We start from the raw sequence: 60,948 nt of genomic DNA on the forward strand, positions 1-60,948 counted from the left end.
TTGTTTTAAATTATTTTTACAATATATTCGACAGTTTATCAAGCGTAAGATCTCCTACGAGTAGAATCATGCATCTTGCTTTGTTAAAGAACGCATAATGGAATAATAATGAAAAAAAATAAAAAAATAAAATAAAATGGCGGGGTGGGGTTCGAATTTCGAAGTCGTCTAACTCCCTTTAATATCAAGTTATAATTTTCAAACTCGGACCCTAAGTAGGAGTCTATGGTCCGAACATGTTTACTGAAGGAAATTTTTATAGGTGAATTAGGGGGTGCAGGGGGCCCCTCAAAGGTCTATTGCATAGCTGACCGCGAGAGGACTTTTAAAGCGAAATTGAGGCAGGCTTCTCGTGTTCGAGCGGCATGGTAGTCAAGACACCGGACTAGTAGCTGACGGCTGGGGTGAGGGGGCCCAGGTTCGAATCCCAGCTTCAGCAACTTTTCAAAAAAATTCTTTTTTTTTCTTCTTCCGCTTATTTTGCATTATATTATTTTTTAAATGAGTTTTTCTATATTTTGGAGGGTCTTACATATAGAAAATAATTTTTTTAAAATGTTAAAATATCAAATAATGGGTAAAAACTGAAAAAATCCAGGAAAATTGATTTATTTCCATTGTTTTAAATTATTTTTACAATATATTCGACAGTTTATCAAGCGTAAGATCTCCTACGAGTAGAATCATGCATCTTTCTTTGTCAAAGAACGCATAATGGAATAATAATGAAAAAAAATAAAAAAATAAAATAAAATGGCGGGGTGGGGTTCGAATTTCGAAGTCGTCTAACTCCCTTTAATATCAAGTTATAATTTTCATACTCGGACCCTAACTAGGGGTCTATGGTCCGAACATGTTTATTGAAGGAAATTTTTATAGGTGAATTAGGGGGTGCAGGGGGCCCCTCAAAGGTCTATTGCATAGCTGACCGTGAGAGGACTTTTAAAGCGAAATTGTGGCAGTCTTCTCGTGTTCGAGTGGCATGGTAGTCAAGAATCCGGGGTAGTAGTAGATGACGGCTGGGCTGAGGGGGCCCAGGTTTGAATCCCAGCTTCAGCAACATTTCAAAAAAAAATTTTTTTTTTTCTTCTTCCGCTTATTTTGCATTATATTACTTTTTAAATGAGTTTTTCTATATTTTGGAGGGTCTTACATATAGAAAATAATTTTTTTAAAATGGGAAAATATCAAATAATGGGAAAAAACTGAAAAAATCCAGGAAAATTGATTCATTTCCATTGTTTTAAATTATTTTTACAATATATTCGACAGTTTATCAAGCGTAAGATCTCCTACGAGTAGAATCATGCACCTTTCTTTGTTAAAGAACGCATAATGGAACAATAATGAAAAAAAATAAAAAATTAAATAAAATGGCGGGGTGGGGTTCGAATTTCGAAGTCGTCTAACTCCCTTTAATATCAAGTTATAATTTTCAAACTCGGACACTACGTAAGGGTCTATGGTCCGAACATGTTTACTGAAGGAAATTTTTATAGGTGAATTAGGGGGTGCAGGGGGCCCCTCAAAGGTCTATTGCATAGCTGACCGTGAGAGGACTTTTAAAGCGAAATTGTGGCAGGCTTCTCGTGTTCGAGTGGCATGGTAGTCAAGACACCGGACTAGTAGCTGACGGCTGGGGATAGGGGGCCCAGGTTCGAATCCCAGCTTCAGCAACTTTTCAAAAAAATTTCTTTTTTTTTCTTCTTCCGCTTATTTTGCATTATATTATTTTTTAAATGAGTTTTTCTATATTTTGGAGGGTCTTACATATAGAAAATAATTTTTTTAAAATGGGAAAATATCAAATAATGGGTAAAAACTGTTCTATGAGTAAAAGTGTGCATCTTTCTTTGTTAAAGAACGCATAATGGAATAATAATAAAAATATAATAAATAAAATAAAATGTCGGTGTGAGGTTCGAATATCGAAGCCGTCTAACTCCCCTTAATATTAAGTTATAATTTTCAAACTCGAACCCTAAGTAGGGGTCTATAGTCCAAATATATCTGCTGCAGAAAATTTTTATAAGTTAATTAGGGAGTGCAGGGGACCCCTCAAAGATCTATTGCATAGCTGACCTTCAGAGGGCTTTTGAAGCGAAATCGTGACGGGCATCTAGTGTTCGAGTGGTCTGGTGGTCAAGACACCGGAGTAGTAACTGACGGTCTGGGGAGAGGATTCGCGGGTTCGAATCCCTGCTTCATCAACTTTTAAAAAAAAAATTTCTTTCTTTTTCTTTCCTCTTTCGCTTAATTTGCATTATATTATTTTTACAATATTTTCGACAGTTTCTCATGCGTAAGGTGTTCTATGAGTAAAAGTGTGCATCTTTCTTTTTTAAAGAACGCATAATGGAATAATAATAAAAATATAATAAATAAAATAAAATGCCGGTGTGGGGTTCGAATATCGAAGCCGTCTAACTCCCTTTAATATTAAGTTATAATTTTCAAACTCGGACCCTAAGTAGGGGTCTATGGTCCGAACATGTTTACTGAAGGAAATTTTTATAGGTGAATTAGGGGGTGCAGGGGGCCCCTCAAAGGTCTATTGCATAGCTGACCGTGAGAGGACTTTTAAAGCGAAATTGTGACAGGCTTCTCGTGTTCGAGTGGCATGGTAGTCAAGACACCGGACTAGTAGCTGACGGCTGGGTTTGAGGGGGCCCAGGTTCGAATCCCAGCTTCAGCAACTTTTCAAAAAAATTTCTTTTTTTTTCTTCTTCCGCTTATTTTGCATTATATTATTTTTAAATGAGTTTTTCTATATTTTGGAGGGTCTTACATATAGAAAATAATTTTTTTAAAATGGGAAAATATCAAATAATGGGTAAAATCTGAAAAAATCCAGGAAAATTGATTTATTTCCATTGTTTTAAATTATTTTTGCAATATATTCGACAGTTTATCAAGCGTAAGATCTCCTACGAGTAGAATCATCTATCTTTCTTTGTTAAAGAACGCATAATGGTATAATAATGAAAAAAAAATAAAAAATAATATAAAATGGCGGGGTGGGGTTCGAATTTCGAAGTCGTCTAACTCCCTTTAATATCAAGTTATAATTTTCAAACTCGGACCCTAAGTAGGGGTCTATGGTCCGAACATGTTTACTGAAGGAAATTTTTATAGGTTAATTAGGGAGTGCAGAGGACCCCTCAAAGATCTATTGCATAGCTGACCTTCAGAGGGCTTTTGAAGCGAAATCGTGACTGGCATCTTGTGTTTGAGTGGTCTGGTGGTCAAGACTCCGGAGTAGTAACTGACGGCCTGGGGAGAGGAGGCGCGGGTTCGAATCCCTGCTTCATCAACTTTAAAAAAAAAAAATTCTTTCTTTTTCTTTCCTCTTTCGCTTAATTTGCATTATATTATTTTTACAATATTTTCGACAGTTTCTCATGCGTAAGGTGTTCTATGAGTAAAAGTGTGCATCTTTCTTTTTTAAAGAACGCATAATGGAATAATAATAAAAATATAATAAATAAAATAAAATGCCGGTGTGGGGTTCGAATATCGAAGCCGTCTAACTCCCTTTAATATTAAGTTATAATTTTCAAACTCGGATCCTAAGTAGGGGTCTATGGTCCGAACATGTTTACTGAAGGAAATTTTTATAGGTGAATTAGGGGGTACAGGGGGCCCCTCAAAGGTCTATTGCATAGCTGACCGTGAGAGGACTTTTAAAGCGAAATTGTGACAGGCTTCTCGTGTTCGAGTGGCATGGTAGTCAAGACACCGGACTAGTAGCTGACGGCTGGGTTTGAGGGGGCCCAGGTTCGAATCCCAGCTTCAGCAACTTTTCAAAAAAATTTCTTTTTTTTTCTTCTTCCGCTAATTTTGCATTATATTATTTTTAAATGAGTTTTTCTATATTTTGGAGGGTCTTACATATAGAAAATAATTTTTTTAAAATGGGAAAATATCAAATAATGGGTAAAATCTGAAAAAATCCAGGAAAATTGATTTATTTCCATTGTTTTAAATTATTTTTTCAATATATTCGACAGTTTATCAAGCGTAAGATCTCCTACGAGTAGAATTATGCATCTTTCTTTGTTAAAGAACGCATAATGGTATAATAATGAAAAAAAAATAAAAAATAATATAAAATGGCGGGGTGGGGTTCGAATTTCGAAGTCGTCTAACTCCCTTTAATATCAAGTTATAATTTTCAAACTCGGACCCTAAGTAGGGGTCTATGGTCCGAACATGTTTACTGAAGGAAATTTTTATAGGTTAATTAGGGAGTGCAGAGGACCCCTCAAAGATCTATTGCATAGCTGACCTTCAGAGGGCTTTTGAAGCGAAATCGTGACTGGCATCTTGTGTTTGAGTGGTCTGGTGGTCAAGACTCCGGAGTAGTAACTGACGGCCTGGGGAGAGGAGGCGCGGGTTCGAATCCCTGCTTTATCAACTTTTAAAAAAAAATTCTTTTTTTTTTTCTTCTTCTTTCGCTAATTTGCATTATATTATTTTTACAATATTTTCGACAGTTTCTCATGCGTTAGGTGTTCTATGAGTAAAAGTTTGCATCTTTCTTTGCTAAAGAACGCATAATGGAATAATAATAAAAATATAATAAATAAAATGAAATGTCGGTGTGGGGTTCGAATATCGAAGCCGTCTAACTCCCTTTAATATTAAGTTATAATTTTCAAACTCGAACCCTAAGTAGGGGTCTATGGTCCAAATATATCTGCTGCAGGAAATTTTTATAGGTTAATTAAGGAGTGCTGGGGACCCCTCAAAGTTCTATTGCATAGCTGACCTTCAGAGGGCTTTTGAAGCGAAATCGTGACTGGCATCTAGTGTTCGAGTGGTCTGGTGGTCAAGACACCGGAGTAGTAACTGACGGCCTGGGGAGAGGAGGCGCGGGTTCCAATCCCTGCTTTATCAACTTTTAAAAAAAAAAATATTTTTTTTTTCTTCTTCTTTCGCCTATTTTGCATTATATTATTTTTACAATATTTTCGACAGTTTCTCATGCGTTAGGTGTTCTATGAGTAAAAGTGTGTATCTTTCTTTGCTAAAGAACGCATAATGGAATAATAATAAAAATATAATAAATAAAATAAAATGTCGGTGTGGGGTTCGAATATCGAAGCCGTCTAACTCCCTTTAATATTAAGTTATAATTTTCAAACTCGAACCCTAAGTAGGGGTGTATGGTCCAAATATATCTAGTGTTCAAATATATCTAGTGTTCTAGTGACTGGCATCTAGTGTTCGAGTGGTCTGGTGGTCAAGACACCGGAGTAGTAACTGACGGCCTGGGAAGAGGAGATGCGGGTTCGAATCCCTGCTTTATCAACTTTTCAAAAAAGTTTCTTTTTTTTTCTTTCGCCTATTTTGCATTATATTATTTTTTTTGAATGTGTTTTTCTATATTTTAGAGGATCCTACGTATAGGAAATAATTTTTTTAAATTTGTAAAATTTCGAATAATGTGTAAAAACTGGAAAAATCCAGGAAAATTGGCTTATTTCCATTGTTTTATATTATTTTTCCAATATATTCGACAGTTTCTCATGCGTAAGGTGTTCTATGAGTAAAATTGTGCATCTTTCTTTGTTAACGAACCCATAATGGAATAATATTAAAAATATAATAAATAAAATATTTATAGACCAATTAGGGGGCTGCAAAGGCCCCTTAAGTCTTTTGTTTAGCTAACCGGGAGAGGGTACTTGAAGCTATGTAGTATCCCGCTCCCCGTATAAACGTTGTTCAACGTCTAAGACCGCGTGATTGTGACTTCCGCCTTAGTCGACGGGGTGCAGGCTCGTTCCCCGGCTGGCGTAGATTTTTAAAATTTCTTATATATATATATATTTTTTCATTATATTAATTATTTAAAGTATTTTTCGATATATTAAAGAATCCTATACATAAAAGAAAAAAATTTTATTCGGAAAATTTCAAATAATGCTTAAAAGTTGGAAAAATCCCGGAAAATCAGTTTATTTTTATTATATTATTTTTTTAAACTCCTTTTACAATATTTTCACGATAGTTTAGCTTTCGAAATGTGTTCTATGCTCAAAATCAAGTGTCTTGCTTGGTGAAAGAACGCATAAGGGAATAAAAAATAAAATAAAATGGCGGGAAAAAAGTTCAAATTTCAAGTCCATCTAACTCCCTTTATTATTAAGCTATAAATTTCAAACTCGGACGGAAATTTTGCCTCTATGAGCCGAACCACCCTACGAAGAAAATTTTTTATAGACCTATTAGGGGGCTGCAAAAGCCCCTTAAGTCTTTTCTTTAGCCCACCGGGAGAGGGTACTTGAAGCTATGTAGTAGCCCGATCTCCGTATAAGCGTGGTACAACGGCTAAGACTGCATGATAGCGACCTACGCCTTAAACGAATGGGTGCGCGTTCGAACCCCGGCTTAGGGCAATTTTTAAAATTTTTCATATTTTCTTCTTTTTTTTTTTTTTTACATTATATTATTTATTTAATGCGTTTTTCGATATATTAAACGATCCTACATGTAAAAAATATTTTTTTTTTCGGGAAATTTCAAATAATGCTTAAAAACAGAAAAAATCCAGGAAAAATAGTTTATTTTTATTATATTTTTTTTAAACTCCTTTTAGAATATTTTCACGATAGTTTAGCATTCGAAATGTGTTCTATGCTTAAAATCAAGTATTTTTCTTGGTGAAAGAACGCATAATGGAATAAAAAAATAAAATAAAATAGCGGGAAAAGGGTTCAAATTTCAAGTCAATCGAACTCCCTTTATTATTAAATGGAAATTTGGGAGATGGTAACCGGGAGAAGGTACTTGAATCTATGTAGTAGCCCGATGACCATATAAACGTGGTTCAACGACCAAGACCACGTGCCAGTGACTGACGCCTTAAGCGAAAGGGTGCGGGTTCGAACCTCGGCAGAGATTATTTTTTAAATTTTTTTTCTTTTGTTTATTTTGCATTATATTATTAATTTAATGTGTTTTTCGATATATTAAAGGATCCTATGAGTAAAAATAATTTTTTTAATTCGGGAAATTTCAAATAATCTTAAAATCTCGAAAAATCCCGAAAAATTAAATCCAGGGAAAAATAGTTTATTTTTATTATATTATTTTTTTAATTTCTTTTACAATATTTTCAAGATAGTTTAGCATGCAAAATATGTTCTGTGTTTGAATTAAGTGTCTTTCTTAGTGAAAGATCGCATAATGGAATAAAAAATAAAGTCCAATTAACTAACGCTTCTCCGTTACAAATTTTGAACATTTTATGCCAGTGATATAAACGAAAAAGAACCAGAGCTATAATTAGAGCATTTCAAGCATGATTCGGCGTAAGAGAATAAGTTAGATAAATTTGGAATAGATGCATAAAATAGTAAAAAACAACAATCTCGAAGACACTTTTCCATACATTGACGTTATCATATTTTTTTCAAGCGTGGCATTGGACAATTGTCACTCATGGTAACTATATGTAGCGGCGCACGTTTATTCTCCATACTGAACTTGATTAAAAATGAACTAAAAAATGACTTAAGAAAAAATGAGTCATCATGAGCATTGAAAATTATGTGCAGGAAATTGATTTTAGCAATGTGATAGAAGACTTATCCTCTCAAAGCGGGTAAAAAGTATTGCTACCTTAAACTTTTGATGAAAATAATGTAAATAAAGCTTTTATAATAATGTATCAATGTTTTACTTTCCTAAAATAAAAATTATTCAAAAGTGACATTTTTTCTTTGAAATTACTCATAAAGAGCCCCCTAATGAAGACAGGCCGAGGGCCCCCCTAAACGGCTCTGCTTTTTGGATTATACATTTTCATTTAAAAAAGTTTAATATATTACATTAACGCTAGTTTCGTGTACAAAATGAATAAATAATGAAAATGTGACCGAGCTCAGACTTTATCGTTCTCATATATCTGCTATTTAACTAAAGTTTTTCTGGAGAGTATGCATAGCGCTATCGAAAGACGGAGCTCCAAAACTAGCACAGCAGTACGTTGTAGTTCTGGGAGGTAATGTCCCAATAGTTTCGTCAAGAGAGCAGTCCAATGTTTAGAACAATTAATTGTAATTTTACTTTTTGTGTATTTCACCATATCTCGAAAAATTATAAAAAGAATTTGAAGCATTTTTGCTCTCAGTTATATAATTCGTTTATCCAAAAGAAAATTCTATGCAAAATATAACTTTTAGTAAATGCTAATTATTTTATTTAATAATAGTCGAAAAATTGTACAGCAAGGTAGAAATTTTTTTCAAAATTTAACTATTAACTAATTGACCGATTTTACTGAAATTTTCCTATTTAAAATTGCATTCTTTAAAATGATATAAAAAAATATCTACTATGCAGTTCAAAAATTTTAAGACTTATATTAAATGAAAAAACAAATATCCTTTACTAAAAGATATATTTTGAGTGGAATTAAATTTAAATAAAGGAATTTTACTATTGTGAACAAAAATTTTTCAATTCGTTTAAAAAGTACTCAACAAAAAAAATTTAGCATGAAGGGATCCAAATTTTGGAATTATCTTCTGTCCAAACTATTGGAACCGTATTTCCGGCTTTCCGGCTGCCCCCAATATCTTGGGGGTCAGACATCTACATCACTAAAAAAAAATAGGTTGGTTTACTCAGAGAAAGTGCATTTTTGTGTCTGATTTCGTAAAATATTGTTACTGTAAGACTGTCTTTTTCGTGTTAAAAAGGCTTTGCTATTTGATTAAAAGCGGCCAAATACTGTCTTTAGAGATTCCTGACCTCATTTCAAATCAACTTAAATAGAGTTAAACCGTTTAATCCTCATTATATGAATTATTTGCTTATGCTTTACTGCTACTTTATAACCTGAATTAATAGTGCTTTGTTCTTTTAATCAAGTGGAAAACTGTATTCTTTCTTCTTAGAATAAATCAATTATAATTTAAATGGGAATAAAAAGTACATTGATTGCTTAATTTCTGGATCATTTTTATCAATATTAATGTACTTAAGTGTGTACTAAATAAAAGTTAATTTAAAAAAAGGTGCTATTTTTGTAAATTGTTTTCAAAAATGCTGTAAATCAAGTTTCGTTTCTTTTTTGCCTACTATTACAGGTAACCCAACTTTTTTTTTTTTATTATAATTAATTTAAAACAGAAAGTAAGATTTGTATACTATTGAATTTGTAGTTTTTGTTGAGAAGAATATAATTGCACGTATAGAATTGGCATTTTATGTTTAAGTATTATATTGGTACAATATGTAAGTCACTGATCCTAATCAATTTCAAGCATTGATTTGAAATAAATACTGTACTAAAATTTGGATATATGTCCAATTTTATTGTGCTTTTAATCGAATTTATTAACACAGAAACTGTTCGTGTAGAACAGTTTCTGTGTTAATAAATTAATTCAAATATGGTGTTTTATATTTTTTGAAGTGTTGACCATGCTGTAATTGGTCTTGTACCTGGAAGGTACTGGGTTCGAATCCAGCTTAGTGCATAGATGTAATCTATCTGTCCTTTTAGGGTTGACGTTGATCCACCTTAATAGGACCTACAAAACAGAAATAAACAATAGTGCCTGTCACGTGCCATATGTTACCAAAAGTGGTGGGCATTGAAATAATATTTCTGAAAAATATTAATCTTTGGAATGTCTTGCACATCAAAGTCATCTTAAAGACTTAACAGTTAAAATTGAGTCAGCTACTTTAAAAAAAAATCTTTCTTGTGTTGCAAATTTTATAAATTAGAATGTCTTTAAAGATTAAGAGAATATTGTATTTTAAGTTTATACGATTGTATAATATTTTTGTGCTCAAATGACTGAATTAAATGATAAATTTTATATTATGTCTTTTGAGCTAACAATATGTCTTTGTAAATCTGTTCTGGCTCTTTCTTTTAGTATCTTGCTTTTTTTTTATGTGTCACGTTGATGCATTCTTTAATATATATGTTACGGCGAATGACCGAAATAGGTGGTTGTTGACTTTTACTGGTGAATGTCGAGAAACACCAAATACGTAAGTGAAAGATCGAATATTTCATTACATTCTTGTACATTCGACCCTCACCGGCGTATGTCAACAATCACATAGTCGATTTGGTGAATGTCCGAAATATTTGTTATATCCAATTTTATTCGTTGATATTATTATATTTATTTGATATATTTATATTTATTCTGTATTTTAATACTTACTGACGATAGATTAGAAGAGTGTTTGGAGTATCGGGTACAAATATATACCGGGCAATGGCACTTGACCTTAAAGAAACATCAGTGTTCGGGTATACCGAGCAGTGGCACTTAACCTTAATAAAACATCAGAGTAGGGTATACCGAGCAAATGTAAATGTATGGTCCGATACTCCAAACAATGTTTCTTCTGATCTATCGTCAGTAAGTATTAAAATATCGAATAAATGTAATTATATCCACGAATATATTCATATCAAATCGAATGTAATAAATATTTCGGACATTCACCAAAGCGACTATGTGATTGTTGACATTCACCGGTGAATGTCGACATTTTCGAGACTTCGGTCACTCACCGTAACATATATCTAACGTCGTTGCCGAGAGGAAGGATAAAAACAGGTCTTAGGCAGGGAAAGAGGGCACAATATTTAATTTTTAGAGAGAGGACAATCATCAAAGTGACACAAAATCGTTGTGTTCTTCAATAAAAGTTATGTTTCCCTAAACTGTGGCTTTTCTTCAAGTCAAGTGCTAGCTTCTATTGTTCAATACTTATCAGTGTTTCAATCAAATAGGTCTACTAACGTACTATTGGACATATTTTCTAAATTTAAGAAGTTTTTAATTAAATACAGTAGCATTAAATTCTAAATTGAAATTTATTTAAACTGAAACAGTTGCAGTGAAATAGTAGTAAGCTTGTATATAAAGTGAATTAAGTACCTTGGATATATATTCTATAAAATAACAGCTTTCCCTTAACATGTATCTTCAAGAAATGATAAATAAATGATACATTTTCTTTTGATAATTTTTATTTTTACCTTCTTATTTATTTTTTAGTGGTAAGTAAGAGTACAGCATATGTAAAAAGTATAAAATAGGACCAAAAAAAAAATTTATAAAATTGGATCAGACAATTTGAAGCATGTATATTTTTTTCATTAGATCTTTCTATTTAATATATAGGTTTAACGAGTTGCTTTGCACAAATTGGTATAAAATAATTGCTATATGTTCTTTATGTCTATTATCTGATATAGCTATAGTTTAAAATTGTTCTATGCTATCCCTTCGAAAATAAATTTGATATTGAAGTACATAAATGATTAAAACAATTTTCTTCTCCTAATTAAAAAAAAAAAAAACTATATATCTATTTTCTCATTCTTTAAACAAGTTTTTTTTTATCAAGCTTAGTTCTTTGAAAGAAAATTTCATTGATATTTAAAATCGAACAATTTAAATCAAATTAATTTAGATAGCGTTTATTGATTAGTAGATGTAGTTTTAATCTGTTTATCAAATATATGCGATTATGTATATGTAAATATATGTTGTTTTATTGTTGTGTTATTCTAGGTCCTGTTTTATACTAAGACGTACTTATAGAAGCTAATGTTGGCTGGAAACTTGTAATAAATTGTTAAAATTTTTTTTACTGATAAATGAATTGTAGTGGTATCATCAATGAAGAATTTTCTACCCCAGATAAAAGTTGGATAAAAATAAAAATTATTATTATAATATCTGGTTATTGTAACTAAAATTGTCCGCAATATAAAGAAATGTCTACCTTTTTTAAATGTTTGACTTATGAGCAGGATTTTGAAAATTCTTATGAAAAAAAGTCAGCTTTTATATAATTTATTTTTGTTTTGTTAAGACATATCTCTTAAAAAATGCATAGAAGGAAAATTATTCAACAATCAAAGAATATTTTCTAATTAAGAATTAAGCTTTTACTTAAATATATCAGGATGCAATGAGAATTGTGTATTACAGTATACACTCAATATGTTGAAAACCTTGTTATGTCAAAAAAATATTTTTCTCCTTGACATTATACATCCACCAAATGCTAATTTGAATTCCTATGTTGTAGAGTTTCTTCTCAGAACATTATGTTGATTTTTTCTTTACATAAAAAATCATTTCTATTTAATGCATAATTATTTATGTCTTACTTTTAAAAATAAAATTATTGTTGTGTTTAAAATTATATGTGAATGTACATTTCTGAAGCATTGATGTTAATTCAATAGAAGGGAATATATACATTTTCTGTAATTTTTTAATCACTTTGTATTTTAGAGTAAATCAAAAAGCATTAAACACCTATCAAAATTGAAAATAATGTATGATTTTTTAGTGTTTCTTAAATACTGTTGAGAAATACATAAAGTTAAAGGTTAAAGTAATTTGTTAAAAATGGTTTAGAATTACATACTCGCTCCTGTAAACATGAATAAATATTTCATAATAATTCATGTTTAAATAAACAATTTCCTTATTCAAAACCATTTTCAACAAGTGTGTGATTTAAGTTCTCCAGCAAAGTCCGTCTTCTAAAGATAGGAAAGTAATCGCTATATTTTTTAAAAATAAGTTGTTGTAGTTAACTATATTTATTATAAAGTAGTTGTAATTAAGTACAAAAATGTAGCTTTTTGCACATCTGTATATGCATATATACTATACGTATATGCATACATATTACTTGCCACAAATTTATAATTAGACTAATGTAATCTGCTTCTGTTTTGTGATTTCAATTGAAAATACAGTTTTCTAAATTTAAACCTGTTATTCTTAAAATCTATTTTGATAAAACAAAGATTATTTTTTACATAAGTATTTAAATATTTGATGAAAAACGCTTGGTATATAAATGGAACAAAATCTATATTTTTGCATCGCTGTTTTTTTTTTGCCAAGATATAACTTTTGAAGTGACAATTAATATACATAAAAAATTGGGGAGTGTGGTAATGAATTGGCCACTAATAATATATGAAAAAGTATTTTTATTTACATGAAATAAATTTAAATGCTACCGATAAGTGGAGTTACTTGCTCTGTCGAACACATCAAATGTGAAAAATTTGCAACTTCTTTTTTTTTTCTGCAAACAAAATACTACCTAAAAAATATCTGTTACTTAATGACAACTAGAAAACCTTTTGTAGACTAACTTTAAATGTGTCAATGCTTGAATTTAAATGATCTTCAGAATTCTGAATACATGTACAAAAAGTATACGTTCGACTGAATGGACCTCCTTTGCCCTGATTATGAAGATTATTTTGCTTTTGCTTGCTTTTTTTTTCTATTTAGAATTCTTTTTTCTTGATGTATGAAACTATTAAAATGGCTCTTAAAGATTTTAGATTAAATGGCAGTTCAAAAGGCATAATTTATATTCATTTCTAAAGAAAAATGTTGCCTGATGTTAAATTCTTCAGAATAATAGTTTATTAGAAATTGATTACTTGAAATTTAATTAAAATAAGTTTTTGTTTCAGATGGACAGTGTTTTCAAGTCAAAGACAGACCAAGGATATACATTTCAACAGATGTAAAATTAGTTTTGATAAATCATTATCTGTTATATTTAGTCAAAAAAAGAAGTTGATACTTACTTCTTAATAGAATTTCATGTGGCCCATTCATAACTAATCAATGGCACATTCAACCTCACGTGTTGGAATTGAATGGGCTAAATTTCTATTTTTTTTGTTTATCTATTATTTACAGTAAGCATTTTCTAATCCAATTTTTATAAATTTTTCAGATAACCAAATATATAAAATAAACATACAATTTTGAGCTATAGAAATCAAATCGAAAATATTCCAAAACTGAAATTTGACTCATTTATGAACACTCTTTCCTATGAGGGATTTCCTGGTTTATGAAAAACAAAAACGACCTTGTTTTGTTAAAAGTAAATTATTTAATTTGTTACATGCTTCCATCGTGAAAACCAGTACAAATATATACTAATTAGTCCTCACACTACAGGCTCCAGAAAAAGGTGTAATGCAAATGTTTTAAGATTTATAAATTCATTTTTTTAGAAATTTGGAAATTCTCTCTACATCATTTTTTTTAAAATGTATAAATAAATATTTCACATAAACTAATTTATGTGAACACTCATTAGACTTAATATGCATTGAACAAAATTAAAGACACAGTTTAAAAAAGCCCAAATAGTGTTTTGCTATTTATAAGTATTTATTTCATGAAAGATAAGAGATACATTAGGTAACATACTAAGTAAGCTGAACAAAATAAACGAATCACAAATTTTCAGCTCATTTTAAAATGAGAAAATAAATTGTGCAGCACGGAGCACAGCTTAATTCCAGAAATTATTTAAATACTTCTTTTATATGTGTACTACAGGTCAATACTCTCAATTAGACTTCGTGTTATGTCAATCATTGTCCTTGAATATTTCTGATGGTGCAAAAAAATTTATTACATGTCAAGTTTTGTTTTAGTTTTTCTCATTTTAACATGATTTTTAACATTATATATTTACAATAAATTTTAAAGCATAAAATGAAAGTAAATTAATTTTTATATCTTTAATTGAGCTATCAATGCTTTCAAGAATTAATTTTCTGGTGAAAAGCCAATCCCAACATAAATTGTGATACAGTTGAATAATGGTTGAAATTTAATGATACGTCATGTCATGGCATGATATTGCAGAATTACACATTTTGAAAGTTGGTTCTTGTGAAAGTTTTGAGTAATTCATATTCGTCAATAAACATATACAGGGTTAAAGAATACATAGAATCACTCAAATAAAATAGGGCAAAGTATGCAAAATTCCTTATTAATTAATTTCATTTATGTAAAAGTATGGTGACTGAAGGTAAGAAATGCTAAAATAAAAAAAGAGGAATCAGGAATTATAAATAGGTTACAAAGAAAACAAATTTAAAATACATGAAACTTAAAATATGATCTCAGAAAATAAATATTTTATTGCTAGTTAAGTAGGTTTGTAAAATAAAAGTAATATATTTACAAAAAATAAATAATTCACATTCTCTGACATAAAATTGAATTAATTTTCTTATGGAAAATCAAACTAGAATAAACTTGATTGTGAAAGATTAGCCAGTTATGGTCAATAATGAAGTAATTGAAGTGATGAATAATAAAATAAATACAGATATAGTAAACGTGACTTTACGGCTAATTTTTCCAAGTCAATAAATAAAATAAAATCAGCATATAAACAGATGTAGAAAAATGATTAGTTTAAAATTAATGATAATTCACAGCATAAATTAGTCACCACCTTTTTCTCCTCATGGCAGCAAAGGAATTTTGTAAGAGTCTCCCACAAATTTAATGGATGAGTAATTTCTATCGCTGCTAAGTTCTTAATGTTTCTCTTAAAAATCAGAAGAGGGTTCTACTCTAGCACGCTAGTCATTGAAAATTCTAAAGCAGTTCTTTTCCAGCGATCATCTCACTCTTTTCTCTAAGTTTTATTTAATACTCCAATTTTTATGCCTATATATATATATATTTCTTAGTTTATTTTAACTACATTAAAGACTATGCCCCTTCTATTCATTGCTCATCAATCCTTAGAGTTTCACAATTTAATTTCTACAAAAAATTAGAAATTTAAACAAAGACACATTTAAATAAAACGTGAGAAAATAAATTTTCATAAATATGACGAATGGCCAAGAGTGAAACTGTATGAAAGGTCACAGCAACCTCCCATCCTGCAGTAGCAAAACATGAGAATTTTTCTTTAGCATTTTCAAATTTTCTTTGACCATAGTCGAACCAAAAATGGGATAATACACCTTCCAATTAAACTTATCATTTTCTTCCAGGATCTCGTTTTGCAGTCATATCTTGGAGAATGTGACATTACAGTTTAAAAGAAATCAACAACAGCTGAAATTAAAATATATTTAAGAATTAGCAATAGAATTCACCAAACATTTAAAATAATTTATTAAAAATATTATTATCAAAGCTACATTGTTTTTAATATTACAAGTAGCTACACATGCTTTAGCAAATAATAAAAATAATTGATAGCAAATAATAGTTATAAATAACACAAAAGAACTTCATAAAGCATATAAAAGCAAATGCGTTTTGTCTGTAAAAGGGATTGTTTTAAATAATAATCACACAAGTAAAATTCATTTCAACACGATTTAAGCAATATTTTAAATAAGCAGTCTAGGATAACAAACTTGATCTTCCACCCCTGAGTGCAGGATGAGGGTAAACTTTGAAATCATAATTATGAACTCCCATTTTTTTTAATTTCATGATTCTCCAAAAAATTTTACTCTTATGTTTTTGTTTTACCCTTATCTATAGGTTTATTTATTTTGCATTATTGATGACGTTGTAGAGGAGAAATTTATATACATTATAGGTACCAACTGCTTAAAATGAATTGTTGAGTTAATTGAACAAGAAGGATACTCATATTTAAAATTTGCTATGTTGTGATCAATTTGATAGTAAGTTGGAAATATTAGACAACGAACTTTTTCAACTATTAAGTTTTATCAATACATAAAAATCAAACGACTTTTTCAACTATTCAAAAACAAAATCGGTTTAAAATTTTTAGTGAATATAGTTGACTCTCATTTTTTTAAAGCACCCAAATTTTCTTTGATTCCAAAACAATTGAACTTTTTTGTGACATAAAGAACATTATTTTAAATGAAAATTACATGCAGTTACATAAACACAACACAAAAAGGAATAACTGGAAAAATGTAAATTTTAAGCTCAATTAGCAAACTCAAAAGTTTCTTGTTCTTCAGGAGGTGTTGCTGCTGTTGTTTTGCAGCTTCAATTTCTACACAAAGTCAAATATAGCACAAAGAGTAAAGGAACAAAAGAAAAGAAAGAGTTGCGCCAACACAAATTATAAAGAAAATATACATGTAGATCAGAAATGACTGAAGGTTGAAAATTTATATTCAGGACGTAGTTTAAAAATTAGCAAGTTGTTTAAAGTAAGAATTATCCTCTAAAAGAAAGATAAAAAGCACTATAAGATTATATTAAGTGATGATGAACTCAAAATTTTTGGATGAATCCTACACTTTTCAAAACATTTTATTTTATACTTCTTATTTTATAGTTTTTTTAGGAAATTAGCAATCTTCAAATCCCCATAGTGTAGGACATGACATAAACTGCTTGGTTTCAAATGCAAAAACCACCAAGCAATGACAATTCTATTTTGAGAAAGAGAGATAGGCCGAAAGGAATACTTTCTCAAGTTTTAAAAGCATGTTGTCACACTTCCTTATTCTTTCCTTTCATTTTGGTTTAAATAAATTTCTGAATTCTGCAAATTTAATTTTGCTTTACCTGGAATAGAAACATCTGTATTCTTCACAATTATATCCTAATTTTGCTATAACAAGAAAAAAGGACATTTTTTAAAAAGCAAACAAAATGAATAAAGCATAGATGAGTTTGATTGACAAAATTTTTATGTATTCTTTCTTTATTTTTAAAAGCGAAAAGTTATTAATTTTAAGAGAAAGTTTTTTTTAATATATATAATCTATAAGAAAATACATTTAAAGTAAGAAATGTTTATTTAATTCTAAAAGAGTTTTCTTTGGATATTAACACAAGCTTAATTAGCTTCAAAAATTAGAATGATTGTTAAATATATAAGTCAGCAATATTTTTTTAAAAAAAAATTTGCATATTTTTGCTTTAAGAAAAATACTTGTGAAGCATTTTACCAAACCTCAGTATTTTTCACCAAAAAACACATTAAAATAAAATAAAGAAATTTCAGCAACAGCACTGAAAATAAAAAGTCCTATCTTGATGAAATCAAAGTAGACCTGATACATGCATAAACACATTTTTGTCCTTTTGATATGAAAATATACAGTAAACACACTAATATTTCTAAATTTAAACTGTCAAAACTCACTTTTTAAAAATAAAATATTTCAATGGAAAGAACTATTCATTACTATTGCATGTCCTGGTGCATAAGTAAACTTTTCAAATTCCAAAAATTTTACAAAAATGAGGGGGGTTCGACTTATACATTGGTATAGTTCATTCAACAGGAGTTGACACTTGGCTCCGCCTCCATCACGTGGTTTTCCAACGATACTATTTTGCTATTTTTTGGGAAAAGGATGTTAACAAACCTGAAGAAGGTTGCTATTTGGAAATCGTATGAGAAAAATATTTATTTCGCAATCTTTATGTGTATTTTTTTTAACATTAAATATTTCATAAATTTGACAGGGTGGCCACTCAAAACAGATTTCAAATTTCCCTGACTTTTCCAGGTTTTCCAGGTAAAAATCTTAAAATTTCCAGGTTTGTGTTTTTTTCCTTTTTTCTTATAAAGTGTAGGCTGTGTACAAGAAGAGTGTCTGCATTAAAAAATATCTTATTCAAAATGTCATTTTTTTAAACATATCGTGAAAAAAAAAATTATTTTTTACAAGATATATTTTTATTATTTTTTAATGTTCTGGTACAACATTAATTTTTAAAAAATTAAGACGTGGAGAAAATAATATGTTTAGCTTGCAGAATATATTGTTTTTATTGAATAATTTTAATTGTTTTTATTGAATTTAATGTGTTACTTTAAGTAGTATTTGCTTAAAGTGTACCTACAAAATCACAAAATCAGAATAACCAATAAAACCTTGTATAAGTATTGTTTAATATATTTTCATTAAGAAAAAGAAAACCGTTTCAGGTGATTATATATTAATAATTTTTAATAATTACAGTGGCTCCCAAAAGTGCACACTCACTTATAACTTATATTGAAATAGGAAATAAAAATTCAATAATTAAAATGAATATTTCACAATGGGTATTTGATAATAAGATGTATAATCTATTCTTAGCAAAACTGCACGGAATATTTTAAAAACAAAGCAAACGTTAATTTTTTTTATCAAATAGTAACAAAAATGTTACCCCACGAAAGTCATCGTACATTTAAATGTTTTGGATCTCAGAATTAAAATTATTGTCAATTGCTTTTTTTATTTAATTATTTTTCATTTCTTTATTAGCAATTTAGTATCAAACCTATAATAGCAAAATTATATTTTAATTTTTGCTTGCTAACTCCGTAATATTTTATTTTATCATTCAAAAATGACTTGTGGTCGTAATAGAATAGACCAAATTTGATTATTTGTCTTTGTAAGAGGTAAATCAGTAATGAATATGTTAAATTAGTTTACTGTATTCAATTGAACTGCGCAATATGTGATAAAATGCTTAAAAGAAGGACTTCATATCAGAGATTAAAATTATAAATTTTGTGGAAAAATTCATAAATTTGCAATTGAGTGCTGTAAAAGTTTCTATAAAAATTTTAAAAAAATATTCTGCACGAATTTCACCTGACAAAAAAAAAACTAGTTACACGTATTTTCAACCTTTAAAAGCTATTGTAGATGTTAAAAGAAACTCCACTAAATGTTAATTTAACGAAAAGTTAGATTTACTAATAGACTGAGTTTTTTCTTTAAAAGTGTATGATGACTTTTGTGGGATAAAGTTTTTGTCACTTTTTGATGATTGATTCCTTAAAAATAAACTTTTCCTTTGTTTTCAAAATATTTCATATTGTCATTTAAAATATTTCAGTTTTGAAAAGATTAGAACACATTTTTTATCCTTAAATATATATTCTGAAAGATTTATTTTAATTAATGGATAGTCTTATTTCATTGAAAGTCATAAGTGTATCAACACTTTTGTGAATCACTTTAATTACATTTCAATATAAAGCTGTACTGTATACTGTATTTCATCTTACCAGAGCTTTTTATGAAATTCACTGATCAAATTTTCCTTAAACCAATATCTCAAGTCAAATTTTTAAATAATGGTTAAAATAACATTTTTATTTTAAGGGATTCAGTATAAAAAAAATAAATGTCAGAATTGTAAAATTGTCCAATTTTCAGTTCTATACTCTATAGAAGAAAAAAAATAAAAAAATTCCTTTAAATGTATACTTTTTTGATTTTTTTTTCCTTATTTGAAATTAAAACATTTAAAGAATTCCAATCTAAACACACAGTTTTTTAGTTTAGCATAGTTAATTGTTTTTGTTTGAACAACTGGAATATTGTACAGTGCAGAACTAAAACACTAAGTTTTGTTTTCCTTCTTCTGACTAAACACATATGAAGAAAAAAAATTCTATTTTATGTATATACATCATTTAATATGTTTCCTATATATTCCTTAGTCATTGTCAGCTTTTTTAGGTAAAAAGATGAATAGTTTTGAAATATCATCTCTGGAATGCAAGCAGCATTTACAAACTTTCCATATTGTAATAACTATACAATTCAAATTTTGAATCAAAAACTAATACTTACCAACAAAACCGTAAAATTTGATCTTAATATATAGTTAGTTCTAAAAAAAAAACTTTTTTCAAAATAAAAATATACTATAAAAGGTTAAAATGAAATGTGTGATTGGTTGGTTTGCTGAGAAAAAATAATTTACAGATTTCTTTGAATGGGAGTTCAAAAGCTTTCAGAAAAAGAGTGCATTATAAAATCTATTGTTATTAAATTATAATCAACTAATTTTTAGAGAATTTAATAAAGTTGAAAATACAAAAACATTTTGTTAAAATAGAAAAAAATTACCGCTCCCAATTGCGAACAAACTTGAATCATTCTGTGTGAACACGGACAGAATTCAAAAACCGAATCCTAACCCCGTCTTCCACATCCACCATAATCTTTGCCCTTCCTAAATTGCACAGTCCCATAGTCTGCATAGAGATCAAAGACATTTGCTTAGCAACCATGGGAGAATTTTATGTTGTATTCTAGTTTAACAGGGTTATAATGGAGCAAATTTTGATGAAAGCAAAGTAAGTTGATGATATTTTATTTGTTTGGAGATACATTTCCGTCTAAAAAATGTGGGTATAATGGATGAAACAATTTAAATTAAGAAAATTAGCAAATAATTTAAATTAGTGAAATTAAAAAAAAATGTATAAGAAAAAATTTCCAGCTTTTCTTTAAAATTTCCAGGTTTTTATCCATATTTCCCTGATTTTTCCAGGTTTTTTCCAGTATAAAAAAAATTCCCTGATAATTCCAGGTGGGTGGCCACCCTGATTTGATATTTCTCTCTTTTGAGTGAAAAGATAGTCCCTTTTGAGACATTTTGCTGGGAAAGCAGCAGTTTTTAAATTTAAAATATATATTCAATTAGCCAGAGTAATGAAAGGTATAATAGCGGATAATAAAGAGAAGCAAGTAAGTGAAAAAGAATTTACTGTTTGCATTTGGCGCGCATTAAGGGTTGTCTCCTTTTTAACAGCGAAAATGTTTATCCTATCCTGCGCTAAAATTAACTCTGCGCCCGAGTAGGTGGAGCCAAGTGCCAACTTTTGGTGAACCAATTATAGTAAAGTTGGGCATTCGTTGAATGTGAAATATTCATGCATTATAAACTATAAGATATGTATGAATAACTCAGTATCAATTTACTCCTTTCAAAAACTATTTTTACTATGTTGTGTAGAATTAATTCTGAATTATCTCTCATATTTTCTTTACATATATTGGTTTTTTAAAAAACAATTCCTTAAAATACGTTCTGAAAAATTAAGATTAAGAAAAGTTATATATTTCAAAAAATATAACACAATGGAAACTTTAAAGACAGACCATAAAGCTACAAATTTAAAGATTTCAGATCACCTGTCAGATTCAGTACAATTAACAGTGTCTTTATTCGGATCTCACATTTAAAACTTCATCTGCTGAGTCTTACAGAAAATAATTTTAATCCCCATTCAAAAATTTTTTATTTCCACACTTTTAAAAAGACTTCACAATAACAATTGAATTTATATTTTGGAGATGGTCTCAAACATCATCTTTACTTAAGGGTAAACGTATCAAATTCAGAGAGATTTAACAATTTTATTTATTTATATTCTAATTTTAGAAATTTTCCTATTTGGTTTACATAGTGGTTGACTTACATCTGACCATATGTTGTAATCAAAATTGGGTTGACTTTAATCACAGGATATACAATAATTCATCTATTTAAGATTATTCACAATAAACAGTAGAATAAACTGAATTTAAAAATAAAAATAAAAAAAAAACAACAGAAGTCATAATATTTATATCCAGTAAACCTGTTTTAAAAGAAGGAATAGAAAACAGTCAATATAATTTTAATTTAAAACACTTACAAAAATTTTTTGTTTACACAGGGTATTTGCGACATTTTAGATTTTCAATTCATGGCTTTCCATGACAAATTCCAAGAATTTTTCATGACTTAAGAAAATTACTATTTTCTCCGAAAAAAAAAAACAATAAATTAAAAAAAGCATTATAATAACATTAATTGAAATGATAGATAAAACCAAAACTGTTATACTTTGCATCTTCATAATTATAGATTTTAAATTTAAAAAAACAGAGTAATGAAAGAGTTAAATTTAAAAAAACAGAGTAATGAAAGAGTTAAAGCAATAAAATAGCTGAAAAATACAGAAATGCAAATAATTCTTTTCCTTTTTCCTGCAGAATTATATTCTATAGATACCTTTATTGTTTAGTCGAAATGAAATAAATACTTCTGATTTTTCTGTTCTCATTTCAGAATAAAAACAATTTGCCAATGACTGGCTTGCTTCAACTGGAATTTTAAATTGATAAAATAAAAAATTCTGAAATCACAGAAGTTTAAAAGATAATTCGCTCTATAAATGATGTTTTTTCTTTCATTTTTTGAAAGATTATTTAAGATTAATTTTTTAAATAACTTTAAGCAAAATAATATTAAAAACTCTTAAAATCCTGAAATGATGAATATTTATCAACTAAAATTAAAAAATGAAAAAGAAAAAAGGCAGTTTATTTCAAATCGCATTGAAAGAAAAATTAAAGAAACATTAAAATGAATATTAGAGGCATGAATTAAAACCTTAGCATTTAATTACACACACTAAACTACGAAATAAATAGATTTAAACAATATTTTAAAATTTTTTTAAAAAAAAGTTGAGTTAAGAGTAGAGCTTCAAAAATTGGCCATACTGCATCAAATGTAAACAATATGATCTGCTTCAGATAAACTGATAAAAGTTTGCTATTAACTAAGTCCAGGGCGAAGAAAAAAAAGGGAACTCGGGTACATTAGAGACAACCTCTAAGAGGATAACCAAAACTTATGAGAACAAATTTGCGAGGGGATTTTAAATAATAAGCTAATTTAGAGTAAATTATAAAGAAAAGAGTAATATATTTACCTAAAATGAGTAATTCGGTTTTCAAGAAGTATTCGTAATTGTACCTCAATATTGGCAAAAATATCACTTTACAACAGTCACAGTTCCAATACCATCTGGCCTTAGGTAAAAAATAATTTTTACTTTTTTAGTATATTATTTTCATAAAACACATATAATATTACAATAAAATTAGTATACTAAATTATTTATAATATACATAAACTTGTTCTTAGCATTGATGCAATCTTTATAATAAGCTATGAAGTTTATTTAAAAATGTTTTTAACTTACACTTTACACATTAACTTTACATTTCAATCAAAAAAATTAATTAAAAAAAATATTGTTTCTTATAAATTTTTATCAAGCATCATTCATATAAAGTAAATGAAACATAAAAAAAATTGGATAATTAGAAATGATTAAAACAAGAATACAGTTTGAATAAATAAAAGTATTAGATCTTTAATATCTAATTTATGCATTCATGTCACACTGCTTCATACAATTTAAGCCATTTAAAATAATTTAGGTATGTTTTGACATTATTTTAGACACTGAACAAACCATCCAAATGTAATGCATAAGTAGAAAAATTGACTTTTATAATATAAGAATGTTTTTCAATTTTATGTAAAGTTTTGAATGATAATGCAAATTTTAAATTAAATTGAAAATTGCACTAATATGAATGTAAATTATTTATCTTTCTTGAGACGATTTTCTATTTTTACCACCTATTTCTAAATCAGTTTTCAATATTTAATAAATAAGAACAATAAAACTTGGTTGCAAAAAAGAAGTTTAATTAGTTGAACCACTTTTCAAAGGAACTTAGTTAAACTTATTACAAAAAATTCGCCTTACTGTAAGTTACAACGCAATTGTTTTCTACCACTAACTTATAACTTATTTAAAACATTTTATTTTACAAAAATCTCAGTAACTATAAAAGCCATCATAATCTTTGAAAAAATTAATATGAAAGTTGCGGATATTTCAGTTCATTATTTGCTTTTAGCTAAATATAATCCATGAAATAACTTTATTTAGCTTAAAAATAATTTTGTATTTGTGGGAAAAAAATTCACTTTAGACTAAATTAACATTTAATTTCTTTATTATTGAATTTTTAAAAAGAAGTTATTACTAAAGTGGTTTAAAAAAACATAGCAGGATCTTCAACACCTTATTATATGCTACTATTCATTCTAATAAACCAACATTTTGTCCACATTTTTTAAATACTCTATGTAGATCCATGCTTTAATATCAAACAAATATAATTTCATTTAAGTTAATTTCATTATGTAAAAATTATCATAAGATTAAGAAAATAAATAATCCCAGTAAGCACACACCTCACGGCAAACGTAAGGCCGTAAGCTGGCATTTTCGGAACGGTAACGGCAAACACAATGGGGTCCGTTACCGTTGGTTTTGAGGTATTATCGGAAGCGGCGGTATAACTCGTCACTTATATAGGCCCGGAAAATAAAAGTTCTGTTCGGCCGTTTGCACTTAATTGGTTACAGGACCTTCATATGTATACCATAAATTAATTGTAAGGTTACAATGAATTATTTTATTAATAATGAATAAGTGTAGAGTTGGTAAAAAAATTGGTCATTAACTCGAAAAGATGAAGAAAGAAAATAAAAAAATAAGCAAAGAATAAAATATTAAGCATATTTTATCGATTTTGTTTTTCTCCTATCTTTTAGCATAAAGAGGCGGAGATATAATCTGTCACTTATACAGGCCCGAAAACTAAAAGTGTCATTTTGCCTTCTACTATTAATTGGTAACAAGACCTTCATTGTATGCCATTATTAATTTTAAGTAACAATGAATAGATTGATTAATAATGAGAAAGTGTAGAGTTGGTATAAAAATTTTTTATTAACTCGAAAAATTGAAAAAAGATAGAAGAATAAAATCCATAAAATATTTAGCATATTACGATTTAAAAAATGCACTTTCATTATTCTTTAAAATTTGCAGAAATTTTACATAAAACATTAAAAAGTTAGCATTTTATTAATTTGCTATAACCTAAATATGAATTCTGGAATTGCTTATTAAATATTTTTAAAAAGTAATTCAATTAAAAATTCGATTTGAAATTAAATATTTTAAAATTTTTAAATAAATATTTATAAGAATTTTTTATTCTAAAAAGCATTTCTCGAAGTATAATATTTAAATTCGTTTATATTCTTTGTTTTGAAGTAAATATTTTTGATGAAATTTAATACTATTTTGCTTAAAAATAAAATTATTATAACTTATAACTAGAACAATTCTTAAATTTATTGAAAAATGTTTTTATTTTAATTGTTTATTATAAAATGTTTAATTTGTTGCATTAAGCACATATTTTAAAATAAAGACTTTTCTTTTATTAGATAAAAGATATATTTATTTTTAATGTTACATGATTCCTAAAAATTTATTATTTTAATAATAGATGGTAAAAACATGTAGTTAAAAAAATTTCATATAATAGCAGGAAAAAGCTAAAGGTCCGTTCTTGTTTGTGTTACAGCATTTTAGGAAGAAGCCTGAAATGAGCTACTATAACTACTTATAACTATTTACATATATATATAATTACCTTTCTTTAAGCCTTCTTTAAAAGTAAAATTAATATGCAATTCAGAAATGATGAAGACATTCAGAAATAATGAATATATTTATAGATAAAAAGAAAAAGTACTTTAAATTGTTGAAATCCTCCTTTTAATCATACATTTTCTTAGTTCAAAGTAACGATTTTTTATGAAATATACTTTTTTCTTTTATTAATTTGAAAACTTTAATTACAATTTAAGTATTATGTTATAATAAATGTTAAAACAGGACATTTTTAATTTATATAAATTGCTTTAATCTATTTAAATGTTCAATATTTAATGTTTATTTTAACTTAAAATCTCAGTTTAATTACTTACTTTTTAAAAACAGGATTCAAAAAGGGTTTTAAGAGTTTTGCATAAATAAAATGTGTTTAAATTTTTAGAACAAAACTCTAGTATAATAAACTCAATAATATTTTTTCAAAAAATTTTGGGGCAATATTTGAAAATAGTAATTGTTAAAGAAATTCTGTTTTTAAAAATTCGTTTTTAAACAATAAAAAAATATTTGGAATTTTTATTAATTGAATTTCAAAATATTAGACAATTTACAATAAAATGATTCACTGATAAAATGATTTTATTTTAAATTTTAGTACAGAATATAAATGAAAATCAAAATTATACTTTAAAAATGCTCAACATATTTAATTTTCATTTACATGGCAAAAATATTTTTTCATGTAGCATCATATTTATATTTAAAATAGTTTAAAAAAAAACTTAAATAAAATCTTTCAAATGTCATGTAGAGAGGAAGTTGTTTATTATTTTATTATATTAATCAAAATTATACTTTTAAAATGCTCAACATATTTCTTTTTCATTTACATAGGAATATTTTTCCATGTAGCATCATATTTATATTTGAAATAATAATAAAAAAAAAATCTTTTAAATGCCATATAAAGAGGGTGCTGTTTATTATTTTAGACGTGCTATCAAAAGCTTCCGGTAGATGGCAGGGAAATTTTTTTTCTAGCTTTCACATCATATACCTCCTCAGCAAAGGGAGAAAGAGGGCTTTATTTTCTTCAGAATTCGAAAAGATTAGAACAGTCAGTTTCATATCAAATCGCTAAAAATCAAGATAAGAACAACAGTATCAAAGATTATTTTCTTTTAAAATATTATGGCAAAACAACAGTATAAAAGAAAATGGAAATCCCTTTCCATAAAATAGCATGGCTTAGTGATGGTTAATAAAATTAATTTCGGCTAACTAAAGCTCTTTTCAGTCATAGGTGACGCAATACTGTCAATAATACTCTAAAAAAAACTATTTTATATTTAATATGCTATTTTTTAAAATTTAATGTTATTTTTATAAAATTAAATTTGAAAAAAAAAATTCGTGACATCATTTTTTTAAGTATTCTTATTCTTTGAGAGTGTAAAGTTTGTTTAATTTTTTCCTATGAAGGGGAAAAATACTAATTGAGCTCTAAAACCGAAAATTCGTTATTTTTTTAATTGAAACTATAGAATTACGTAAAGGAACATTATGTTTTACGGGGACAGCTAATCCGTGCTATACACTACGACAAATCTTACATCAACAAATTAAAATGTTATAGAACAAATAAATAAAGTTTTATTTTAATTAATTATAAACTCTTTTTTTATTTAAAAAAAATTTATAAAGAAAGTTGATTTTTAGTACTTTAAACTTTTATGAATAAAGCCTTTTTACCCTTTCTAGTTCAAAGGAAAATTACTTTTAAAAAGAATGTTGTTTTTCTTATGGTACTTGATATTTATCTGGTAAGAAATTGAGTGTTACATATGAAAGCATCAATAAATGAGCTGCAAGTTAAGTAAATTTTTCCATGATCTTGGGATAAATAGAGTAATTTGAGTAAATCTATTTTCTTTTTTATAATATTCTGTATTGTATTATACCATTCTTTTTAAATAGAATTTCTTTAAAAAAAAAGAACTCTATAACTCGAAAAGAAATCTATGACTAAAATAAAAAAAAAGTAAAATAGTTTGAAAATCAATTACTTAATTTATGGGGAGCTTCTTGACATTCCTGAGGAAATATATAATAATTGTACCAAGTATAATCATATTTTTTTTACTAACCCCAAGTTGTATTGAAAATACTGTTATATAAAACTGTTATGTGTGATATGAAAGTACTGCTTCCCTCATGATGTTCTGATGATTTTTCTTGCCTGCTCTTCTCTTTTTTCTTTTTCTAATTTACAGTAAAATTTTCACTAACATTTCCCTGACTTATCACTATTTTAAGAAATATTCTCTTTTATGACAAACTTAACTAAAATATATTAATACGCTTTTAAAACTCAATATCCTATCATTTATTACAGGGCTGTAAGCAAGGAATAGAATATGGAGGGGGGCTTAAACACCTCCCGAAAAGAAAATAATTGACAAAAAATAATTTCCCTTGTAAAATAAGAAATTTTCCCTATTCTTGAAATAGTAAATTTTTTCCTTATGAGTTTTTAATAAACATTTCAATCATTACTATAAAAATAATCTTAAATACTTATGAGAGAACGTTGTCTTACAATATTTTCCTTTTATTGATTAATAAAAAAGGTTTGACAGAAGATGCAAAGCAAATATTTTGCATGTAATGATTTACCTATGGAAAAAAAATTTTTTATGAGTATAACGTTATAAATTGAAGATAAATGCAAGATAAGTTAATTACGAATTTGCAATTGTTAAGAAATGCGATATTATATATTACAAATTTAAATCCCTTCCGAAAGAAAATTCTGTCTACAGCTTGATGTATAATATTTTAAAATGTATGAACGAATGATGAAAGAACAAAATTATTGATGAAAGATCCGATACTTCTTATCTTGCTGTTGAAAATTTGTTAAATTACATATTTAAATTATATTCAAGTGAGAAAAAAATCCAAACAGCATGCTTCTCTAAGACAAGGTGTAGGGTTTTGTAGGGTTGCTTTGTTTTTTATTCTCTAGAATCTCGCCAAAAAACATTTACAAGGGTGTCTGTAAACTGATCGGTGTGACTTTTGAAAAGAGAATGAGAGGAGGTCTTCGTAGGGAGCCCCCCCCCCCCGGGGCTTGACCTTCAAACCTTAAGCTTTCGCTATCCATATCAAGCAGAGAAGAAATTTATAACTTATGTGTTGCGATAGCATAAAATGTCTCATTCGGAAAATCTTCAATACAAAAATAAGCAACTTCATTTACCAATTAAAGAGCAAAATAGTTTTTTTTAAAATAGAATTATTTCATTTTAAAAAGTTTTATTTTAAATGCAATTTTTTTAATAGCAAATTAGACTAAAATAAACATTAAAATTTTCTCCCTTTCAATTTTGCTTTATAGTTAAATTTATCATATAATTTAATTCAAGACTTACGTAGCACTCTAATTAAAGCGGAAAATAGTACATGAGTCATAGCATAGTTTAAAAAAAGTTATCAATTTTTTCTGCTACTAAATCAATTTAATATTCAAATCAAAAGACATTTAAAAAAATTACTCATTTCCAGTAACTATTGAATAATGAAAGAAACATAACTTGCAGTGGCAACTCAAAATAATAAACACACAATTAATCATTTTCATTGCTGATTAGGAAAAAATGTTTCCTATGCATGCATTAAAAAGATTTCTTGCAACTAATATTTTGGGGGAGTTAACAACTATAAGTATGTGTAAAATGTTTTAAATTTCTGGAGTTAGTGGGAGAACCCTGTTTGAAATATAAAAAGAACGTTAAGAGTACCAAAATTTCGACTTTTATCGAGTTGAAATATTAGTATAGTTTCCAATTTATAGTTGAAGATACAGAATCTCAATATTTCAGAAAAGACATAATTGTTTAGATGAAATAAAATTATTTTGTAATTAGGACTTATTAGGGGCATGCTACAAAAGAAAATCATTTTCATACCCCTCTTTTAATTAGTAGAACTCTTTTAAAATTAAAATTAGTCAAGTAGAATTCTGATAATAATTAATGCTAATAATAACTTTTTCAAAAACACGCCTTAGTAGATAAATTACACATCATGCACATATTTCACTAATAAAATGATTTTTAGATTGTGACATGATTTATACCTTAACTGCAGCAAATGATTTGCCTACAGTTCATCAGCCTCCACAGTCCGACTTTTGAAATTGCTCTAAATGTGCATCATACACTCACAAATAATAGTTTTTCGTCATAGACTATTTGTAAGCATCCTTTTGTTTTTCTACTGGGAGGCTCCGTTACCTGTTTGTTTTGCTCATCAGCCCCAGTAGTTGCTTGTCATTCATGATTGTAGATTAAAAGAGGAGAACTGTTTATGTCCCCCTTTCTTTTATAAAATTACTATTGTATTGCCATTAGTTGTATTTTGAAGATTACTTTGTTTAGCAAATAAAAACAAGGAAAAAATCGGTTCTCGCAGAGAGTTATTACACAATAAAGATGCAGTTTCTGCCCGTGCACAATTTTTTCTTCTTCTCAGAACCAGAAGCAGTGGACGTTCCTTCCCCTTGTTCTTAAAAGTTGATTAAAAATCATTTTGTTCGTAAAATATATAACTATTATAATTTTTGCGTAAGCATATTTTATTTTAAGAATCCTAACAAAAATTAGATGATAGCTGATTTGAAAATAATAAAATGTACTTGAATAAATAATTAAATTAAACACAAAATGTGAGAGACAATAGCAATTAAAACAAGAAATAATTTTTCTTGTTAATAATATATAATGATGATCTTATATGATATACCGGATCATATTCGAAACTGCTTTTATGTCTCTTTTTTCCTAATATTTTTTAAAACATCTATATAAATGTTAAGATTTATATTTGGCAATATTTATTAATTTTTTTTCTTTTTTTGTAAATTTTTATGTCAAGGGAAGTTTTAAGTTATGAAAATCTCGTAAAAGATAAATTTTTCTACATTCCAATGGATGAATTTCCAATGGAAAGATATTTATCATATAGAGAAAAAAAATGTAAGTGAAAAAAATTTTTTAAAAAACTCTGCATTAAACTTGGTTCTTGCAGCATGCCAAATTTCAACTTAGTTGCATTCCTGCAGCCTGCAGAGTAACTTTGGTCTATTTTCCCATCAAGTTTAGAAGTTACAAATTCTCAAATTAAGTATCGAATTTTAATTTTTTTCTTCCATTGTAATCCCTATATAGTTTTCTACACACCTTAGTAACTTAAAGTTCTAAGTGAACAGAAATGCAAAATGAATAGCAAACGTTAAGTTAAACTCCCAAAACAATCTCTTTCAAGTTTCTGATATAGAAAAAAATTTATTAAAAATTTATTTGATATAGAGAAAAAGCAAGTATCAAGTTCGGTGAGCACGGCAGCCTTTTTTTTTCTTTTTCCAAGTTCATATGAAAGGAAATTTTCAGGATTGGTCAGAGAGCAACTTAATCGATTAGATCAACTTCAACACTATAGTCTCAAGAAAAGTTTTTTATGTATCTATGTTTTTTATGTATCAATATGAATTAATCAGTATGTATTATTATAATATAATGTCAAAACATCCATTTCATTTTTTACTTCTTTGCTAATGATGCTGATCATTATTATTATTTAACATTTTAATGAAATTACTTTTTTTAAATCGTTTGAGGTTAGATATCCATTAAACTACTTATTTTCCTTAAAAAAAGTAAATAGATGAAAAAATAAAAACTCTAACAACACAAAACTCTCATATTTTGTAGTTTACTCATAAAACAGTTTTAACGTAAGTAATACAGAGTAAAAATCTTTTACAGCTCAAAATGCAATTTAAAAAAATATCAAACAAAAGTGTTTCTACCGGATATGGAAAATTACAGAAGTAAATAAAAAAAAATAAGTACATTAATAAACTCTAAATTTAAAACAAATAAATTTAGATTTACTATTCACATCTTATTTTTGATAAGCAAGACAACTTTACTTGATGAGGAGGACTTCAAAATGGAAAGAGCTTCACTTTTATGCTTCATGTAAACCACTCATAGGTATGTCCTGTTCAAATTAGTACCACTCTAGCTTATTATTTTTTGCGGTTAATAAAAGGACATAACGATCAAGGCCACACAACATCATTTTCTGCTCCTTTCTTTATCTTTCAGCTCTTTATCTAAACAGTCGAAAGTTTGTAAATTATTTCAATCATGGCAAACAACTATTTGAGTCTTTCACAACTATTGAGATAATAGTGCGGTTAGTACGCCATGATACAAGTTAATCAAGTTTCTTCAAATATAAACAGATATATTTATTTGTGTGCAGGTAAAAAAAAAAAGACATTCAAAAACAAAAAATTTGATTCTTTGAACCCTCAGAAATTTGAGTAATTTATCTAATAAATTTGTAATAAGCTTCGTGTTCACGCATCACTGCGATATTTCTTGAACCTTGATCTTGATTTTTTACAACGTAAGCACATTATATTTCTTAAACAAATACGTAAACAGATGTTTAACTGTTATAAAACTCTGAAGAAGCATCATAGTATTTTTTTTCTCATTATAGTAATAATTTTTAAGTAGGATTATTTTAAAATTTCTTGTTAGAATTTATTTCACTAAGTAAAGAAATTTTTAATAACTTTTTTTAGGCAGAAGTTAGACACTGTTAATAAAATTATTAAAAAAAGGAAGAAAATTAATGGTAATAAAAATGTTAAGTCTTCTTATTTCGCAATTTCAAAAATTACTATAATTTAAATATTCCATCTAGACATAAATGTGTAAAATGTTGGATCTTTAATAATTCATGCATTTAAATGTCTATTTTTTAGCATATTTACTTTGAGGAGGTAACTCAGATACTTCTAAACTGGATTTCATCTTTTTAATTCGAAAAATATTCTGAAAAAAAATTATTAATATATTGTATTTTTATTAAATTTTTCATATGAAAAAATTCATAAACAGAGGGAGGAAAACTACTAAATTATTGAGCTGAATCCTGAAAGAAATATTTACTATATGTTCATACGTTATAATACGTTTCCCTCTAAATAAAAAAGCCCTAAGCGAAGATCCCCTCCGCTATTTTTGGGTGTCTATTTTAACTTTATATTTTGCTTCGCTGTACAAAAAGTGTAAGATTTAAAAGCTTCAAATTAAGAAGGATAAGCGGTGGTGGCTCAGGGGAAAGAACGCTAGCCTACTAATGAGTTTTGAGGATTTGAATTGCTGGTTGATATGAATTTCGTACACGGCTGACATAAAATATTCCAAGTGACAGACGCATCACGGATTAGAGTCCCATCTTCGTCTTGCTAACCGTTGGAGGTTTTCCTCACCATGCCATGGAAACGCGGTGCAGTTCCATGAAGGCAATTCGCTCCCTATACTTTTGTACAGGAGTTCTCTTATTTTTTGGATTAGACTCAAAATTACAAGGATACAAAATTGTACATTGATAGTCGTAAGCTTAAATTCGGGTCGGCTGTTCAACGACAGTTATAAAATAAAATTACAAAGGATTATAAAAAAATGGACAGGGAGTGCGATGAAATAGAAAAATGACTATTCTATTATTAGTTTGGAAATTGTTATCTGCAAAATCTGGTATAAAAAAATACTGTACTCTGCAGAACACAGAAATGCAAATACTAATTTGAAATTTTAAGTGCTGTAAAGGCTAATTTTGCTCATAAACTTAATATCGGTATTCAAATTTGTTCGAAAATTAATTGCAATTTTATTATAGCCTTTTACGCACCTTTTTTTGATTCTTCTTTTTCTTTTCACGTTATATTCATTTTGTTTAACTGTGCAAAAACGATAAGATTTATTATTTGAAATTATGATGAGTTGTAGAGAAAATTTAAATGTCGATAATTAACTTAAAAATTATTAATTGTTAATAAAAAATACTACGAGTGGTTTATATGTTTGCTAGAAAAGTAAATTTAATCAAAACTACCAAAATATTGTAAAACTTACTTTATTTCTGGCTGCAGCGGAACACCAAAAAGCCCAGTATTTTTGAACGAAGTGGTTTACAGGGATGAGAGTAGTTGGAAAGTAAAAAAGAGGAAATTCAAGAATGAATGAATATATATATATATATATATATATACACAAAAATTTGACAAAAAAGTGCAATTTTTAAACTTGTAACCCATGTGATTATAAATCCTGATGATTAATTTTAAAATTGCAGGAATATAACAAATATGAATCACATGCATGAGTTTAAATTAAGAGAATATGAATCCCGAAATGAGGCTTTTAAATCACGTGAATATGAAACTCTATATCGAATTTAAAAAATGGGAAAATACAAATCATGATGCGTAATTTTTAGATCACGTAAATACGAATCACGATGCATAATTTTTAAATAGCGCGAATACGAATCCCACTGTCTAATTTTTAAAGCACGTATAAAAAGGAAAATCGATGTTTGATATTACAACCGCAAAAACGAATCACGACATTGGATTTTAAGCTCGCGTGAATACGAATCGCTACGTAGGGTTTTAAAAGCGCGTAATTACAAATCGCGATATTGGATTTTTAAATCTCGTAAATAAGAATCGCAAAGTGCGACATTTAAATCGCCTGATAAAGAATCGCAACGTTCAACTTTTGAATCAGTTAAATACGAAAATCAATGTTTGAGGGAGGAATGGGGACTTCAATACTTTCGCTTCGCGGAAAATTTAATATCTCATAAAATATTTTAACTTGTGCAAAAAAGAATTTCAGCGGAAATTAGCGGGAAAAATGGAAAAATCTGAAAAAAAGCAGAAATCCGCGAATCCGCGGAAGAATCACATCCCTGGGTTTAGTAATGTTTTCGGAAAAAATAACAAAAAATTTAGATTTTATGATATGAGTTGAAATGCGATAAACGTGATAAAATTTCGCAATTTTACCATGATAGTTTAGAGCACTGTATAAAAACCATTTGTTCAGAAAAATTTATTATTCAGTTTTATACTTTTTACCAAATGTGAGGTTATAAGAGCTATAATTTTGAAAGCTAGAGTAACCGGTATACTGCTATCATTTTAACAAAAAAATTACCAAATAAATGGTTTAAATACTTGGTTTTAATAACAGAGTTATGGTTTTGTTTTGAAAAAAATTTATTATCATAGAATGCGGTAATTTAAGCAAAACTTTTTCTTAGCGTAGTTAGCTGAAAGGTAACTTGGTTAAAATACAATTTGCTGAAATAGTGGATTTATGTGTAAACTTAACAAGAATTTTGTTTTGAAATTCCAATATGTTCGAAAGCAATTGCAAATTTAAATACTCATTCGTTATACCTTTCTTAAAGTTTTTTTCTTTTTTTTGCTTTAAATATTGACTATTTATCAATTGTCATAAAAATTTATTTTATAAGCTTGCGCTCAATTTGTTGTCAATCAAAAGTAGCGAAAGACAGCAAGAGAGAGATTTGTATGTTGCCTAATATCACTCTTAATATTTATATTGACATTTTTAAAAGCAATAAACTTAATAAATCACGTTAAAACCATTCCCTATTTAAACTTTGATAAGTCTTGTTAACGATCAAAATTACTTCTCATTATTTTTTCAAATTGAATTACACAATCTGTATTCCTTAAGTTATTTTTTTTTTCAAGTAGAGATAATTATTTTTCAAATTTACTAAATCCTCTATTTCATTATGCTTAACAAAATGTTCTTACATAAAATACAATACTTGTATATTTTGAAAATAAAATGTTATGTGTTTTGTGAAAAGTGAAAAATATTGCAGCTTAAGGAAGTATATATAAAGAAAAAAAAACAATGATGAATGAATGATAAGCAATTACGGGAGTTGGTGAGCGGAGTAAGATAAGGGTAAAGCCTGCTAGTTTTTATTTTTTATTTTTGTGTAAGTGGAATTATTTTTGAACAAAAAATAGACAGGTAATTTTTAACTATGCATTTAATAAAATATTTAAAGTTTCAAATGATAAAGAAAAATAACTTTTTCTACCAGTTATAGTTATGCGAATAATAGCAAAATAAAAACTGATGTTACTTCAAAAATATTCTATGCATGTTTTAAAACTGTGTGAAAACTAATAATGGATTTCTAAAATCAATGTTGTTGCTTAAAAGTAAATAAAATAAAGTTTTAAAGTTAAGATTTTTATGTTAAAGAATTTAAAAATCGTGAATTTTAATGTCATAGAAAGTATAAATCTGCATAGCTAAATAGAATATCATCTGTAAGAAAGTTAAAAGAACATCATTATCCTTATGAAGATAGTTAAAAGAAGTAAGTATTTAGTGGAAAAGTAAAGTAACTTCAAATTCTTGTTTAAAGTATCCAAGGCAATGAATTTGTTGCAGTTGGCTATTTAGGATTTCAAATCTTTGAGATAATTAGCTTTTAAACAAAAATATAATTATTATTTAGTGATTTAAGTGAATGATATAAAATAACACAGTCTTCATGCATTCATTCATAAAAAAACATAATTTTCTTTTTTTAACGAGGGAAGTAATTTATAAAGACTTTTGGACGAAAAAATATAGATTTTTTATTAATTTATGATTTTGTAATACTAATATTATATTTTGCACAGCCAGTTTGCTAATGTAAATAAATTTGCCCAATTAAAGATACTGAATTATTTATAAAAAATATTTCATAAAAAGAGAATGTGTTTTTTATATACTAAAACTGTTGAAAAGCTGATGAAAAACAAAAAAATGGTTTATTTACTTAAATCTGTTTAATTATAGCAGCTTTACTGTTTATTATAAAGAAACGATATTCTAATTTACTGCCTCGCGAATCAAAACATATATGTAAGCATTATTTCCCAGTTTATATGTATAAAAAATTTGCTTACGAAAAGTACTGAAATGAATTTTGATTTCAATAATTTTTTAATTGAGAAAGCTTGCTTATCGCTAATAGTTAATAAAAGGTTTCAGTGCATATTAGTTTTTTATTATGTGGACCAGAAATAGTTTTTAATAATTCAAAATAGATATTGATTACTGTTTGAAATCACCAGATAAGTATGTTTGAAGTCCTTGAAGTAAAAATAATGTGGGAGAGAGACGGGAAGGAAGCACATTTTGTTCCTTACCCCCAATTCTAAGAAACATTCTTTTCAAGTAGGGAAAATCTGCCCAGTAGGTGGTCCTTGATTGTACAGATTCGTTAGGCGAGAAAGTTTTCTAAAAAAAGGAGATAAATACTCCTTTTTTAAAAACTTTCTTGCCAAATGAATCTTTGCTTAGTCCCTAGTCCCAAAGGGGTCTACTTTCTTCATTGCAAAAAGAGAGAACTAAACACTTTAAAAGAGCAAGTAAGTAAAATGTTTTTTCTCCTCAGCTCATGCAATTATTTTATTAATTACATACTTTTTATAATTAGTTTTATTCGTTTTAATTGTATTTGTTAAGTTTTTAGAAATTATGTTCTATAACAATAATTTTTTAGTTGGCTATTTCATTTTATGCTCTCCTGTAAGCTGCTAGTTTAGTTTTAAAATGAATTAGAAGATTTTTTTTCATAAATAAAAGTTCAATTAACTCTATCTAATAAAAGAAGAATTTATAATTTCTTAGTCATTAATAACAAATGTTTCTTTCATTTTTCAGAAGCATTGCTTAATTTAATAATTTGCTCAATTTCGGTAGCCATTTTTTTTCTTTGAAGGACTGTAAAAAAACATTATTTGAATAATCTAAACCGCGGGCGTCAATTATTGTTTCAAAAAATACTTTTGATTAGATATGAGATGTAATTTTAAATAATTTTTAAGCCACCAAAAAATAAATAAATAAAACAAATATTTATAAACAATTTATTTGTTTTGATACTCAATATAATATATTTTGTTTACTAAATAAATGAATAACAAAATGACATATTAAATAGAAGGACCTTACTTCTAATTTTTATTTTGTTGTTTTTATCTTTTTTCTTTTTGCATTTAATGAATTGCTGTAAAGGTATAAGAACATTTCAAATCTTTATATTAAGTTTAATTTTACAATTAAATTTGTTATAAAATGAATTAATTTGTTATAAAACTATTATTACGTTTTAAAATTAAATTTGTTATAAAATTAATTTACTTCAAAATTAAGGTTCAATTTTTTTTAATTGAAATTAGAATATTATTTCATGGTTATTATTTTAATTTACTATTTTGAGATTTTATCTGTTTTTATATAGTTGTTAATTCTAAAATATACCGTTCAGCCTTCACCTTTAAAAATTTTGTTTTTAAGAAACTTATATTTGACATATTTTCAACAATAAAGTAACTTTAATTAATTGTTTAATTAAAATTTAATTTGTGATGCTAACTGTGTAGATGAAATATATAATCCAGAAATTGCTGAAAAGTTTTCTCAAAAATTCAGGAAATTTTATTTCTAAAATTGAGTGGGAGGCCTGAATAACAAAAGCTTTATTTAGAATTTATCTATTTATTTTAATTCTAATTGGCTAATGTCTTATTTTTTTCATACATATCTTATTCTTTTTCTAAATTAGAATCAAAAAAATTTTAAGAGAAAATTTTTCACTTTAAAAACAACTTCATTATTTTAGAAAAATATTTAACTTATTATTATTTTGTAATTTTATTCTAATATTATTAAATATTTAGTAGTTCACATATTTTATCCAACTTCAAAAAATGATGCATAATAAGTTAAAGTTTCAGGTCTAATTATTTACTTTAGATTTAGACCTGTCCTCTAAATTTTCCCCTACAATTCACGACTAAATTTTATAGTCTTTTCCAATTATAATTATTTTTTATCAAAATCATCAGTAGTTTATGCTAAAATACAATATGCATTGAGCATAAAAAAGATAGTTGTTAAACACTCAATTTATTGTCAGTTACTAAAAATAAAAATATTTGCCATAATTTTAATACATGATCTTTCTCCTTCATTTAAATCAAAATTAATTTCATTTAAGTAAAAAAATTGTTTTTAACAAAAATTATAAAATATAAGAAACAGTTTTGATTTTGTTGATTTTTAACTGTTTTTATGACGATCATATTCTAATTAATTCCTTTTCTTTTATGGAAAGACAGGATGAAAGATCCAAGAAATGCCAATCCAGTAGTCAACAGAAAAGAAGGTAAGAACATATAGTGAAACATTATTTTGTCTCAGTGACATGAATTTTATCCCATATTTTGTGAAATAGGGTTACCCGGGGTAATTCACGATCACTCTGCTTCTGGGGAAAATAATGATCACCTAAGTTTTATTTACAAAAATATAAATATATTTTTTTAATTTGAGACATGGACAAGAATGCTTGTACACTTTCCTAAAGTATAACTACATTTACTTAATAATAGTTTTTTGTTTAATCTAATAAAATAAGTATCCTTTAAACTGCTTTCTGTATTTTCCATTTCAAAGATGGGTTTCAAAATGTGTACATTTCTGCAAAGATCATCCTCCTTCTCTTAATAAAAAATATATTGAGTTACTTTCTTTTTCTTTGATATAAAAATAGTGTAAGCTTTTGTTTAATTGTTTCACATCTACTGTAAACATTATAATTGATTATAGGAAACTCTATCAAATGCTGCCCCTTATAGATGGGGTAATTATTGTTCACTGGGGTAATTCCTGATCATTGTCATTTCTTCTTATAAATAGCATAAAAAATTGCTAATAAATAGCTAATTGACTTCTCTTAAATAACAGCTCATATTTATTAAGTGGGGCAACTATAAAATATATTTTAACAGCAATCACAAAATTTGTTTTCAACGGTATACAAGACAAATGAGTTCTGATTTTCACCATTTCTGGTTTGTCTTAACTTGCTTCTATCTTAATTTTATGTGTGTGCATTGATAGAATAATTTTTAAGTTTATAAATTAGCCTAATATAAATAAGAATATAATATAATTAGCCTAAATGTAATATATATAATATAATTAGCCTAAAAAGGATACTATGCTTCTAGACAGCAAAATTAGTGAATTTCTTTTAATGATTGAAAATAAAATTTTCAGTCTGTGAGCTGTTGACAAACCTTACTTAACTTTATACTTAGGATACAGAGGTGAACGTTTATAGTCGTAAACCCAAAAATTGGGTCGGCTGTACAATGACGGTTATATAAATATGTATATAGTCTTCATTTTAATTATTTAATTAGGAGCGTGAACAACTCGCTCTCTAGCCCTGAGCCAATCACTACACACCTAACATGTCACGATAATTTTTAGAAGAACAAAACAATTAATTTGGTGTAATTTTCGGTAATACACATTTTAATAGCAAGCGTGAAAAGAGAAAATTTCCTCTGATCTTAACTATGCTTATAACGAGTCTTATAAATCTACATAGAAAAACAGTTACCATTACTACAGCTTCGGCTACACTAGTCAAAACATCAGGCCCCGTGAATGGAAAAGTATCTTTTGTTCAGTCAGGGCAAACAGTAGGATTTTAAAGCATTTGTCTGGTCCGACATTTTTCAGCAACTGAATAAAAGAAGCACCCCTAAAAAGAACAAAATTAAAAATGTGCAGATAAAAAGCTAAATATTTAATAAGCCTAGAAGATAAAAATAAATAACTAATAAAGTATGCAATTAAAATTATAATTGTTTTTACGATATTAAATTGAAGACATGTCAAATAATATTCTAAGTGAAATTTATTGAGTAAGGGAATTTAAGTACTTGGGTTCAGTTGTCACTGAAAGCAATGATATTATGCCAGAGATTAAGCAAAGACTAAATGCTAGAAATCGCAGTTATTTTGCACTTAAGAGATTGCTAACATCAAAAGTAATAACGAGGCTTCAGGTTTATAAAACTATAATCAGACCAACCTTTATCTATGGATCAGAGACATGGACTCCAACCCAGAAACAAGAAAAAATGCTGATTACCTGGAAAGGAAAATTCTTAGAATTATTTTTGGACCGGTCAAAGAGGGTGATCTGTGGAGAAGGCGATACAATTTTGAAATTGCAAGACCATTTAAAGAAAAAGGTATAATAAATTACGTAAAAGCAAAGAGAAGTCAATGGCTAGGACACCTTGAAAGAATGGAGGAAAACAGAGTCATTAAGAAAATATTCAAGGGGCAGTGCCAGAGGAAAAGAGGAAGACCGGCCAAGAGATGGTGACGAGGTAGAAAAAGACCTTAAGACTCTAAAAGTCTCATACTGGAAACAAAGAGCTAAAGACAGGCGACTTTGGAGGAAAATTGTTAGTGAGGCCATGGTCCAACATGGACTGTAATGCCAGGGAGTTAGTTAGAAATTTATTGCGAAAGGATCTTTTACATATTAACTTTTTCTCTTTTTATTATTTTAATTGATTTCCTTTGAAAAATCAATAAATGTAGGAATATCAGTGGATAAATGTACTAAGAGATAGTCCGAGTATTTCTGGAGTGGAAAAAGGCTCTAATTGAATTCATAAAAAACTAATTATTTTTTCATAAATTTTTTTTTTTTTTGTTTTTAAAGGAAAAAACTAGGACATTTACGAAGATGATTGTTTAATCAAATGTGCTTTCTTTACGAATATGTTCTCCAGTGAAAAAAAATTAAAGCTTTTGGTTTGAAATAAAGGTGATGCACTTCTTTTTTTCCACTTTAAATTAATACTTATTTTTTTTAAAAAAACTTTTCTTTTACACAGATAAGTTGTTTCTTTACATACATTTAAAATTAATAAATATTTTTTTAAAATTTAAAATATCAAAAGAGATTACACTTAAGATATTTAATATATTAGGAGGCTTTGCTTTATTTGTGGACGAAATATATAACAACTAAAATTGGGAATAGTACTTATAACTATCTATAAAGTTTTCCTTTTTTTAAAAAAATTTTTACTATAAATATTGAGATTTATAACTTATTAAATGGTAAGATTATGTTAGTCCAAGTATTTTTGGAGCGAAAAAAGTTTTAATAAATTGAATTCAGAAAAAAACTTTCTTTTAAATATATATATATATATATATTCCCAATTTTTCGAATGATAATAATAACTGGGACACTTACGAGGTTGATTGTTTAATTAAAGATGACATAAAATGTGCTTTCTTTACAAATATGCTCTCCAGAAAAACAACGAAAGCTTTGGGTTTGAAATAAAGCATTTTTCCCCTGTTAAATTAATACTTCTTTAAAAAAAAACTTTTCCTTTAAAAAAAAAAACTTTTCATTTACTAAAAATAAGTTTATTTTATTTTACATACATTTAAAATAAACTTTTTTTTATATTTAAGATACCTAGAGAGATTACACTTAACAAATTTATTATACTGGGAATCTCCGCCTTCCAACCCTCATAATTGATTTTTATTTCTTCAACAGCAATATTTTCGACAGAAACACAGAATATTTCGTTAACATGTAAATAAATGAGAAGTAATTTTACTTGTCCCATAACTAAAATAGGAAACTCTGCATTGAATTTTATTTTTAAAAAATGTCACTATAAATGTTAAGATTTATAATGGGCAACACACAATCTCTTTTTTTCTTTTGCTACTTCAGATTGATTTGACTCTAGCAAGAATTTTATAATAAATTTTTTTTACAATAATGGATAAATAGTCGATATTTAAAGAAAAATAAGCTGAAAAAAAACTGATTTAAGTTTGCAATAGCTTTTGAACAAATGCGAATTTTTAAAAAGGCTGAGAATAAATCAAAGTATAAAATGGTACAACTAGCTAATTAAATTTTACCTCTGTAGTTACGTTTTACAGTAGATTGACGAACATGTGCTTTTTTTCTTCTTTTTTTTTACTACAAGTTTAACAGTCAATAATTCTTAAACTAACAATGGAATCATATATACCTAATTCCCTAGAACATTTTGTGTACTATTCTTCACACCTTTGTAATTTTAAGTTTCTAAGTCTTATAGATGTTAGGCAACAAAGTATAATTTAAAGTTAATCAACAACAAAAACATGGGGAGAAGTAGAGAAAGAGTTTGCAAAAAAGGCACATTAAATTGCAATGCCATTTAATCAAATTGGAATTTTAGAAAAAAAAAAACTTTGTGTTAAGTTCATATACAAATGTGGCCCTTTCAGCATGCCAAATTTCAACTCAGTAGTTGAATTCTTAAGGACTGTAGAGGGGCCTGTATGGTATTTTTTACAACAAGTTTAACAGTTAATAATTCTTGAACAAATAATAGAATGTTAATTTTTTTTAATAGCATCATAATTCCTGAACAGTCTTCTACATGCCTTAGTAATTTAAGTTTCTAGGTGTTATAGATTTTGGGCAGCAAAGCAAAATGCAACATTAAGTTAAAAACACAAAATAGCGGCGTTGGAGTAGGTGGTAGCTTTTACGATATTTTTTTTTGTACATAGAGATGACTACCTGAATACTGATCAAACATATTTCAATGAGACACCTAAACTAAATTCTATTTGCACTTACGTAACTGGCAGCTGTGTATCTCCTGGTTGGGCAAGCGTAATAGTACAATCAGAAAGCGAGAGGGAAAATACAACATGATCATTCATTTGCCTTCACTAGAAAATAATTTTTTTTAAAGTAATGAGTCTTTAAATTTTATATTAAGTTACTTTTCCTTATCCAAACATATCCATTAACAACATATCCAAATCATTATCTGATTTAATCAATTTCTTAGATGACATAAATAAATAAGATACGTCAAAATTAGACGCTAGGATAAATGAGATATTTAGACAACAGTAAAAACTAAACCGTTAAAATTTGGAGAACTATAAAATTATGGCATACTTGAATTAAAATCCTTGGTCTTTGTACTGATGGGAAAGGAACTTCAAGCATGAAATTAGATATTATTCAAGAAAAAATGATTATTTTATACTAGTAAAATATTGTTTAAACCAGAGGTTCCTGAATTTTTTTGTTTCGCAGACCCCTTGCCATGTTTTTCCATTTTGGATAGACCCCCTGCTTTCCTGATATTCATTTTTTTGTAAATTCATCAACTTAATTTTGTAATGTATTTTTGATAGCTGGTACAGTGCTACTCACAGTGAAATTTCTAGCTGTAGTGAAGTATATTGTGGTTACATTTATTTTCAACACTTATTTTCAATATTTATTTTCAACATATTTTAAAAATCTAAAGAAAACTAATAAAGACCGATTAAGGATTGCCACTCAAATCTGAACAAAAAATTCCCTGTTACATATTATAAACAATATATTAAGAGGGAATACATAATCACTATGCTCATGCATGATCTATATTAGGATAACTATACAGATTTTAATTGCAGGAAAAACTCAGAAATAAGGAACAGTTCAACAAACTACTTATAAAAATGCTACAGTAAATGAAATAGCGTAGCGGAATAACAGTTGCTAATCGGTCACAGGGTGATAAAATATAACACTAAAAAATTGTCAGTCAGTAGACACCAAATTGCTCTTTTCTTCTACAATGCACCTCATGTGCGTTTTGTTATAATATGTTAAAATAAACATGGGATTATTTTTTGTATTTTGTAAAATACCAAAAATTACTTTATTTCATACTTAAAAATTTTTTTAAAATTTTTAAAAATGAATTTTGTAATGTTGTTCATATTTTGAGAATGCTTAAACAGGGTTCCCACTAAATTTAAGAAAAAAAATTCCCTAGTAAATTCAAATGAAAATTGAGCCCTACGTTCATCAGAAAACTTTGATTCTTTTATTTATAATGTGAAATATTAGATTTTCTGTGTAAAAGATTATTATTAAATGAACAAAGGGAACATTTCAGTTTGACTAAAATGTGAAACTTTTACAACAAATAATTGTAATAGATGTTAGAATTATTTAACTTGAATCTCAATAACTGGTTACTGTTACTGACAATTTTAATACTGGTCATTTTCTAGGCATTATATAGGAATATTCCAGGTCTTTGTAAACAAATTGCCTGATAATTCCAGGTTTTCCCTGGTCTCCTTGATCCATTTGAACACAGTTTAAAAGAAATGCCTCACATTATCAAAAGTTTTTCCAATCATATAAAATTTTTAATTTTTAAAATTGCATTACTGTTAAAGATGTTACAGTTGGCCATTAGACGGTATCAGAAATTTCTGAATTTTAGTACATGCAACATGAAGAAGAGAGTAAGTAACAGAGGTGATTGTGACACGAAGTAAAAGACCCTGAAAATTTTCTGTACACAAAAGTGACATCTAGATATTAATTTATATGCCATACATACATGTTTCATATTTAACATAATAATCTTTTTAACTGACATTAATAATTAAATGAAATACTAATGGAAAATATCACACCTTTATAGTAACTAATTCAAGAAAAAAATTATTTCTCAGTGGAATTGCGATATTGGATTTTAAAATTGTTCAATATGAATCAAGCTATTGGATTTTAAAACTGTGGAAATACTACTTGCAATATTGAATTTTTATATTGCGCAAATACGAACCATGATGCATGTAATTTTTAGATTTTGTTAATATGAATAGCACTGCGTAGTTTTCAAATCAGCTTTAAATGCAAAAATAGATGTTTGATATGGGTCATTATGAGCCATGATATTGGGTTTCAAAAGCTCATGAATATGAATCTTGATATTGGATCGGCATTCCCATGTGGTATGCACAAAAGAGCTTTAAAAAGCTTTGTTATAAGAGGATATTTGATGTTTCCCAAATTATCTTTCTTCACAAAATATTCCAAGTACACACAAAAACACATCAAATCACAAGTCACAAAATAGTTCCAAAACACATCAATTGGTGCATATTCATTTGAGTCAGAAGAATAACCTTCTGGTTCTCCACGTAACAAAGATGCCTCTTCTGGATTTATAATGATTGGAGTTACTGTTGCCAGATATCTTACTGACTTAATAAAAGTGTTTTCCATTCTCATTACAGGATGCAACATTTTAAGATGGTACAGTAACCTATTTTCAAGAGGCAATGGTTTTAATAACTTTTTTGCACATGCCATAGACCTATCACCTAAATACATAGAATTTTTTCCTGAAGAAGATAAGGATGTTATTGTATTTGTGATTTTTAGTCCAACATCTATTAAATCTGAATTTTGGCAAATCTCTGCGTTTTCTACATCCAAAGATTTTAGTCATTTCCATTCAAATTAAGAAAAGCAGAACTCTTTAAAAAAACGCTCTAACAATGCTTAAACAAGAGACACCATTTCATCATACAGCAAGTGAATCAATGGTGTCTTAGTTTGGAAAAAACCTAAAAATTTATTTAATATAGCCGAAATATTTCTTAAAAATGAGGTTTTGCCAAAACCAATTTAAATAAATTCAATAGTGAGTGGCTCATACTATTTTTTAAATAATTACCCTATTTAATTCTGTAAAAGGTAATTAAAAACTCTAATTAATTTAACTATTATTTAAGGTTATCGAGTGTACGTCATTCAGCTGATTCCTTTGGCGACTACGCACCATGCCTGGTGCCACAAGATAAATATGAAAATGTATGTTTGATATTAAAATGACACGAATAAGAATGGCGATATTAGCAGTTTCCGCGATATTAGTAGTAAAATATTCAAAATTGTGAAAATTGACATCTGAGATTGCCACAGAATATCTTTGTATCTGTTTGTCAACAAAACAAATAAGAAAACGAAGTCTCTATGGCAATAAATTTATTTTAAAAATATATTATGCTGGTAGACATATTCTCATAGAGTGATAAATGAGTAATGAAAAGAAAGAATAAATATAAAATAATCGGCTTCAACAGAAGTTAAATACACTTTAAACAGATAACCGAGGATCAACACAACGACCAACAGAAACTGGCCTATCCCCGCAGACCAAGGCATTACCGATGTAAGTTGATTGCACGAGATTGTCTTCTTGAAAGACTGACTAAAATCGAACCTATAACCTTTATGTTATTTAATCAATCAAAATATAGATAAAACCCCTTTTAGCATTTATTTATCTAACAAAAATTCTACGAACCAAAAGGGTAGAATTGCAGGAAGAATCACACGTATGTACACCTCTTGTTAACGTCATTTAACAAAAGTTTCAACATTTTGTCCGATTATAAGATTTTGATTTGCGAAAAGTCAGGGAAAAAGTGGAATTCTGCACATTTGTGGAAAACTCAAAAATCCCATTTCTAGTTTTTAGAGATAGGAGAACAATACGAAAATTTTTTTTTTTAAGTTTAACAAATAATCAAAGAATTTGATATCTTGATGATTCACATAGTGATACATTTGATATCCTGATGATGACCCTTCAGGATATCAAGTCACATTTGATGAATCTCTCTTCCTTGAGATAGATTTTCACTAAAATGTGTGATAAAACGTGCAATGTATTATTTTGTGAATGCGAAACAGTTCACTAGGCAGAAATTTTCAGAAAGTTGACAAAATTTTATGGAAATGCAATGAATCATAATGTTCAGTTTATAAATGGTGCAAAATGGTATATGCTTGAAAATGGTGTGTCATGTAGATGAAAAAAAATGGAATAAAATTAGAAGTTATGAAACTGATTGCTCTAGTCATAAATCAATTGCAACTTCTCTCATCAATATCATATAAAATCAGGATAGATGTTTTGATTAAAATAATATTGCTAAATAAACTTTAATACAGTAGATTAAAAAACTTTTTTTCATATTATAATTATACTTAAACAAAATGCACTGGAACACATAAATTATGTTAAATGAAAAACCTCACTTCAGTTTTATAATCTGCAACAAAAAAAAAAACATCTTATTCACAGAAAAAAATATCTGATCTGATTCATTTTAAACAGTCATGTGCAAGTTCTGTTTGGTGAATTCTACTAGTGTGGCAATAAAATACTAACTATAAATGGAAACTTACCAGGTTTATAACACTATAGATCTGGCTGATTCATAGATCTATTAAAGCATAAATGGATGCCTGAACCAAGCTATTAAAAAAAAGAATTGTATTACTTTGTATTAGTTTAAGGATAAAAAATTACACTTTACGAAATATCTACACACAAATATGAGAGTTAGTTTATTGAAAGAAATCTAAACTCAAAAGAGAAAAAAAGCCTCTTAGCATCAAATCTTCAATACTTCAAAAGTACTTTTATATATTAATACCATATATGTTTAAGCATTTAAATATAAAAAATCATATTTTCAGTCTAAATCAAGAGATTTTCAATAATAAAAAATCTCAGTCTCAATAACCTAAATAATAACTACTACAGTATAGAACTAAATTATCCGGGATGCTCGTAACCATTGCTATTCAGGATATCTGAATTTCCCGATTTTCTGGATTGACCAAAAAGTGTCGTTAATCGATGTTTTATAGAACCCAAAGACAAGGAAAAAGTGTAACACATTTTAAAGCAAGAGAAAAAATAAAAGCTGTCCTAAATTTAAAAAGAAAAAAAAATTTCAAACAATAAAAAAAATTTGAGTTTAGAGAAGAAAAACAAGTTCAAGAAATACGAAATTCTCATTTTTTTTTCTAAATAATTAAAATTCCTAAATTGACTAATATAAACAAAATCAATGATTAAAAAACGCAATATATTTCATACCTAATAATACGGGGGGGGGGCAAAAATAAAAGGACAACTTATTAATCTAAATAAAAACAACACTTGAAAATTATCAAAACGAAACGATAGTTAAAAAAGGCACTAACATAAATATTAAAACCTGGAACAAGGCAACATCAAAGGAATTTAAAAAATAACCTAATGATAAAATTTATAAATAAAAAGAATTAATTTATTGAGTACGAAATTTATCCTGAAAAGAAATAAAAAACTCAAACATAGTGGAATCAGAAAAAAAAATATGCTATCTGCTTCATAAAATAATCGTATGTTGAAATTAATAAACAATTCTCCTTTTATTTATTTTTTTATAAAAATACGATTTTTAATGAAAGCAGATGTGATTCCACATCAAGAAAAACTTGCACATGATACCGCACTTCTAAAGAATCAGAATATATTCAAAAGAAAAATATTGTTTTGTTAATCTATCTTAAATAGATAAATAAATTTTTCCTTTTTATTTCTCTTTCATCTTCTGTTCACTGATATGCATGTGCAATGCATTTTCCCCACCCCCTCCTAATTCAAAAAGAAAACGAAATCAGCATACCACTCCCTTGAGTTTGATTGACGGCAGCTTATCAGAAGAACGATTCTGAGAAAATAAAACATTCCTCACTTCCCTGCCCCCTCTTGATCTAAAGATCTTCAAGGTCACAGAAGAAATGACATTCCTCTGGGCAAACAGGGAGAATAATTTCCCCCGTTTCCACATTTTCCTCTACTCAACTTCAAGGATGAGCCAAATTTCCGCTTTTTTTCATTATCGCTCGAGTTTAAAATGGCCGGATAACCTCAGGGCTAAAGAGAATAGAAGGGCTGGTTCACTCCTTTGAAGTATCTCTCGCCGCGCCGATCCTCTGACGTCACTCTTACTTTAGGGAACACGCGAAAAATTATACTTTTTCCTTTTGTTTTCATATCAGTAAAAGGCGCAAAGCTCGCACTTTTACTTCAAGAACGGAGCGTTTGGCCTTACTAGCTCTAACTAATATTGGATCATTTCTTTTTGCGTGATATTCTAAGACATTTGTTATTTTCTATAATGACTTTCCTCAGTTTTTGCAGTGAATTTACAAGAATTTAAAACTATTATTGAAATGCCAGTTTGCGCGATTGCGACTTGCAAAAATTCTGATATAAAAACAAAAGGAAAAAGTATAATTTTTCGCGTGTTCTCTAAAGTAAATGAACAACTATGTAAAGAATGGATTCCGAAATGACACAGTTAATATAAAATAGCAATACGTTTATTCTGTCGTAAAGAACTTTTATAAAAATTCATTAAATAGAAACCGCCTCGTTACTTCATAAAGAAAGGCAGGTGAAAAGAATTAAAAAATAGATAAAGTCAAAGAAAATTTAAATGTAAGTAAAAAGTATAAATAAAATATATAGTTGAAATTCTCCTAATTACATAACATATTTTTTAATGTAGTTATTCTAAATATTTATGATTTTTTTTAAAAATTATATTCTCTTCAATTTAAATATCTATAAATTATATCATCGTAAATTTAAATGTCTGTAAACAATTGTAAAATTTCTAATGTCATTATGAACCTAAATTATTATTTTGTTTCAGTAATTAGCGTTTAAGGTTGATGTTTCCTAATGATTAAGTATGAACAAATTGCTAAAAATCAGGGATTCTAAATTTAACTTAACTTCTCTTTATAAAAGAATATGTAGATAAAAAAAGTGTCGATATATGCCTTCATTTTTCTTAATAGTTAAAGTTAAAACTGAACTTTTTAAAATAAAGTATTTATCGTGTCATTTTCACCAACTAGCAAAACATTTTTATAAGTTTAAAATGGTATTTTTTTAATATAATAACCAAGAAAGTTTTTTTTGAACTATGTTTATGAACGGAAATAATGTGTTAATTACGTAAAGTTTGAAGGCTAATAACCAGAAAAAGTCTAACTTATTTTTACAAAGAGAAAGATGCAAAGTTATCATATCTTTGCTTGCGATCTCCGAGATCTGTGGACACAGTGACGTCATAAGGAGGGAAATCGTCGCTTCAGCTCTAAGAGCGGAGTGAACTAGCCCTTGTATTCTCTTTAGCCCTGGGATAACCTAGCAAAATTTCCCCCCGTTATCTGGATACCAGATACATGGTCCTCTACTGTATCTACAATTTTAGTAAAAAACATGTTTTAAAAACATGCATTTCAAAAATGTTTGTAAAGAAAAAACTTGTTACTTTGGATGACGTTATAGTTTCCATCGTACTCCATATTTTGATATGTTTGTTATTATTTATAACACCTATGAAAACTGTTTCAATCTAAAAAGCGATGTTGCACAAACAAATGAACAAAGATAAATCCAAGCAATTGCGAATTGTCTAAAAGCTGTGATTAATTTATTAAGAAAGAACAGCAAAATGTAAAATATACAGAATCTTCCAGAATATAGCAAATTTTTTTAAAATCAAAAGCTGCATTTGGATTGCCTTTTTACAAATTAAAAATGTTAGAAAGTATTAAAAACAGATCACACATAAAAAATAGTAGAGTGAACAATTTATGCTTAACTCACAAGCTATTAAATAAATGTGCAATAAAAATTTAGTATTTTGTGTTACAGTTTATAAAAGTATTATTTGACACATATTTTATAGCTAAAAATAATAAATTGTTTACTATCTTAAAAGACCTAATACAGAATTCAATTTAACTTCAGAGAAAATATTCTCATAATCCAAATGCACAATTCTAAAAAATAATGCACACGGCTATACGATGTGTTAGTTAAAAAAACACTCGAGAATAATAACTGCAGATAAAAAAAAAAGAGACAATGCCAATAAAATCTTTAAAGTATTGAAAATTTAAAGTTATATGCATCATTATCGATATAAAATCATTATCTGTTACACATTCTATGATAGCATTATGCATCATTATGAAAAACATACATAAAACATCTTCAACTCACTCTCTTGGGTTTAAATAATTCTTGACATTTTATAGAATTTCAAACATAAGACTGTTTATGGGTAATCACCTTCAAACCTTTCGAAAAAATTCAGATCTTTACCAAAAATAAATCAAAATCCAAGTTTAAGTCATACTTCAAAAAAAATAAATAAATAAATAAATAAAAATTCATTTTCTAGGTCTTCAATTTTTCTAGGTCAATAACTTCTTTTTCAGGCTGATTTGAAATCTGAATTTTAACCCAGTTCCCTGTAACTTTTAGCAAAATACAATACTTCAGAGCAGTTAGTAAGATAACTTAAGAAAAATACTGAGTGATTTCACACAGTTATACTTTTCTCCATTTAAAAATAAGCTGGATCTTTAAAAACATATTGATGAAAATACTTAACAGAAAAAAATATTCATTGATTTAAAATCATAAGATCTTAACTATTTTAATTGTAATATTGATATTTGTAAACAAAAATATAGATAAGACATTTCATCAAAATGTTTAATTAAGTTTCAATTAACAGCAAAATAAGAATTTAATTAAGAATTAGAATTTAATCAACAAACCAAAGCAATCTGCAAAACGATCAAAGAATTTCACCTCTACATATTTTGTACAGTTGAAACATTTTATTTGTAAATAGCGTTTGATTTTTAAACATAAATTATTTAAACAAGTCTCTACTTGTTAGGTTAAATTTCTTAAAAATATAATGAGAATTTGAAAATGGTGTTTACTATTATAATGGATTCTTTCTATCCAAAAACAACATAGAAGGAGAAAACATATGAAAAACAATTATAAATATAGAACTAATTGAATGTTTCAGTTTTATAACATGCATATTGTTTAAAATCAGCTATACATTGTGCTAACTGAGCAAGCAAGGTTAACACTCAAATCTGGCAGGAAAAACAAAATTCCCTGTGTTTTCTATGTACATATTATACACAATATATTAAGAAGCAACACAACAATTACTGTGCTCTTGTGTGAGCTATTTTGGGCTATTACACTAGTGTTAATTGCTAAAAAACTTAAGAAAAAAAAAGAACAGATGAACATACTTAAATAATGCTATAAGAAATTTAAATAGTTTAGTATAGCTAAAATATCATCCTTAAATATCTCATAGATCACTTTTAAATGGTTGAAAATTTTCAAAAGACAAAAATAAGAAACAAAATTCCGAGTTTGTAAAAAAAAATAAAAAAACACCTGCATTTCCCCCATTAATTTAGATGATTTTTAAATTCCCTGTATTTTCCAGGCTTTCCTTATTTTCATGGAGTCGCAATCCTGGCAAGGTAACAAAACAAAAACAAACAACAACAAAAAAGAAATTATGTTAAAAAGGAAGAGAAAAAAAGAAATAAACTAAATAAAAAGATGACAAATATGCTTTAGGGTCATGTCAGCTCAAGAAAGCAAATATTCTGAAAGGTAAGTTATGAAGATAATTTCAATCACAAGTCACTAAAAAGTAATAACTTATTAAAAGTAGTAGTTAACATATATCATATAGTATTTCACACCATTGGAGAAAAAAAGATACTTACCACTCCTTTATTTAAATTTCTGTTGATTTCACAAAATGCATGAAGTGGATTTTCATTCTAAAAAATAATTTAATTTTTAATAATTTTTTTAATGTTAAACATACAAATTTAGGGGGGAAAATAAAAAATTTATCCTTTTACAACATTAATGTTCTCGTGGCATTAAAACATAAATAATTCAAATTTACTTCAATTTAAGTTATGGAAATTCTGATAAAATGTACTAATTTCAATTTATAATTATACACACATTAATATTCACAACATGGTTTCTTAGTATGTTTTTTTAATACAGGTTGAGTCTAAATGGTTTGGTGGATGGTTAAGAAATAAAGTAAAGCAACATAACATAAGATGCAGGATTACATCCGTGGGGAATGGCTAAAAGCAAAGATTAGATTAGCCTGACAGGAGTGGTTGATCTGCTTGTTCGAGAAATCTAACATAAAATTGAAATTAACAGTGAATAAATATGAAAACATTTATTGGTTAACAGCCTCAGAACATGTAGATTATGCAATGTTGGTCCAGGTGCACCAAAATGATGTCTAATAATAGAAAAATTGTTTTTAATTGGTTTAAATGTTTACAGGAAGGGAAATAAACCATGCTAGGATTATGACAAAGGAAATTCGATTTGGCAATAAACATGTGTGGCATACCATTATATATAAAGCATATGTGACAATCATTAATATCAAGCATTAGCGACTGATGCTGTTGAACGACTGCCTATGAGAAGATTCAGAATTAACAATGGCAGTTCATTTACAAAGATTTTGGTAAGCAAAGGATCTGTCCCAATTTTATCCAACACAAGGAAAGAGGTGTGGCATCAGTGCCTCAATCAAACCAAAAAGAGGTACACGCAGACCCATTATAGCAACTTAATCAAAGATTTTATTTTAAATTTATAACCGTTGACGAATAGACAACCCAATTTTTAGGTTTACGGCTACTAATATTCAACTAAGTATCATTGTAATTTTGTACCCAGTCCAGAAGACAAGGGGACCAGGATTGGGAGAAATTTGCCTTCGTGGAGGACTTTTAGATGAAACTAACCCGCATTTGCGTTACATGGGCAGGATAGCCATAAAAACCTCCCATGGTTAACCTGACGACAAAGGGACTCTAACCAATGATCTGGCTACCACTGAGGATATTTTACGTCGGTACTATGGTTGGTGTTAGCCGGGTGCAGAATTCGCATTGACCAGCTGTTGCTGAGATTCGAATACAGTTCACCTGATTGGAAGGCGAACACTCTATCCCCTGAGCCACCATGACTCTTAATCAAAGACTATCATTAGTGCTGAGTGGGTAATTGGTGTTGCTTTTTAAGGTTGCTTGTTATTTTGTTTTCATGTTTCTTTTACTAGCTTAATGCCTTCATTCATCTAACTTTGTAGGCATTCCTTGTAGATTACTTACACTTTGATAAAGCAAAATCATATGCAATTTCACTATATTCTCACTGTTTAAGATATTTTTACTAATTCAACAATACTACTGAAAAATTTTAAATAAAAAGTAAAAGAAAATATAATTGGATGACATTAGTGGGAAAGAATAATAAAATAGACATATTAAAACTATTAAAAGACATAATTTTTAATTTATTGGATTTCGAAAAAGGTTCAAGTATACCCTTTTGGCAGAATTCACTTCTATTAGCATGCACTTTCAATTTTCTATGCAGAAGCTATTATTAACTCAACCTAATACCAAAGAAAATGCTAGATAAATAAATACATCAAATTTTCATTGTTATTATTCATAAAAGAAAATTATGGCAATAGTAGAAAAATGGTCACTCGCCTAATAACAAAAAGATTACATGTACATATTTTCAGATTCACTCACATGCATCTATTAAATCAAAAGTAGATAAATAAAAATTAAAAATACACCATCTAACACTTATTCATTTATTGAGTAAAATAAATTTAATAAACTACATAAAATTAATAAACTACACATTTTATAAACTAATAATAAAAACTGAAAATGAGGCAATGAAATTTAGCATTATGTAAAGCAAAATTTTATAATTATAAAAAATTTAGTAAGCAGGTTAAAAATTAAACATTTACTCTAAATCATTATATTAAATATTAATAAAAAAAAGTTATTAGCAAAGTGAATTTAGATTATTAACTAAAGAGAATATATAACATTCACAATCATGAATTACTATGTTATTTTATGAGAGCAACACAGGATAAAAACACCAAACTAAATTAGTATACCATCTCGTTACAGTTTATTGACCACAATGGTTAGCTGGTCAAGAGATAATTTTTTAACTGTTAAATGTTTTTTTTTAAACTCCCTTCCCCCCCCCCCCCCAAAAAAAAAAAAAATTCAAATTTTAAGTGTCTCACACTTGAACCGAACCTATAATTTTAAACTACATGTGCCATCTTGCTTTGAAAAAGTTAAAAGGCTCTAGAACAGACAAATAACTTAAATATTTTAAAAGTTGGCATACTTTTTAAAAATTGCCAATTTAGCGTCCTTTTCCCACCCATATAAAAATTATCCAAACAAATGCCTTACTCTCATATTTTGCAAATTTTATGAGCTAAGGGAATGCAGCATTGAAGTATTTAAATATTAAAAAATTAGAGCATAAATACTTTTCATTTTTCCAAAACTGTGGCTTTTCTCCATATTGATGCTTTCTTTTATATTCAGAATAAGCATAGATGGAGCTGGCTAAAGATAGGTCAAATTTAACCTAACAGTCAAGAATAACTGTTGCATACTCACAGCAGCAATTTAAAAAAAATTTAAAAAATAAATAATAAAAAAATTGTTATTAGAAAAAAAAAAAAAAAAACATTGTGAATGAGCTTTTAAAAATGCAGCCTTAATGTTAGTTTGAAACAGATTTTAGAGGTCTGAACAAACAAACCACCATTATTTTAAAGACCTTTCATGGCGTTACCTTCTAAATTTTTTAAAATAAATCTGCAGGAAAAACTTTTTTTCAACACAATAAAAAGCTATTATTAAAAATTTTTTAGTAATGTGTTTAAACTGATATTGGAAGCTCATTAAAAAGAGACAATAGAAGAAGCAAAGATAAATTACCTTATTTGCTAATATGATACACATATCACTAACAACTAGTTGATTGCAGGGATCATTTTCAGCTGCCCTCCGATATGTAAAAAGTTTTTGAACCACTATTATTTACATTTGCTAAATGACCACCTGGTGTATTTAGGACCACTTCACTGTCAGCCATGACTTTCTCCTTTCCTTCATAAAGTAACCTGAATAAAATTTAAACAAAGTAATACAGCTGTAAACAATATTCAGCAAAGTAATACAGCTGTAAACAATCTTTATTTTTTTTTAAATTAATAAAATAGAAATTTTGTGAAAAACTGCCCATTGTTTTAATTTCCGTACTTACCACTTCGAACTTTTGCTTCTAGCAACAGCAACTTCTAGTTAAGCAAACTGTCAAGCTATGCAAAGTTGTGTTGCTTCTAAATTGACACAACTTTGCTAAATTGGTCCCTTTAAAACTAGTTGTACGTTGAAATCGGGAATTTCTTTACTTTCACTAAAATAAATAAACTGGTTTTCTGTTAGTTAGTTATTTTAAGCAGTAAAAGAGACTGCAAATCAAAATGGCAATTCAAACAAATATTAATACATACTGATTTACGGAATACATCAAGATCAAAAGTTTTATTCATGTATGGAGTAATTCATGATATCAGGGTGAAAAATAAAGAATAAACAAATTCAGAACTTGCAGCTCAATTAATCAACTACACAACCCAATACATCAGCAGTTTCACACAACTTTTCTTCAACCTTTTAACTTATAAGTTATTTTGATGATTTGGGTACATAAATTATCAAACTTTTCTTTCATTGCAAAAATCAAATGTTAAGTACAAAATCAAATATACTTAGTAGTTAAAAATTAATACAGTAGGGAACCGATTATCCTGAACGGTCGGGACAATCACTATTCCGGATAACTGATTTTTCCGGTTTTCTGAATTGCTACAAAAAGCCGTTTTTTTTAATTGTTAAACCCAACTAAAAAGGAAAAAAAATTGGAAATAATCTTAAAAATAAGAAAACATGAAGTAATACACTAATGATGTGGTAGACAATGTTACAGGTTAATGAGAATGCTCTTATTTTATTAGTTTTAGGTTTTGTCCGTGATCTTAATAATCAATCAGTGAGAATTAGTCAAAAGTATAGGCTGAATATGTAACTAGCAATGTTTACAAAAATATGGTATCTTCACATTTTAAGAAATTTTAGACAGTGCAGAAAATTTATCTATTTTTTTTAGTAAGAAAAAAACTGAGTTGTAAAATAAGATGCAGATGCTATATTAAACAGTATTGCCTTCAAATACAAGGCTTTTGTTACTAACTAGAATCAGGGTAAAAGAAAAGACTGTAAATAAGTTTTTTTTAAAAGGAGACCAAACTGTAATAACAAAGTGCTCAGCCATATTTTTCAACACAAAATAAGCACCTTTTAAGTACTTTTTAAGCACTCAAAAAATATTTTTAATCACTTTCCAAAAGAAAAATCATAATTAGGATCTGTGTACTAATAAAAAAAATTTCAATTGCTTAAAGTTCTTAATTTATAAGCATAAAATCAATAAAATTCAATAACTTTTAAAAAAACTTTACATGATTGTGATAAAATAACTAGTTTCTGATAAATATTGCAGAGAAAATTGTGGAAATCAAGCATTTTTTGTATTTTGCATGAAGATTTAGAATTTAAATTGACACGGCAAGGAAAAAAATTTCTTTTAAAAGATAGAAAACTAAGCACTTCTTACAAACACAAAAAAAAAAGCACCTTTAAGGGCTTATAATAATACAAAATGCAGCAAGAATATTTCATTACACATGCTTTTAATCCATAACTAATAAACAGAGAGAAATCAACATGCTATTTACATAGATGTGTTCTTTTAAATTCTGGAAGTTAATCAATTGTATTCCAGAAAAGTTCATTAGTTTTCTTTTTTTTAATTATATTATCATTGAAAAAGTGAATGAGTACTTTTAAACATTTCAAAAATGCATTTTTGAATTTACAAAATATTTACAATAGTGAATTTAGATATTTTTTTGCCAATAGTGATATCGTTAAATATCTTCAATGAAATTGAAGATATATAGAGATTATGATTTGTTTAAAAATGATTCTTGTGTTTTGAAAACACAATTTTTATTTTTTCACACAAAATACTTATATATAAGTATAATTTAATAATGTAAGTATAATTTAAAAATTTACTTCTGCAGGTTTTATCACCTTTTTTACAAAATTAAAAAAAAAAAGGCTGTTCATAAGGCACACTATATGAAATAAAAGGAAACATTCGGAGTAACTACAGGCTTTTCCTTGTTATTTCAAAGTAAACCAAAAATGAGCTTAAAATTCAGACAACAATAAAATTCTAACAGCACTAAGATTTTATATACACTACATACATGCAGACAATTTTCTCTTAGATAGAAGAAACAAAAAATATGCTCACTCTATGTGGTATTTTAAATCTGTAGCCTCAAAAATGCATCTGAATGCTTGATTACTAAAACTCAACTGAATGAAAATGGAATGCAGAATTTGTAGTAATATTTAAAATTTCAAAATTTTTTTGATTTTGTTAAAAAAAATAATTCAAAAGTTTGTAAGACTTGAATATTTTCTATGAGCATAAAAGATTTCCCCAAAAGTTAGGAATCTTCTAATGTTTTCATGAAAGCTGGCAGCTATGCAGTTTAATTTTTTTTAACCTAGAGTTATTACGAAACATACAATGACTATTACCATACCTACAAACATGGATATCAGAATAGGATTTCTGTTCTTTCCATTCAGCCATTCTTTAGCTGTAAGTGATGGAGTAGGTGCAGCAGTGTCAGGAACAAATCTTCTTGAAATTGCTCAGACTAAATAAAAATAAGTTTTGAATATAATTTATAAAACCAGTTACGATATATTTTTGATACTTAATGAATAAAATCAAGAAATACTAGCAAGACAAGCGACAATTACTATAAGACATCATGACATGAATACACTGCCAGGCAAAAGGTAAAACAGTAACTAGAATCAAAAAAAGAATTCTCTGTTCTAAAGTAGAACTTAAGAGAATTTCCAAGGGTAGTTACGAAGTTAGTTGTAAATATGTTGATTACAATATCTTTCATTCTTTTGTGTTTATAATTTCCCACATGAATGAAAAAGGTAAAAATATCAAAGTTTTTTCATATGACAAAAATGGAAATACTGTCAAACCTTATTAATGCAAATCACTTAGGGTGAAATATCGCTTTACATGAAATATATGTTTGGTCCCGAGAGTCAGCAATAAATTATTATTGCATTTTACATAATATTTAACATGAATATTTCTTGCTGATTATCGCTTTACATGAAAGGTCACAACACAGATAAGAAGCATGTGCATAATGTGCCAATTATTCATTTTGAGGAATGCGATTTCTATTATCCACGTTTGTTAGGAGTAGCAGATGGGTATATAAATAAAATAGTTAAATAAAGTTATTGAAATTTTTAAGCTTATTTTAATTTGTTTGGTACACAAGCGTAGTATATGATATGTATTAACAGTATGTAATAAATTGTGCTCATAATATATCGGATAAGATGAAATCTGGTTAACATAAATAATTCTGATAGTCCCGCAAATTTTGTGTTAACGAGGTTCGGAAGGAAATTCAAAGTCAGAGGAGAAAAGTTTTTTCGTTACCAGTTCTTAAAATTATTAAATGTTTTCTTTTAAGAAACAAAAGCATCCTTAGTAGTTAATGTGATATTTTTCTAAAGGTATTTCAGCACTTCTACCGTTTAAGCACTACAGCCTGTTGTACATCAACCCATCATTTTTTTCACCTGACATTAATCGAACACTATGAATCTCTATCTGTTTTAGATCTGGGTAACCTTTGTTTCTTTTCACTCTTTTCCTTACTATGCAGTTGGGGAAATTTGGTTTAGTAAAGAGATCAACTTTGTGCTAAACCCCCAAAGTTATCTTTGTACAGTATCTTCCCTCTGACCTGGGTTACTTTGCCTTAGCTACCCTAACATAACGCCTCAGTAACCCCAAAAACATTTTGTAGTGAAATTAAGGCCAAGAAACATGCAAAATTTCATTGATTTTATAATATGCAATAAATTAGACATCATATGCATATTTTTTAGTTAAAATTTCTTTTGATTATTATTAAATAAAATAATAAAAATTAATAAATACTCACTAAGTATTATTAATTGAATGGTCTTATCTATGGCTAAAATTGTAAACTAGCAGTTGTTCTGTCATAGTGATAACCTAAGAAAAAGATTCAGAACATTTCTTATGTAAAGTATTTATATACCAGACTATTTTTAAAAAGAAAAAATAAATGATTTTATTCATTTAAATACATTAAAAGTGAATTTTATCGCAAAAGAATTACAAAATATACTATTTTCAATTTTAAAACTTTGTTTAGTCAGATAGTTTTAACAGTGTCCAGATTCTGAAATTCAGAGGTAATCTCAGAGTGATTTCCAGAACTTACAAAAACAAGTGTTTACAAACAACCTAGTTCTATAGATTGAAAGATTTGTATCTTATTACCATTAAATTTTTATAAAATAAAGTTTCAGGGATTGTTAGGCTACTTCATTTTAGTTTAATAATTACAAAGATGATGAATATATACAGTGCACAAAAAAATTAATGGATCGCCTTGAATAACTTTCGATTTAATGATCAGTTCTAGAACTAAACTTAATGGTTTGAGGGGGTGACATCAAATATTGCTAATTAATTAGTGCCAATGACATTTTAAGTTACGAAATTTGATACAAAAATGAACTTTCTCTGAATAAACTTTTAGAAAGATTTGAAATTCGGGC

The 60,948-nt window shown here is 27.6% G+C and overlaps 1 long non-coding RNA gene across 23 annotated transcripts; it reads right to left on the reverse strand.

Moving 5' to 3' along the window:
- Window positions 1-14,203: 14,203 nt before the first annotated feature.
- LOC147815990 (uncharacterized) lies at window positions 14,204-60,442 on the reverse strand. Of its 23 annotated transcripts, XR_015431511.1 has the most exons (12): window positions 60,303-60,442; window positions 58,851-58,967; window positions 56,432-56,584; window positions 56,104-56,288; window positions 53,005-53,061; window positions 47,776-47,845; window positions 43,348-43,442; window positions 40,756-40,815; window positions 40,279-40,422; window positions 31,880-32,065; window positions 23,323-23,422; window positions 14,204-15,923 (listed from the first exon to the last, which is right to left on the reverse strand). It is a non-coding gene; the product is annotated as an uncharacterized LOC147815990 (long non-coding RNA). The 23 variants fall into 23 exon arrangements; XR_015431508.1 differs by lacking the exons at window positions 40,756-40,815; window positions 43,348-43,442 and adding an exon at window positions 32,738-32,798; XR_015431510.1 differs by lacking the exon at window positions 40,756-40,815.
- Between the last annotated feature and the right edge of the window lie 506 nt (window positions 60,443-60,948).

The sequence above is a fragment of the Parasteatoda tepidariorum genome, chromosome 2 (genome assembly GCF_982258835.1).
Source record: "Parasteatoda tepidariorum strain Cologne lab strain chromosome 2, Ptep-v5.0, whole genome shotgun sequence".
Lineage (NCBI taxonomy): Eukaryota > Metazoa > Arthropoda > Arachnida > Araneae > Theridiidae > Parasteatoda > Parasteatoda tepidariorum.